At 45.0% G+C, this 72089-nt stretch overlaps 2 protein-coding genes across 4 annotated transcripts; one reads left to right on the top strand and one right to left on the bottom strand.

Moving 5' to 3' along the window:
- Window positions 1–25202: 25202 nt before the first annotated feature.
- Window positions 25203–28815, bottom strand: LOC125529259. 2 transcript variants are annotated; one of them, XM_048693675.1, is made up of 3 exons: window positions 28530–28815; window positions 28291–28355; window positions 25203–27909 (listed from the first exon to the last, which is right to left on the bottom strand). In XM_048693675.1, the coding sequence occupies exon 3, from the start codon at window positions 27892–27894 to the stop codon at window positions 25639–25641; it is 2256 nt and encodes a 751-aa protein (XP_048549632.1). In that variant the 5' UTR covers window positions 27895–27909; window positions 28291–28355; window positions 28530–28815; the 3' UTR covers window positions 25203–25638. The 2 variants fall into 2 exon arrangements, with proteins under 2 accessions (XP_048549632.1, XP_048549625.1); XM_048693668.1 differs by having other exon boundaries at window positions 25203–27957; window positions 28530–28812.
- Window positions 28816–29379: 564 nt separating this feature from the next.
- LOC125529277 lies at window positions 29380–37897 on the top strand. Of its 2 annotated transcripts, none has more exons than XM_048693684.1 (2): window positions 29380–29856; window positions 35031–37897. In XM_048693684.1, exon 2 carries the CDS (start codon window positions 35061–35063, stop codon window positions 37677–37679), a length of 2619 nt encoding a protein of 872 aa, XP_048549641.1. In that variant the 5' UTR covers window positions 29380–29856; window positions 35031–35060; the 3' UTR covers window positions 37680–37897. The 2 variants fall into 2 exon arrangements, with proteins under 2 accessions (XP_048549641.1, XP_048549647.1); XM_048693690.1 differs by having other exon boundaries at window positions 29383–29856; window positions 35292–37897.
- Window positions 37898–72089: the final 34192 nt, after the last annotated feature.

The raw sequence follows: 72089 nt of genomic DNA on the forward strand, positions 1-72089 counted from the left end.
CCGGTCTCGCGTAAGCGTAAGCGTAATGTCGGTCCGGGCCGCTTCGTCCAACAATACCGCCGAACCAAAGTATGACATGCTGGTAAGCAGTATGACTTATATCGCCCACAACTCACTTGTGTTCTACTCGTGCATATAACATCAACATATAAAACCTAGGCTCGGATGCCACTGTTGGGGAACGTAGTAATTTCAAAAAATTTCCTACGCACACGCAAGATCATGGTGATGCATAGCAACAAGAGGGGAGAGTGTTGTCTACGTACCCTCGTAGACCGTTCGCGGAAGCGTTATATCAACGCGGTTGATGTAGTCGTACGTCTTCACATCTGACCGATCCAAGTACCGAAAGCACGGCACCTCCGAGTTCTGCACACGTTTGGCTCGGTAACGTCCTCGCCTTCTCGATCCAGCAAGAGGGGCGAAATAGTAGATGAGTTCCGGCAGCACGACAGCGTGGTGACGGTGTTGGTGAAGAACAATCTCCGCAGAGCTTCGCCTAAGCACTACGAAAACTATGACGGAGGATAAACTAGAGGGAACGGGGTTGCCGGCACACGGCTTGGTGTTTCTTGATCTGTCTTTGGTGCTAGCCCTGCCCCTCTATTTATATGTTGAGCCCTGGGGTCAAAACTTGGAGTAAAAGCCTCCACAAAGTCGGTTTCACCCGAAAGGCAAGAGTCCTTCTCGGACTCCCGGGCCAGACGCCAGGGTTCCCGGCGTCTGGACCCAGACGCCAGGGACCCTGGCGTCTGGCCCCTGGACTCCACAAAACTTCCTTTTGCGCTTTCCAAAAACCTTGTGGGCTTTCCCCTTTGGCCCAAATAAAGTGTTCTCGTACCCAAACATTTCGGGAAACATCCGGAACCACTTCTGGTGATTTCCGGAACCCTTGCGGTGACCAAACACTATTATCCCATATATCAAATTTTGTCTCCGGACCATTCCGGAGTTCCTCGTCATGTCCGTGATCTCATCCCGGACTCCGAACAACATTCGGTCACCAACATACATAACTCACATAGTACTATATCATCAACGAACGTTAAGCGTGCGGACCCTATGGGTTCGAGAACTATGTAGACATGACCGAGACACCTCTCTGGTCAATAACCAATAGCGGGACCTGGATGCCCATATTGGCTCCTACATATTCTACGAAGATCTTTATCGGTCAGACCGCATAACAACATACGTTGTTCCCTTTGTCATCGGTATGTTACTTGCCCGAGATTCGATCGTCGGTATCTCAATACCTAGTTCAATCTCGTTACCGGCAAGTCTCTTTACTCGTTTCGTAATACATCATCTCGCAACTAACTCATTAGTTGCAATGCTTGCAAGGCTTATGTGATGTGCATTACCGAGAGGGCCCAGAGATACCTCTCCGACAATCAGAGTGACAACCTAATCTAGAAATACGCCAACCCAACATTTACCTTTGGAGACACATGTAGAGCTCCTTTATAATCACCCAGTTACGTTGTGTCGTTTGGTAGCACACAAAGTGTTCCTCCGGCAAAACGGGAGTTGCATAATCTCATAGTCATAGGAACATGTATAAGTCATGAAGAAAGCAATAGCAACATACTAAACGATCGTGTGCTAAGCTAATGGAATGGGTCATGTCAATCACATCATTCTTCTAATGATGTGATCCCGTTAATCAAATAACAACTCTTTTGTTCATGGTTAGGAAACATAACCATCTTCGATTAACGAGCTAGTCAAGTAGAGGCATACTAGTGACACTCTGTTTGTCTATGTATTCACACATGTATTATGTTTCCGGTTAATACAATTCTAGCATGAATAATAAACATTTATCATGATATAAGGAAATAAATAATAACTTTATTATTGCCTCTAGGGCATATTTCCTTCATCAACTTGGCAATCCAAGAGTGCCACTGGAAAGGTGAGGTGATTTCGGTTGAAATCGATATAACGGTCACCGGAATCGGAGGCACGGTTTGGAAATGGCAAGCAAAACAAATATGGCACCGGTATGCGATAAACAACAAGTAGCCATCTAAATGCATCAAGATATATATGCTACAGCACTAAACATGGCAACAAAATACATGGCGGGGATCCACTCATGATGCTTGACAAAAGATGAAGACTGAGCTACGGCTAGTTCATCCATTAACAGGTTAAAACAAGCATGGCAAAGATGCAAATGATAACATGTTTCAGACTTAGTGAAATTAACACAAGTCTGGAATTTAACATCAGGAAGCACACTTTAGAGCATGCAAACTATATGCTACAGGAACTTTACATGGCAAAGCAAGGCATGACATGAAGCTACCCAAAGCACTTAACAAAAGTCCCTTAGTGACCTTGAGCCAAAAGGGATCAGAAAATACAATTGCAAGCATGTGAATATGGCAAAAACATAATCAGATTACAGACTTAGTGAAAAACTGGAGCATGCAAATCGGTTAGCGAGTAGGCATGTTCACGAGCTCGATGCACTCACTACAGAGCATGGCATGACAAACTAATAATACACCCATCAAGAATACATATCATAGAAGCTAGACATGGCAAGAACAACAACATAGCATGCACGGATCAATAACAACATCCTCGGCAAAATCGCTAACAAGTCAACAATCTGCCAGGAATCACGAAATAGCAAAAGTAGAGCTCGATTGGCTCAAGCTAGGGTGCTCCATAAATGCAAACAAAGACATGGCTGGATAGAGAACCACAATGTTAACAAATCATCCTTACTGATAATCCTCAAAAGAGGCACGGATCACTAGGAAACAACATGAACATATGGCATACCGACAAAAATCAGGACAAGGACTTAGTGAAATTCTAAGTCCCTGAAATCAGCATTACCGATTGCACTACTTTGCAAGCTTGTGCTAGTCACCACACATATCACAAAAATACATGGTAAGCACCTCTGTAAAGATGGCATGGTATATAACAAAACACATGTAGAGCTCAGGAGCATATCATGCACACATTAATCATGGCAAAAATGACGAATATCTATTTGCTGAAACAGATCTGACAATTACATCACATAACCCTCTTCCAACAGCATTTCGGGCATCAAGATGAGCTCAAATGAAAATGATGCAATGAGATGAAATGAAGTACTCGTCGAGACGAACATTTGGATATGCTACATGCACAAATCGGAGCTACCGATGCAGAGATACGACATGATGAAGATGCCTAAAAAATATGCAAAAACTGGGGACTTAGAAGAAATAGACCTCGCAAGATCTAGGGTTCGTGCACGCGAACCGAGGCTCGCCGGAGATGTCGCCGTGGTGGAGATGGAGGTCGTTGGAGGGCGTAGCTCACCGGATCCGGCCCTCCCACGGCCGGATCTGGCCGGAGAAGGAGCGGGGAGGCGCGGGGCTCACGGCGGCGAGGAGGAAGTCGGGCGGCGGCGGGCGAGCGTCGGCCGGCAAGGGGAGGTGCGGGGTGGCGGCCGGTCGAATGCGGCGGCCGGAGTAGGGCGGAGGCGGCGGCGCGCGCTCCGGCCAGGAGGTGCGGGCGCGGGCGACTTGGCGGCGGTCGGCGGCACTGGGCCCCGCGGGCCGGCTGCGGGCACCGCGGGCCTCGCGCGGTGGAGACGACAGCGGGGACGACGTGGCGAAGCGGGATTGGAGAAAGGAGGCAGCGGCGCTGACGTGGCACATCGTGATTGGCTGGAGTGAGGTATCCGGCGGACATGTCCGGCGCGGAGGCGATTTCGTCCGGGCGCAAGGTAGAGGAAGGCTAGGGTTTCGTCCGCGAATTTGACGGGATGCACATATTTATAGGTAGAGGGAGCTAGGAGAGTCCAAATGAGGTGCGGTTTTCGGCCACGCGATCGTGATCGAACGAACGAGATGATGGAGGGCGTTTAGATGGGTTTTGGGCCGCTTTGGAAGGGTGTTGGGCTGCAACACGCACAAGGCCTTTTCGGTCCCTTGGTTAACCGTTGGAGTATCAAACGAAGTCCAAATGGCACGAAACTTGACAGGCGGTCTACCGGTAGTAAACCAAGGACGCATGGCAAGTCTCGGTCCAATCCGAGTATGTTTAACACCCGCACACGAAAAGAGGTAAAAGGGGACACCGGGTGACATAGGAGCGCCGGATTGCAAAACGGACAACGGGGAAAATGCTCGGATGCATGAGATGAACATGTATGCAAATTCAATGCACATGATGACATGATATGGGATGCATGACACGCAAGCAATGACAAGGCAACGACAGCGAATAACTGGAGGACACCTGGCACATCGGTCTCGGGGCGTTACACCCTCATAGCGCACCTCTGCTGCATGTCATCAACCTCCGGAAGCTCCTGAATGCGAGCACTCCTCCGTCTCCCCGTCGTGACCGGGTCAGGGATCCTGCCGAAAGCAACGACCTGCTCCCTAGTAAAGTCTCGTGCTGAATCCCGCAAAGGGTCAACCAAGGTTACCGGAGGGGGCGGCAGAAGGCTCCCATGCCCCTCAGACAAGTGACCCACACCGAGGCCCTGGGCCACGGGCAAGTCGGGAGAGAGGAGAGCAGGGGCCTCCTGCCCAAGCCCTTCTCCCGCCCCACCCCTCGGCCTAGAGGGAAGCGTCGGCGTCGTAGGAGATGCAGCCATCCTGACTGCCGAAGAAGAAGGAGGAGCCAGGGCCACCTGCCCCAGACCCCCCCCCCCAGCGCCACTGGAAGCGTGCGCGCCATCTCCACGACCGGAGAAGAAGTAGCCGAGGCCACTTGCCTCGGACCATCTCTCCCAGAACCAGCCGACGTCATCATGTCTGGCGTCTGGATAGGGAGGAGAGAAGTCGAGGCCACCTGCCTCGAACCCCCTCTGAGGGAGTCCTGGATTAGGGGGTGTCCGGATGGCCGGACTATACCTTCAGCCGGACTCCTGGACTATGAAGATACGATATTGAAGACTTCGTCCCGTGTCCGGAAGGGACTTTCCTTGGCGTGGAAGGCAAGCTTGGCAATACGGATATGCAGATCCCCTACCATTGTAACCGACTTTGTGTAACCCTAACCCTCTCCGGTGTCTATATAAACCGGAGGGTTTTAGTCCGTAGGACAACATACACAACAACAATCATACCATAGGCTAGCTTCTAGGGTTTAGCCTCTTCGATCTTGTGGTAGATCTACTCTTGCACTACCCTTATGTAACACCCCGGATATGATTTACCTAATATGTAATCCAACTCTTGCTGTTTCCGGCGTTAAGTTATTTTATTTTTCTCGGGTTCGGGTTTTGTCTCCGTGTGTTGTTGTCGTTGTCATGCATCTCATATCATGTCATCATGTGCATTGCATTTGCATACGTGTTCGTCTCATGCATCCGAGCATTTTCCTCGTTGTCCGTTTTGCATTCCGGCGTTCCGTTCTCTTCCGGTGGTCATTTCTACCTTTCTTTCGCGTGTGGCGATTACACATTTCCGGATTGGACCGAGACTTGCCAAGCGGCCTTGGTTAACTACCGGTAGACCGCCTGTCAAGTTTCGTACCATTTAGACTTCGTTTGATGCTCCAATGGTTAACCGAGGGACCGAAAAGGCCTCATGTGTGTTGCAGCCCAACACCCCTCCAAAGTGGCCCAAAACCCACCAAAACCCTCTCCATAATCTAGAGTGTTCGATCACGATCGCGTGGCTGAAAACCGCACCTCATTTGGACACTCCTAGCTCCCTCTATGCCTATATACATCTCCCCCTTTCGAAATCCCGGATCCTCTCCACCCCAAACCCTAAAAAAACGTCTCCGCCGCCACCGGACACGTCCGGACGGCGCCGGACGCGTCCGCCGCTGCCTCCGCGCCATGTGGCGGCTCCAGACCCCGCCGCCGCCGAGGCCCGCCGGCCCGAGGCCGGCCCTCTCCCCGCGCAACCCGGGCCGCGCCCCGCGCTCGCTAGCGCCGCCGCCTCTTCCGGCGCCGGTCGCCCGACGCCACCGCGTCCTCGCCTCTTCGCCGCGGTTCCTCTACTCCGGCGCGCCGCCCGGCCCCGCGCGCCTCGCCGCCCGCCGCCACATCGCTGACTCCCGCCGCGGCCGGACCCTGCCTCCGCCGTCCACCTCGTCACCGGTGTAGGCCCGGCCACCGCCCGCAGCTCCGGCCACTCCTCCCTCGCCCACCGCCGCCGTCGTCTACAGGGATTCCGGCGAGATCCGCCGCCGCCTCGGGAAGCGTGCGGATCTGGATCTGGAATTGCTTCGGATGATTTTTGCCCCGAAACCCTAACTATTTTGCGTTTTTCATCAGGTTGTATCTCCGCATCCGTATCTCCGTTTTGGGCATATAGCATATCAAGATGTTCGTCTCAGAGAGTACATCATTTCATCTCATTGCATCATTTTCATTTGAGTTCATCTTGATGCCCGAAATGCTGTTGGAAGAATGCTATTTGAGATAATTGTCAGATCTGCTGCTCCAATTAGATATTTGTCATTTTTGCCATGATTATTGTGTGCATGATATGCCCCTGAGCTCTACATGAGTTTTGTTATATGTTTTGCCATCTATCCAGAGGTGCAACCCATGTATTTTTGTGATGTGTGTGGTGACTAGCACAAGCTTGCAAAGTGGTGCATTCGTTAATGCTAATTTCAGGGACTTAGTAATTCCACTAGGTCCTTGATCTGTTTATATCAATATGCCATATGTTCATGTTGTTTCATAGTGATATGTGCCTCTTTTGAGGATGATCAGTAAGGATGATTTGTTAATCTTATAGTGCTCTATCCATCCATGTCTTTGTTTGCAATTAAGGAGCACCCTAGCTTGAGTCAATCGAGCTCTACTTTTGCTATTTCGTGAATCTGAGCAGATTGTCTACTTGTTAGCGATTTTGCCGAGGATGTTGTAGTTGATCCATGCATGCTATGTTATTGTTCTTGCCATGTCTAGCTTATGTAATGTGTATTCTTTACGGGTGTATGCTTAGATTGTCATGACTTGCTCTGTTAGAGTGCATCGAGCTCGTAAACATGCCTACTTGATATCTGATTTGCATGCTCACATGCTTGCAAATGTATTTTCTGATCCCTTTTGGCTCAAGGTCACTAAGTGACTTTTGTTAAGCTCTTTGAGTAGCTCCAGGCCATGCTTTACTATGAAATGATCGCGCCCTGTAGCATATAGTTTTCATGCTCCAAAGTGTGCTACCTGATCTGAAATTCCAGACAAGTGTTAATTTCACTAAGTCTGAAATCTGTTTACCAAATGCATTTTTGCCATGCTTGTTTGAACCTGTTAATGGATGAATTGGTCGTAGCTCGGTGTTCATATTTTGTTGAGCATCATGAACGGATCCCTGCCATGTATTTGTTGTCATGTTTGGGTGCTGTAGCATGTTCACCTTCTTGCATTTAGATGGCTACTTGCTGTATATCGCAGACCAGTGCCATATTTGAATTGCTTGCCATTTCCAAACCGTGACTCCGATTCCGGCGTTCTTTATATTGTTTTCAAGCGAAATCATCCCACCTTTCCAGTGGCACACTTGGATTTCCAGGTTGAGGCCAGGTTCATTCATCCTTTGTCATGTCTTGCATATGCATCACATGTCGCATCCCGCATAGCATACCATGTTTGCATCATGTTGTTTGAGTTTGCACGTGGTTGATTGTGTCCTTTTTGCTTGTTTGTCTTGTTTGGGTAGAGCTGGGAGACGAGTTCGCTAACGAGGAGCCCCTTGAGTTTTCTCTCGAGGATCCAGTCAACTCTGACAACTTTGCAGGCAAGATGATCATACCCTCGAAATCACTTCTATCTTTGCTTTGCTAGATGCTCGCTCTTTAGCTATGCCTATGCTACGATGCCTACCACTTGCTTATCATGCCTCCCAAATTGCCATGTCAAATCTCTAACCCACCATGTCCTAGCAAACCATTGATTGGCTATGTTACCGCTTTGCTCAGCCCCTCTTATAGCGTTGCTAGTTGCAGGTGAAGATTGGAGACCGTTCCTTGTTGGAACATTATTTACTTGTTGGGATATCATTATATTATCTTGTTATCTTAATGCATCTATATACTTGGTAAAGGGTGGAAGTCTCGGCCTCTCGCCTAGTGTTTTGTTCCACTCTTGCCGCCCTAGTTTCCGTCATATCGGTGTTATGTTCCCGGATTTTTGCGTTCCTTACGCGGTTGGGTGATAATGGGAACCCCTTGATAGTTCACCTTGAATAAAGCTTTTCCAGCAATGCCCAACCTTGGTGTTATCATTTGCTACCTAGCCTCTTTTTCCCTTGGTTTTCCGGAGCCCGAGGGTCATCTTATTTTAAACCCCCCCGGGCCAGTGCTCCTCTGAGTGTTGGTCCACCTGTCAGCTGCCGGTGGCCACCAGGGGCAACTCTGGGCTGGCCTACCCGTACCTAAGACAATCTGAGTGTGCCCTGAGAACGAGATATGTGCAGCTCCTATCAGGATTTGTCGGCACATTCGGGCGGTGTTGCTGGATTTGTTTTAACTTGTCGAAGTGTCTTGTAGAACTAGGATACCGAGTCTGATCGGAATGTCTCGGGAGAAGGTCTATTTCTTCGTTGACCGTGAGAGCTTGTCATGGGCTAAGTTGGGACTCCCCTGTAGGGATTTGAACTTTCGAAAGCCGTGCCCGCGGTTATGGGCAGATGGGAATTTGTTAATGTCCGGTTGTAGATAACTTGAACCTTAACTTATTTAAAATGAATCAACTGTGTGAGTTACCGTGATGGTCTCTTCTCGGCGGAGTCCGGGAAGTGAACACGGTGTTGGAGTAATGCTTGCCGCAGGTTGTTCTCTAGTTATTCGTTCGCGCTTTGCCTTCTCTTCTCGCTCTCTCTTGCGAACAGGTTAGCCACCATATATGCTAGTTGCTTGCTGCAGCTCCACATATTACCTTGTCTTGCCTTTAAGCTTAAATAGACTTGATCGCGAGGGTGCGAGATTGCTGAGTCCCTGTGGCACACAGATTACTTCCAAACCAGATGCAGGGCCTACTGACTCCATTCCAGATGACACGCTTTAGCTCAAGTGGGAGTTCAACGAGGACTCACGCCGTTACTATGTGTCTTTCCCTGATGATCAGTAGTGGTGCCCAGTTGGGGCGATCAGGACCGTGTCGCATGTTGGGTTGATCTTTTATTTTGGCGCCGTAGTCGGGCCATGAGTGTTTGAATGATGTAATGCTATTTATGTACTTTGTTTGACGTGGCGAATGTAAGCCAACTATGTACCTTCCCCTTTTATTATCTATATTACATGGGATGTTGTGAAGATTTCCTAACTTGCGACATTGCTTTCAATGCGGTTATGCCTCTAAGTCGTGCCTCGACACGTAGGAGATATAGCCGCATCGAGGGAATTACACCTTATCATCAATATTAATCAAGTAGGACGTAGGGTTTTACCTCCATCGAGAGGGCCCGAACCTGGGTAAAACTTCATGTCCCTTGCCTCCTGTTACCATCCGGCCTAGACGCACAGTTCAGGACCCCCTACCCGAGATCCGCCGGTTTTGACACCGACATTGGTGCTTTCATTGAGAGTTCCTCTGTGTCGTCGCCATCAGGCTTGATGGCTCCTACGATCATCGATAGTGATGCGGTCCAGGGTGAAACTTGTCTCCCCGGACAGATCTCTGTCTTCGGCGGCTTTGCACTGCGGGCCAATTCACTTGGCCATCTGGAGCAGATCGAAAGCTATGCCCCTGGCCGTCAGGTTAGATTTGGAAGTTTAAACTACACGGCTAACATCCGCGGGGACTTGATCTTCGACGGATTCGAGCCACTGCCGAGCGCGCCGCACTGCCATGACGAGCATGATCTAGCTCTGTCGCCTAACAGTGCCCTGAAGGCCGCACCCGCATCGGCTTTGACCCTTAATTCGGAGACAACTACGCCGATCGAGGATGGGTGGATGGACGCCGCCTCGGGGGCTGCGATCCTAGCGGCGATCGAGCCGAAAACCAGCCCCGCACTCCGCGAGACTCATGATTCCAAGGAGCCGGACTCCTCTCCGGACTCCGAACCATTCACGCCTCTGCCAATCGAATCCGATTGGGCGCTGATCATGGAGTTTACTGCCGCGGACGTCTTTCAGCACTCGCCCTTTGGCGATATTATGAAATCACGAAAGTCTCTCTCTTTATCAGGAAAGCCCTGGCCGGACTACGGTCAGCGAGATTTGGATACGGACGATGAAGAAATTCAAAGCCCACCCACCACCCACTTTGTAGCCACTGTCGACGATTTAACCGACATGCTCGACTTCGACTCCGAAGATATCAACGGTATGGACGCCGATGAAGGAGACGATGAAGAACCAGCGCCTATTGGGCCCTGGAACGCCACCTCGTCATATGACGTATACATGGTGGACGCACCAAAAGATGACGACGAGGAGCGGAGGGACGCACCCAAGGCTTGTTCCCTCGAAAAGCAGTCAAAGCGGCGACGCAAGCGCCGCCCCAAATCCCGCCTCAACAGAAATAGTGATCACACAGACCCAGCGCTGGAGTAGGGCGAACCGCTGTCGGACAACGGCAATCCGGATAATCAAACCGAACAAACAAATCCTATCAAGGATAATGGTCTGGATGACATAACGCCACACAGGCACCCGAAGCAGCAGACCACCCGTAAAAGGCTTGTTGCCACCGCGAGGAGTCTGAAAAAGCAGAAGCAAAGGCTCAAGACCACGCAAGACACACTCCAAATCAGATGGAGTAAAATACTCAACACAGCAGCAAGGTACGGCGACAATCGCCCCTCCAAGAGCTACCCAAAGCGGAAGCTGCTACCCGAATTCGATGAGGAGGCCTCAGACCCCCCACAACCAAATATCAAAGCAGCCACCTGGTCGGATAGACAACCCCTCTACCAACACAGAGTGGCATACAACGCCGCTCACAATACAATACGCGACCCATGCGAGGGTTCTTACCCAAAGGACGGCGCAACAAGATCCATCTATGGACCACGCGAGCGCGCCCCAGCATACAATGCAACACAACAAACATCCGAACAACGCGGTACACCTAGCTATAGGGGTGTCGCACACCCCCTATGTTTCACCGATGAGGTGCTGGACCACGAATTTCTAGAGGGATTCAAGCCCGTAAACATAGAGGCATATGACGGAACAACAGACCCTGGGGTCTGGTTTGAGGACTACATCCTTCATATCCATATGGCTCGAGGAGATGATCTCCACGCCATCAAGTACCTACCCCTCAAGCTCAAAGGGCCAGCTCATCACTGGCTCAAAGGCCTCCCCGAAAGCTCCATTGGAAGTTGGGAAGAGCTCGAAGACGCCTTTCGGGCAAATTTTCAAGGGACTTATGTCCGACCTCCGGATGCAGACGATTTGAGTCATATAACTCAACAGCCCGGAGAGTCAGCCCGAAAGCTTTGGAACAGGTTTCTTACTAAAAAGAACCAGATTGTCGACTGTCCGGATGCCGAAGCCTTGGCAGCTTTCAAGCATAGCGTCCGTGATGAATGGCTCGCCAGACACCTCAGCCAAAATAAGCCGAGAACGATGGCCGCATTAACAAACCTCATGACCCGCTTTTGCGCGGGTGAGGACAGCTGGCTAGCCAGATGCAGCACCAGCGACCCCAGTACATCTGAAGTTAGAGATGGAAACGGGAAATCACGGCGCAACACCAATAAAAAACGCCGGAATAAAGAAGACACATGAAGGGAACGGCAGTAAATGCCGGATTCAAAAGCTCTCGGCCAGGTCAAAAGCCGCCCCCTAAAGGCACCAGGGATGAATTGTCCAGCCTCAACAAAATTCTGGAGCAAGTATGTCAGATTCATAGTACCCCTAGTAAACCTGCTAATCATACCCACAGAGAATGTTGGGTTTTCAAGTAGTCCGGCAAGCTCAACGCCGTACACAAGGGGGAGGATACACCAAGTGAAGACGAGGACGAGCCCCCCAAGCAAGACATGGGGGAACAAAACAAATTTCCACTAGAAGTCAAAACAGTAAACGTGTTACACGTAATCAAGGGAAAAAACAACGCGGCACTCCCAGGAAAATATACCCAAGTGACTGTCACCACTAAGTCCTGCCACTGGTCATCTCAACCGATCACTTTCGACCATCGCGATTACTCAGCAAGTATCCAACACGCAGGATGGGCTGCCCTGGTATTAGACCCAGTAATTGGCGGATATCACTTCACAAGAGTCTTGATGGACGGCGGAAGTAGCCTAAACATAATATATCAGGATACAATCCGCGGGATGGGGTTAGACCCAACACAAATTCGCCATAGCAATACTACCTTTAAAGGAGTAACGCCAGGCCCAGGGGCTCGTTGTACGGGCTCCCTCCTACTACAAGTAATATTCGGCTCCCCCGATAACTTCCGTCGTGAGCATTTAACTTTCCACATCGCTCCGTTTCAAAGTGGCTATCAAGCACTGCTCAGACGCGAAGCTTTCGCTCGCTTTAATGCAATACCACACTACGCCTCCCTTACACTCAAGATGCCCGGTCCACGCGGCATCATTACAGTGCACGGAAATATCAAGCGATCTCTGCGCGCCTAAGAGAGTGAGGCTGCCTTGACAGCCGCACACTAAAGGCGCCCGGACAAGCGATGGCATCCAATAGGCCGTCAAGACCTCAGATACAACTAATCGAGTCCGGCGCCACTACTTATACTGAGTAAATGGTCACACCCCTATTTGTCAATACAAGGGGCTCAACACGCGCAGATGAGTGGCAATTTCTTCTCATCTTGAATTATACATGGTTTCTTTAACAAACTATCTTTTTGCACGATAACTTTTTCACTTAACTTCCTCTCTTTTACAGACGATCATCGTGCTACACCCGTCCAGGATACGGCACAACGGAGACACAGGCGCAGACGTGCAGCAGGGTCCCGCTCCAAGGATTCTTTTTATATTAAGACCCTACGTATACCTTTTTTACTGTCTCTTGTTGATACATATCCACTGTTGAGAAGGATGCTGACGTCTTGGCATGTGGCCACGCTAGAACAATGCACGTACCTGGACACAAGGGGCTTCTTACAAAGGCCATTATTTAGGCCCGGTTTATACCACAAAGACCGAATACCTTAGGGAGTGTTCGGCGTCGCGAGTTTGGCCCTATATGCATCAGCTCCGAATCATTGTCTTTGGTCAAATGTTGGGTTTGCCCGGCTCCTGTGTTTTGGTGCCTTACGTTCCGCTTTACCGGCTAAGGTAGCACCAGGAGAACTACTGCGATTGTGCCCTGGTTCATCTGGACGAGCACCTCAGTAGAGAAAGCCGAAAACTGACTGTCATGATATAGCGTGAGACTGGTCAACCACTCGATGACCTATGGGAATGTTAGAATTCCTCCGCCTTAACAAAGGGCCATTTTCCGGCCAGGCATGTACGCACCCCGGAATCGGGAGAGTGCGGAGCCACCAGGGGCTATCTAGTAGCCCCACTGTCAAACTCCTATGGCTAAGTGAAAGTGCTAAAGCATTATAGTCCGGTTGCCTCACTCGCTCCGCTATCACCTCCTTAATAGGACCAAGACGTTGGGTTAAGTGTGAACGCGTGTTTTTGCGAGCACCTCCGCATTATATGCGTGGGGGTCAAAGCCGACGACTGCATTCTTTCAGGTTATACACATGTATACATAAACGGCCGCCCAGGAGGCATCATATTACTTTCAGGCAAAAGTATAAAAATAGCCTTATAAAAATTTATAAAAGCATTTCGCTTACAATGAGATTACATATCACTCAAACATAATATTTTTTGAGCACTGGGTCTCTATCAAACGAGCACCCTCAAGAACTTCTTCAAAGTAGTGCTCAGCAGCCCTTCGACCTATGGCCGAATCTCGCGCTGCAACAGTGGTAGCATCCATCTCCGCCCAGTATGCTTTAACACGGGCAAAGGCCATCCGTGTGCCCTGTATGCACGCCGACCTCTTCATCGCATTAATGCGCGGCACCACATCAAGGAACTGCTGCACCAAGCTGAAATAGTTGTTCGGTTTTGTCCTTTCCGGCCATAGCTGATCCACAACAGACCTCATGGAGAGTCCAGACAACCTATTTAGTTCGGCCCATTCGGCTAATTGGTCAGTCAATGAAAGCGGACGCTCGGGAGAATGGAATTGTCTCCAAAACAGCTGGTCTACTTCACGGTCCGTCTGATCCTGGAAATACTTGGCCGCATCAGCAGCGCTCGCCGCCAAATCCATATATACATCCTCCGAACTCCACAGCCGATCCAGAGGGGCATACCGTGGATCTCCGAACTTCCTCCATAGCATGAAGGATTTACCAGCTACAATATCCCCGGCTTCCCCCAGCTCCTCCTTCTTTGCCCTCATAGCAGAGCGGAGGTCCTTTTTCGTCGCAGCAGCCTTCTCATGGTCCGATGCCTTCGCTTGGTTTTCCTTTTCAAGAACCCGGCAATGGTCGGCGGCGGCTTTTAATTCTATGGCCATCTTGGCCATCTTGTCTCGGCTCTTGCCATGCGCGGCCTTCTCGGCTTGCAACTCTTCGGCCGCCTTCAAAGCAGCCGAATTACCCAACCTCGCTTGTTCCTTGACTCGGGCAAGTTCTGCCTGCAAGGCTTCAACAGTGGCAGCTCCATCTGCAGTCACAACATATGAAAGATACTGGCATCATGCTGCTCTTCCTATGTGGCGTTTACCAGATAATGACACTTACTCTGTGCCTCGTCAAGCCTTTTGTTAACAAGCTCGATGTCAGCGTCTGCCGCATCCAACTGCCGTTCTAAATGGGCAAACTCGCTAGTCCGGCTAGCCACCGGAGCTTCCATCACCTACACATAGAGGCAGTATGGTTATTACCTGGGAATATGACCCTTTGTTTGTCTTCGTTTCCGACGACAACCAGAGTCTCAGGGGCTACTATCTACATAGGGCACACCTAGCATGTGCAGGACTATCATACATTCTTTTACGTACCTCAAAGCCTGTCAGTAGACTCGTAAAAGCTTCATGCAATCCGCTTTCGGCGGACGATATTCTCTCCATCACCGTATTCATCAGCACACGGTGTTCATCTGAGATGGCCGCTCGCCCCACCAACTTCCTCAGAACATCCGATCGCACACTAGACGGTGCCAGACTCTTTTGTCTGCTCTCTTCGGGAGCCGGACACTGGGAGCTTCGGGGGTCAATGGGATTATCTTCTGGCCTCACTGGACTCGGAGAGGCCCTCTGCGACGACACTTTAGGGTCGCCCGCTTCCGGAGCGGAGGAGGCGTTTCGCTCTCCATCATCTCTAGAAGAAGATCCCCCGAAGATGAGCTCATTTGAGAGGGGCTAAGGCCCGAACTGCAAAGGCATATGCGGTGGTTATTTTCTCAGAAGAAAAAGATGGCATATCTGTACTATTAAAGTATTTCGGGTCACTTACGACTCGCGGGAGAATTGATCCCCCCGCGGACTTTGTGCGGCAACAACGCCCCCCAAGGTAGGACCCTCTATGGGAGACTTCTTCTCGCGTTTGGAAGCTTCAGCTTCCGAATTCCCGGGCGCAGTCCTTTTCCTCTTCCGGTCGTCTTCCTTCATGGAGACGCTCGCTCCCTCGGTTAGAATGGGCAGCGTTGGGGGCCCGCGTCTGCCCGTATTATCCTCCACGGTATCTTCCTCCAAGGGCTCCGGGCAAGGTGCGGTCTGGAGCATCTTTTCCAATACCGGATTTTCCAAACCCTCAGGGAGGGGGGCCGAACACCGAATCAACTTCGCCTTTGTTAGCCAGTCTTGGTCAAAAAGCGAACCCTCAGAAATAACTTCGTAACAAAGGAGAGATAGTATGTTCGGCTGAAAGATGCCTTACCTGTTCGGCGGCGCGGTTACTACTCAGGCCCACGTCCTCGGTGATTCCCGGACACTCCACCTGAGGTCCGAAGAATGACTTGTACATCTCCTTGTGCGTCAGGCCGAGAAAATTTTGAATGACACGCGGTCCCTCGGGATTGAACTCCCACAGGCGAAGAGGCCGGTGTTTGCAAGGCTGGACTTGACGAACCAGCATAACTTGTATTACCGCAACCAAACTGAAATCTCCATTGAAGAGATCTCGAATGCGGCTTTGCAGTATAGGCACGTCGTTGGCTGGACCCCAGCTCAGACCCATGCTGATCCATGACATCAGTTGTGGTGGAGGGCCCGAGCGGAAAACCGGGGCGGCCGCCCACTTAGCACTTCTAGGAGCCGTGATGTAGAACCACTCTTGTTGCCACAATTTAGACACCTCTGGGATGGAACCTTTGGGCCATGGAGCTCCTGTCATCTTGCGTATTGAGGCACCTCCACACGCTGCATGTTGCCCCTCGATCATTTTCGGCTTTACTTCAAAGGTCTTGAGCCATAGGCCAAAGTGAGGGGTAACCCGGAGGAAGGCCTCGCACACGACAATGAATGTCGTGATATGAAGAAAGGAGTCTGGAGCTAGATCATGGAAGTCTAGCTCGTAATAAAACATCAAACCCCTGACGAAAGGATCTAGAGCAAGGCCAAGACCTCGGAGGAGGTGGGAAATGAACACGACGTTTTCGTTGGGTTCGGGGGTGGGGACGGCCTGTCCTCAGGGAGGCAGCCGATGCAAGATCTCGGCGGTCAGATATCTGGCCTCCCTCAACATTTTGATGTCTTCCTCCATGACGGAGGAAGGCACCCATCGGCCTTGAAGGCTAGATCCGGACATGACTGAAGGTTCGGAGCACCTGACCTGAACTTTGGGCGTTTGAGCTTGAGGTGGGGGAAGGATTTGATTGAGCACGGGAGGGAAAAATAAAAGCCTTGTCCCCTTTATAAAGAGGGTGAATATCAAGCGTCCTCTCCGTGTCCGTTTGGACTTGCCTATAATCTAGGAGTCCTAGAAGCGGTTGGGTTACCCACACCCATATTGATGAGAATCCCGGAATAAGGGGATACGATCTCTGCTTTAACAAGACGTGCCAAGGAAACCGCCTCGCATGATGCGCTGAGGTGGGATAATAAAACGACTCGGATAAAGGCTGGGTCGTGGTGTGTCACACTACGGAATACGTCAGCAGATTAGATTTGTGTAAATATTATTCTCTCTATGGCAATATGTGGAAACTTATTTTGCAGAGCCGGACACTATCTTTGTGTTCAAAATCTTCTATGAAGTACTTGGAGGAGGAACCCGCCTTGCAATGCCGAAGACAATCTGCGCACCGGACTCGTCGTCATTGAAGCCTGGTTCAGGGGCTACTTAGGGAGTCCTGGATTAGGGGGTGTCCGGATGGCCGGACTATACCTTCAGCCGGACTCCTGGACTATGAAGATACAAGATTGAAGACTTCATCCCGTGTCTGGAAGGGACTTTCCTTGGCGTGGAAGGCAAGCTTGGCGATACGGATATGCAGATACCCTACCATTGTAACTGACTTTGTGTAACCCTAACCCTCTCCGGTGTCTATATAAACCGGAGGGTTTTAGTCCGTAGGACAACATACACAACAACAATCATACCATAGGCTAGCTTCTAGGGTTTAGCCTCTTCGATCTCGTGGTAGATCTACTCTTGTACTATCCATATCATCAATATTAATCAAGCAGGGCGTAGGGTTTTACCTCCATCGAGAGGGCCCGAACCTGGGTAAAACTTCGTGTCCCTTGCCTCCTGTTACCATCCGGCCTAGACGCACAGTTCGGGACCCCCTACCCGAGATCCGCCGATTTTGACACCGACACCCTCCCCTAAGCACCACCTCGGACGCAGTCATCATCTCCAGAGCCTCAGCCACAGGTAAAGCAAGGGAGATAAAAGCAACCATAGGCTCCACCTCCCCAACTCCATCCAAAGTCCTCGCCGACGGTGTCCTCACCAAGCCTCCAACCATGGATCCGCCAGCACCCTCGAACTCCAACATAGGGAGCGTGTGTTCAAACACATCATCAGAATCTACCCGGTCACTCCAAAGTCTGGGAGGGGCAGAGGCTGGCTCAAAGGACCCAAAACGCAACGAAGTCATAGGCACCGATGGTGAGGGTGCCGGCTCAACCCCGGCCCCATCCCCGGGCAACTGAGCAACAGGGCCGGAACCGTTAGACCCCTCTCGCGAATCCTCATCAGTCGGTGCCCCCTTAGCCCCCGCACTGTCGTCACCCTCGTGCATATCTATATCATTCCCATTAATCGCCTCAGCAAACAGATCAGCGTCCTCAAACTCGATGTCAAGAGGGAAAACTTCTCCCCTATAAGTCTAGTTGACCACATCAGGTACAAACTCAATATCCAGAACGCTCACTAGAATCCGGGCCACTCCATGAGCACGGGTAAAAGCCATATCCACTTTCTCCGTTTTCCCAACCATAATGCCTATACAGGCCACAACTCGAACATCCTGCAAAGGCTTAGAGGGAGCCCCTGAAAACCTCAACCAGACCTGCGTAAGGGGATTGCCCTGAGGCTCCACCTTCTTCCACTCATGAAACTCCAGAATGCACTTAGTGTCAGGAACTCTACATAAGCCAAAGCTCAGCAATCTCTGCAAATCATCCACAGTGGGGAAGTCAACCTTAAAAACATTGGCCTCGAGGCTGACCAGCTCCCATTGGAAGTCACCCGGTGTCAGCTCCTGAAGTCTCCGCACAATCTGAGCCTCAGTCACCTCACCCTGGGTAGCTTTCACAATCCTGATGGTCAAACTCTGTGTCTCCTCCTGAATCTCTCTTGCGGACAGAGACTCAAAGAACATCTGCTCAGCACAATATACTCCATACATTGTAAGAGCCGGAGCCTGGTCACGCAAAAACGGGCAATCCCCCGAGGCATGTGCTGGCTTGCCACACGAGTCACACAGCTCCGCCACGCACTCAGCAATGAAGTGGCCCTTCTCACCACAACGATAGCATAACATCCTTTCCTTCTTACACGCCCACTTGGATGCCCTCTCTGCATTAGACCTGTCACTAGCCTCAGCCACAGCCCCAGTCGCAAGAACCTCCACATTGGCCAAGGCTGTCACCACATCCATCGCCTGGCTAGGAAGACCAATGGACTGAGCGTGATCGGTCTCTACGGCTGACGCCGCATGGTCTACAACTGCCGGAGGCGGAGGCTGTCTGCGATACCTCCCACGGCCACCACCTCGACCACCACGATATCCACGGTAGCCACCTCTCTGGCGGTGATCCGGACCGGAGGCTCCCTCGACAAATCCACCTGGAGGGCCGAGAAACGGTCTCTCAGCAGACCCGTCACTCTGGAAGGCATAACCAGGACCTTCTCCCGTGGATGAGGAACCACGATGTTTTCCATCTCCATAGGCATCATAACCATCGTCCCCCACTGGCCTCGGTGCGGATCATAGGACTCTCTAGTGTTCGAATTCTGCCTCGTCTGCGACGGTCCCGAACGGTTCTGAGCAGGCCTCACGACGAAGTGAGGCGGAGGCGCGGGACGAGGCTGACCGCCGGTAGGCGTTGGCACAACCCCAAGGGCCGCACCACCCCGGCCTATAGCATCCACAACAGCCCCGCCCGGCGCCTGAGGCCGAGGCCCACCCCGACTCGCGGCTGGCTGCGCCACGGAAGCCACACCCGGCACCGGAGGCCTCAGCCCGCCCCTTCCGGCCGCAGCTTGCAAGGGCACTTGCCCCGGCGGCCGAGCGCCCAAGTGTCCATTGCCGCGGCCCTGGGTGCCCTGAGTCACACCACCGCCCGCCGGCGGCCTCTGGCCAAGCGGCACCAGGGCACCACGCCCGGCACCCGGCGCCGGTGGCGAAGCAGCCCCACCCCGACCTGCTGGATCAGAGGCGGCTTGCTTCTTGGCTGGCGGCGCCGCAGCCCCGCGGCCGTCCATGGCTTGGAGAGGTCGGATCTTCCTTGCCCGACCAGAACCACACGCCGGGAAGCCGTGAGTCTCGCGCCTGGGAACCCTAGCACTAGCAGAAGACAGCGCACGAGGGGAAGAACGATCGATCGTGTACGTGCATGGGAAAATGCTAGGAGGAGGAATAAGGTCTGGTACAGCCTGGGCCACATACCCATCTGACCCTGGCCCATCCCCTTGCGGACCCGGCTCCCTCCGAGCTGGCCCAACGCCGCCCAGCAAGCGATTCAAACGCTGCGATCGCATTTCGGAGATCCCGATCGCCGGAACGGCCATCACGGTCGCCGCCGACACCGGACAAACGGCCATCCGCTTCGCATTCTTCCTTTTCTTAACAGTAATCCACGACTCTGGCCTAATCATATTTGAAAAGCGTAAGATTTGGAAGACCAGCCTTAGGGAGGGGACCCTTCCAAGGTCTGAGCACCGTCGCCGCCGTTCTCCGATGAACTATTCGTCGGATCATCTCTTTCTTCTCGCCCGCGTGAAGTCCGATTCGAGCCGGATCGTCTTATGGCAGAACACGGTCGATCGTCGTTGCACTTCGTCTGGTTATAACCTGAATGAAAAAACTCACATATGAGATCGGAAGGCGTCGGTGAGGATGGACAATCCGCCGGGTCGCATCCCCATCGTCGTCGCGTCGTCCTCGTCGAATTCGGCAAGAGCCAAACCAGCCGCCGCCGACGCCTGCGATCACCGGGCAATGGACGGCGCCGGCGCGGTCACGTGCACGGGTGCCCGCCTGTCGCCGCCCAGTCGCCTCCATCCCGCTGTGTGTGTTCTGCCTTGTCAATAAAAATGAGGGAGAATTTCACTTCCCGGCCTCTGCTCTTAATCAACAAAAAAGTGAATGTAACAGTTTGTTTCGTGTTGTTCTTATTGTCGTTGTTGCGAAGAGTGCGTGTTCAAACTAATGTAATCAATTTTTTTGTTTCAAATATATGTTTCCAAATTTAGTGGCCTTTATGAGGCCTTCTACATCAAGTAGTTGGATTAATTAATCTTATGATAAAATGGTGGAGCAGACACATACAAGTGGTTCAATTCAAAATATACTGTGCAAAATAATACTCTCTGTGTTCTAGCATGTCTGTTTTCTGAACTATCAAGTGAATGCCCTGTTTGGAAAAGGAAATAATTAACTAAATGCTTTGTGAGGATTCAACACTGATTTGTCTACAACTACACTAGGACTGCAAGTTATGTAAAGCAGGTGAGTTTTTGTTTTTTCGAATGAGCGGACGTTAGGCGCTCGGGAGGGCGACAGCTCGGGCGACGCGTCGTGTTCGCTGCCGGCGGGCGGCGGACGCTGAGGGCTGGTCGCTGGTGGCGACGGGGCGCAGGGTGCTCTCTGATGCAAAGCTTGCCGGTCTCTGGGCCGGTCGCCGGGGCGGCCCGGGCGGCAGTCGTTTCAAGTCGTTGCATGTGTGGACTTAGGGTGAAGACGACGGGGGTGTGGGGGAGCTGCGGGCGGCGCCATCGGGGCCGTCGATCTGCGAGTTCATCGCCTTTGCGCAGGCACACAGGAAAGCGGTGCTGCTGGGGCTCGCTGCCGTTTCGCGCCAGGTGGTCGAGGCCCGAGGGCTACGGCTTCCCGCATCTGGCGCCCTTCGTCGTCGCCGGTAGGGGCCTGTCGTCGCCGCGTGGGCTGCTTCGGTGATCGTGCTCAGCGGCGGCCGGCTCGTGCCCGCGGGTGTCCCCCTGTCCACGTTGAGGAGTGGTCGGGCCTGCCGCTGTCCTCGCTCAATTATTTGGATTAGAGGCAGTAATATTTTTTCTGATTCCAAAATAATTTAAAAATTTTAACAAAGTTTAAGAATTGAAAAATTATGTTAAATCACAAAAACTCTCACAATTTAAAAATATCACTATTAAAAATATTCATAACTTCAAAATGTATGAGAATTGAAATTGGAAGAAAACATGTAGAACTATATTAAAACTAGAAAAAACCAAAAAATAACCAAACTAGTAAATCGTCCCAAAATTGGTGGAATAATGAAGCATCGGGTATGTATATGTAGTGGCTTAGCAGGGGTGCATGTATGGCCACTGGCTACCCGGCGACCGCGCAAGGAATAAAGACAACTCCAACAGCTTTTGTATCCGTTAGAAAACGCCGTTATAAAAGTTGGGACGAAAACATCTCCAACAATTCCGGTAAACCATCCAGATACCGTAAATTGGGCTCAATTCCCATGGTTTACGGGAGATGATATTTTCCGTATAATTTTGACGACTAGTAACGTCTGAATTCAGTACGTGCCTGCGGAACTTGTTGAAACGCTGCTGCCATGTGCGGCGCTCATACCACGCCCGCTACGTGCCGCCTTCTGTGGCTCGCGCGATGTGCGCCTCGCGGTGGCCGTCACGCGTGTCAACTGCTGGCAGGCCCTAGCCCATTTAGCTATTTTGTTAACAAAAAATAAAATAAAAATATATTGAAGAGAAAAAGTTTTCAGAAACTAACAAAAGTGGTTTCAGAGAACTTTTTCATAAAAATTACGGTCAACCCATTAACTTGGGGGAATAGCTGAGTTGCTCTAAGGATCGCTGGAGCTATCCTCAAAAATAAAAAAAGGATCGCCGGGGGCTCACTTAAACCTAGGGTACTAGGCTACTGGCCCCCGACGTCCACGCAACCTATTTCATAGGTAACTCCAACATGAGGCAGCATCTATGTCCGCTATAGTGAGACGGCAGAATCGCTCACTTCAAGGACGCCCTAAATAGGCGGCTCAGTCGGGGGCTGTTGTTTGCTTCGTTCCTTGCTCTCGCTCCTTGTTTTCGTTCTCCTTTTTTTATTTTGTTTACATTTCACAATGTTCTAAATATATACATTTCAAAAAATTCCTTTACCTGACTTTTGAAAAAGGTGCCGTGCAATAAAGTGAAATTTGTAAAAAAAACTGTCCATATCATTCAAAACATTATTCATCACATGTTCACACATTTCAAAATTATGTCATCATATTTTAGAACAAATGTTTTATACATTGTAATAGTTGTTTGTGTAATTCTGGAAAATACTTCGCAACATTCAAAAAAAATTGTGACATTTAAGAAGATGTTTGTGACACTTACAAATGTTTCACATGTTTATAAAAATATTAATGGCATTTATGAGAATTGTTCAGTATGTGTTAAAAAATGTTCACCGTGTATTTTGAAAATGTTCAATGTGCATTTGACAAATGTTCTACATTTAAACAATGTTTATGACATTTATTTTAAAAAATCATATGTTAAATAAAGTTCACTGTGTTTTAAGAAAACATCCGATGTGCATTTGACAAATGTTGAATGTGCATTTCAAAGATATATTTAAAGTGTATTTGAAAAATGTTTGACATGTACCTGGAAAATGTTTAATCTGTATAAAAAATTGTTCAGTGTGAATTCGAGGAAATTTTCAACATGTATTCAAATAAAAGATGTTCTTTATATATTTGAAAAATATTCGACGCTTATATCTACAAAATATTCAGCATGTATAAAAAAATGTGCAACATGTATTAGAAAAATTCAACATGCATTGAAATAAACAAGAGCACCAAAAATTAAAACAAGGCTAAAAACCGATACAAAAAACACATAGAAACAAAGAAGAAGAAAAAATAGACGAAAGCTTCTAAAATCAGTCCATAAAAGCTTTAGAAAACCGCTTAGGAAGCTACTGTATTGGGCCGTTGCGGCCTATTTTGAGAAAACCTCTTGCCTCTCTCTCTCTCTCATAAAAAAAAGCACAAAGAGATGTTGTGGCAGTGAACCCTAGGCAAGGCAAGGGCGCTCGGCGGTGGGTGGCGGCTGAGGGCGCGGCGAGCAGCGGGTGAAGCACGCGTCGGCGTAAGGTATTGGCAGGGCGGGCCCGCCGGCAGTCATGACGGCAAACCCTGGCCCTGGCTCTCCAAATCTGCAGAACAGTGGGCGTCAGTTCTCAACAGGTAATTGGCAGATGTTTATTAGTCTAAAAGGTTGATTTCCTATGCGTATTGAATAAATAGTGGATTGATGTAGTGTAGTTTCGATATGTTAAATATATTTGCAAAAAAAAAATGCAAACGCAGAAAAGGTTGTTCTCATCGGCAGTCCTGGCGACTTTTTTTTTTTTTTGCCATACGCCCTGGTGACTTGCTTTTGCTATTTTAAAATAGATACAACAAACTGAATCACACCTTCAATAGCAGCCCTAGCGATTTTTTTGGCATACATTATATTTTCTCTAGCAGATGAGAGTACAAATTCATATCTTCAACCCATTCCGAATCCCCAAACCTGATAAGAGAATTCCAGATCCCCCAAAATAAAATTAAGAGCATACAGAATTTCAACTGTTGCTATGCTTATGTCAATTTAGTAGTGACTTGTTATTTTTAGCCCACCTGCTTCATTCATCCTAGAATCAGCACCGAGGCCATGGACCATCAACAAGAAGAACCTCAATTTTCCAGTCCTAAAAAGCCAAGCTTTGCTTCCGGTTCATCCAACATCCCAATCAGGAATTAAGCACAAGCAAGAGATTTCAAAATCATGGTGCTAAGCATGCCCATGTTGTTATCCACTACTGTACATGGCTCCCCTGAAAGATACAAGAGTTTGTTTCATATTTATTGGTTTGAGAGCAAACTGGAGATTGTTCTCTCTGGTATATAGTCCAATAAAACATGCACTCGGCGGGGTCTCTCTTTTCTTTTTTTAAACGTGACCCTGCTTTATAACGAAAGCAAAAAAATTCGCTGGAGACACCAGCCTCAGGATACAAGATTCAGCAGGGTATTTATGGACAACAGTACACAATACTGATGCTTACAACAACTGACAAATGCAAATTCAGCACCAGGCACATCCAAGTGGCAAGTCAGTGGTGCGGCTGGTTCCCACCAAGTGTGCTGACCAACACAGCGACATTTCATCAGTAAAGATTTATATGTTTTACAACTTTTCAGATGCCTTCTTGCACTGCGCTGCCCAATCATGTCCTAGGAGACCACTCCACTGATGAAGGCTGCAAGCCTGCAACACGGTGAATCTCTGCACCCACAAACTACCACATTTCAGTAATCAGGTCTCTGGACTAGGATTCTCATTCAAACCTATGCCACTTAGTACCAAGATAGCAGCAATCTTCAGCCTAGGCACATCCTCGTCAGTCTCTCTATTGAAACCCCTATTGTCCTTCATTAAGTTATAAAACTAAGACCCCTATTGTAAGTTTGATATCATAACTATCACAAAAGGTAAATGCGACATTTTTCTCATGTAGAAAATAATGTTATGATTAATAGCCTGATTACTGAACATTATTTTCAGCACAAAATCCTCGCAAAAATAATAATTAAGCAATGCAAACAAGCACTGAATCAAACAGATACATTCTCACTTTTTCTGGATAAAGGGGCCACATGACCCAATTTCCAGTGAAGCAAATGGAGTTTGAGTCTTTACATGACCTTGATCCATACACCTCCAGTGCACAAGCCGCACCGTTAGATGATTTTTTTTAATTAAAGACAGTAAATTAACATCTAGTCAACGAAACCAGGCATTCAAGCTACAACAGGAACTAGCAACAAATAACTAGGGATATTGATGAACTTCAAATACACACAAGCAACCTCCAGCTTTGATCCCTCGAGCAAGTCGAAGATCGTCACCCATTGCAAATCCTTCTGACCCAGGCGCCCAGCGTGTCACCTGGGATAGCTTCTTAATTAGACACCAGCTGAAGCATATTTCGAACCCCACTAATCGTCATACATTTTCACATGAAACGGCACTGCAGATTTTCCCACCTAATACTGCACAGTCCGATCATAATCATCTCCTTGCGTTAGTGCGTTATCAATATTTTGGTCGCCGTGCTGGACCTCCCCTAGGATGCCGGCATGGGTTAGCAACGCCCAGAGATGTGTCATGAACTCCCCGCCAGAGCTCAGATATATCTTGTGGTGAGAAGCCCTTGTAGATGCAGCCAAGTGGATAACGAATCCGGCCCAGAACTCCGACAAGAACCTCCACAGATCTTCAATATGATGATCTTCCAGCGTATCATCATCACCGCGGATCGCTTGTATCAGCTTCTTGCCAAGAGCTGCCCCCTTCTTCAATATGGTGTTGTCTTTTTCCTCGTCATACAAATGTATGTCCCCTGATGCATATTCTTCGAGCCTTACAAGGATATGGTCCCGCAATGTACAATGGGTGCTGGAGTTGTAGGGTCCGAGGAGAAGACGACATTTTTCTTCATACATCTTTATCAGCACCGATCTACCCATTAGACTGTTCCCAGGCACTAGAGGAGGAACCAGTGTAAGTACATACGCACAGTACTGTGATAATGTCCTAGCGACCATGTATGGAGACCCCCCAAGATTTGGAGTGGCTTTCACCTTTCTTCTTTTAGCGAGATGAATCTCGCAGTAGCACGTAGCAATATGCCAAACCAGCAGAATGTGCACACAGTCCTCCACTCCAGTGACCGCTCCCCTGACACTTGCAGGAAAACCAACAGCCTTGACATGAACGAATGCCCGCTCAAGGTAGTTGTCCAACCGCACGGGACATTTGGCCAAGCAGTCTCTGAGACAGTTCATCACAGTACCCTTCACATCCGTTGACAGATATACAAAGTACCTAGAATATCTTGCTCCAAAGAAAAACCGCAGTGGGAAGGCAAAACGGATTGGGAAGAGAATGTTGCATTGACCAACCTTTCCATGCCATCTTGGCAACCAGGGCACAGAGAGCTTACAGAGGTTCCGCACAAGAGCCTTGGTCACCGAGTTTCGCAGCCACCATGGCTTCTGTACGTACTGGCACAACAAAATTATCTTGGTCCAGTCTGAGAACACGTAAGTCATGATCTCCCATGTCTCTTTTACAAAAAGAAACGACAGGAGAAACCATGTAAAAGTTACTCCACCATGAACATTGCCGAGCTCGTCTCTTGTGCCAACCTTGGAAAAGCTATAGATAGCAACCGCCATGCCTCCAATCCCTCCTATCAGAATGGTGGATAGCAGGAGCCGGATGAATGGGAAGCCTTTCGCAAATACTATGGCATGCCTGCTGTTGAAGAAGTCATTGAGGAAAGACAACTCAGCCTCGCTGACACGGAACGCCCTTTCGGAGTTGCAGGGCTCACCGAGGATCCCATCAAGAACCAGCCGTCTTGTCCTTTTCAGCTTGGCCTCATGAATGCCGAAGTTGAAGAAGCGCCTGCGAAGAAGCTTGTAGAGTGCAAAGGAGAGGCAAAGGTCCTTGAGCTCCTCGTCAAGGGCGTCAGCCGGATCGGCCGGCTCCTCCCAGATCTTCTCAAGCGTCAGGATCTCCTTGTGCTCCTCTCTCAACGCCAGCAAGAGCCTCCTGATATTCCCAGTTTCCTCCACCATACCAGTATCTCTTGCTTGTCCGCCGGTTTCGTTCTTCTTCATCTTCCGTTTCTTGGCTTCGCCCCGCACCAAGTACCGGTACCCCTTCATTGTGACAGGGTCACCATCACCCCCACCACCAGCTTCGTGCTCATGACGCATGTACTCTGTTAATAGTCTCAAATCCTCTCTGTGGCTATCGTTGGCAAATTCAGAGGAGATAAAACCATAGATGATGCGTAAAGAGTTGACTGACCAAAGCAGCCAACCAGTTACCTTGAGAATCCTGGGTGCCTTGGAGCGAAGGATGTTGGCAGACCAGAAGGAGGACATGAGGTCTACCAACGGGGTTTGCTTCAGGGCGATGCCGGCCGGGCGGCCTATCTTGACGCTGTAACGGAGGGTGACCAACAGCACAGCCCACACCTTGTAGTAGTAGTCCTTATCGGAGGGGCGTTGCATGATCCCAAGACTGTATATGGTCAATGCTTGGGTTACTGCGTCCATAACGATCAGAGTCATTCTCATGGCCTTGCCTGTTGACCGATGCCGCAAAGCATCCAGCACAAATCGGGTCACCATGAGCGCTGTAGTGAGGGCGACGACGAATTGAATAACTATAGGGTTGAGTATTTCGCCATCCTTGTGTACGATACTTAGGATGATTTTGAACGCCATTGCAAGGATAAGCAGCTGGATGCAGTGGCGGAGCCAGGAAAATTTATTAGTATGTGCTGCCACCTACGAAAAGGGAAAGAAAAAAATACATCAAATGCATAATGATATGAAATTGACGAACGGCATGGTATACATCTAATATAAATTTATTAGAACACTTTTTTGGCTGTTCTGTTTCTAGCTTTCCTATTTGGCATGTTATAACTTGTAAGACTCACGGTTTCTCTAAATGGAAATCGACGAGGTGTGCTCGTTGTTTGAAAAAAAGAGAATGGTATATATGCAGCAGTTGAGAAACATTGGAATGCAGCTTGCCAAAAATGCGAAGCTATAATTCAGAGAAACTTGACAAATTCTTGACGGCACAAACATATACAAGGAAGCCATCAAACTGACCTGAAGTACGTACAGAATCCACTCGACCGACGTCCGAAAGAAATTGATTTCCCAGCCACCTGAACCTGAAGTCAGGAACCAGGTAAATTAAACATCCTACTAGCTGTATGAACTAGTGAAAACTGAAAAACAATACTGTATTCAACATGTTGTGTGCTGCACTAGGACCAGGAGTGAAATAATCTCATATCAGAATAAAACAAGAACTATATGAGTTAAAAAAAGAAGACAACCAGTACCTCCCCTTCTCCCTTTGACAAGAACTGCTTCTCGTGCCTGGCGGGGGGTGGCGGGCTGGGAAGCAAAAGCAATGGGCGGTGCGGGAGCAGGGGATCGCACGCAGAGAGAGTGAGGGTGAGAGATTGGGGAGTAGGTGAAGATTTGTGGAAGTCACGTGGAAGGGGACGCCGGAGGAAGCTAACCGGTCGTCATGCCGAATCAGAGTTCATTCATCCCACAGAACTGCCAGTAGGAACACCTTGTTTGAAAATGTCTAGAGTCCAATTATTTACATGTTTGGACATTAATTAGGTCGATGCAGAGAGGAACTAGTTGTCCATTTCCATTTGGACAGCAATCAAATCTTGTGGCCCGCCGCCACCGGACCAGGCGGCCAAGGAAGTTAATACTGATGCGACATGAAAAAAAGGCAGCTGGAACATTGATGTGCATATAGGACATCTTACCAACCATGACAAGAGAATGTATGTGCCTTGTTCCAAGAGGAAAGCAAAAGATCAACGACATCAATTATGTACTTTTACGATTTGTTTTTTTTAATTTACAGCTTTATTCGCTTGGTCTGGACGTGGATACATGCCTTTGATCATTGCTATATGTGGTCTGTCAAAGCATGCTTAGAGCATCTCCAGCAGCTCCCTCACTCCAAAGAAAGCACGCATAGAAGAAAGTTGACGCAAAAAACGTGCTCCAGCAGTTTCCCAACACCGTCGCCCCCGCTTACATGGCAATTTTGCCCATGAAGAGAGAAACATGAAAAAGTGAATGAAGTGGGCTCTCATGCAAGAGCCTAGCTATATGCGTACTTCTAGGAAAATACAATAAATACGAAGAAAGAGATAGAGAGAATGTAGAAAAAAGTAGTAATCTTATAGCTAACCTTGTTGTATGAGTGACTATAAGTGGTGACTATATATGACAGCCAGCCGTTGGCAATATTATTAACCATGCACTTCCCTTATTCTGACAATACCTAGTACTATTAGAAATTGACCAGGCAGAGTTGTTGCCTAGCTGGACCAAACCTCACACGCTAGCATCTTACTAGCATTTCTCCTCAAGAACCAAGACCCAGGAGCCAGGGCGGTCACCTAGGATAGCCAAGCATCGAGGGACAAGAGAAACTGGAGGAGGAAAAGGAGTCTGGGCGGGGAAGCCCAGAATCAGCCACAGCTCGGCAAGAGGTGGAACAAAGCTCCCCCGCAAAAAAATAGGCGGAGCAGAGCGAGCAGAACAAGGAAAGCACCAAGGGAGGCAAGGAAGAATATCAAGAAGAGTGGAGTCAAGGCATCCTCCCCAACCAGATTTAGATAGCATCAAGTACAGGTAAAACCTTGTATTTGTATTTAAGGGCACCATGAATAGCATGTTACTATGAGAAACAGACATAAAAACTTTAAGATTTCAGTAAGGGATAGTGATCTTGGCTACAGGAGATGGAGGGATCGATGATTGTTTTTCTACGCATAGATATGTAGCAGCATCGCCTTATCATGCAAATAGAATCAGGTCTAGAGCCCTTAAATATGGAAGCTAAAACTCCAAAGTAAATCCATCTTTTATTTTCAGCAAAGGTCTTGTTGAGGTGTATGGTTATACATCTCTGCTGATTTAACAAGTTAAGTTGCATGCCCGTCGCTAAAATACAGTAAAGCACCTTGATCTTGCATGCGAGTACTTCATCTAGGTATATTAGTCCTCAAATACTGAGCCTAAATTTGACTTACAATATATGATTTACCAAATGATTTATACTTGTGTCATATAACTCATAATTTATTAGTCGAATTTTGGGTCAAGATTAGGCTCAATTCGAGGGGGGTGCATATAAATACGGATGGAGGAAGAATCTTGTTTGCATGCTTTTCTTGATAAAGTGCATAGTCCAGGAAATTAACTGAATGTACTACTATGGGATCAAAGAGAAGAAAACTGTAGGTTCGATTTTCAGTTTAGAGTAGTACCTGTACTATATGTGCAGCAGCACCTTTTCAAATTCAAGTTCAGGTTCATGTCATTGTACATAACAGGTCGTAAGTCGTAACAGATACAAACCCTTAGTATACATTAGTCAATGTTCTGTAGAGATGCATGGTTTGCGACACGGGCATAACCTGTAATGGGTATTTCTCACCAAGTGCACTCTTTGCCAGTACCATAGATAAATGGTTGCTGACTGAACAAGTCCACATGCAAATATCTGAAGATATAAGAAGTACTTCTACCTTACTTTGCTTTGTGGATCAGTATTTTGGTTTACATGCTTGGCTGTGTGAAGTGTAAACAAATAAAAGACTAAGCTGTATACCATGCTAAGCCTAAAAAGAGGACCCTGCTGTACACTTGATCAATTGTCAAGTAAATAGCTGAGCTTCATATTCAAGATCCAGGAGAAGAACTAGAACCTAAAAGGACCATTTGTTCACACTTTGCCTTAGGTTTTATTTTTATTTTTTTAGAACCATATTTAAACTGTAGTTCAGGTTCAGACCTAATTCCCTCAGACCAGCTTCATAAAAGACTTAACCTTGCCATGGCGTAAATAGTTTCAGGAACTCAAGTAGCACCCTGTTTTGAACTGTACAGCATATGAGCAGGTTAGTAGCATGTGCACATGGCAAATGATCAGGTCGACCAATAAACTGAGCAACTTGGTTTAATTCTCTTTGATCTATCAATTAGTATCATACTGGTGACCAAATTAGCATAATTACCAATACTGTTGGAGTCAGTACGGGAAGCATGAAATTTGTTTGGCTGGACCAATATAGCAGCTTGTGTGTTTCCTTTATCCATTCATTATTTCAGAGAAAAGCACCATCCAAGTAAAACAAAAACAGAAAGTTAGTTATGAACTCCAATTTTGTTATACCATGTCAGCTAGCACCAGTACATAGTCCGAGACGAACTGTAAATGGAGAAAGTAGGAAGGAAGTAATTTTATATCATAATTAAACATGTACTCCCTCCGTTCCTAAGAGCATCTCCAGCCGCGCCCCCAAGGCCCTTTTTTCGCCGGCTCGGGCCGAAACTGACGCCGGCGGACCCAGGCCGAACCCGGTGCGCTGGGGGCGCTTGGGGGCGCCGGCCGAACCGTTTTTGGCGTGAAAATCGGCGGGCCCTCCTTGACAGCGACTCGGCTCTTTTTGCCGCTTCGTCGTCCTCGTTGCCTTGATTCCCGCGGCGGAATCAATGCCAAAGCTGCCACGCGCTGCCGCGCCGGTCAGCCTCCTCCATTGATGCCTCACGGGCGGCGTAGTGAAGACGGGATGACGCGCGTCCCTCGCCCGCCACGCGTACACACGGCGGCCACGCGTACGGGCGGCGCCTCCGCCTATATAAGCCACCACCAGCGCGCCTGTGACGCACAAACTCTCCACCGCCGACGCCCTCGTTCCTCGACACCCCCATTCCTCCCTTTCTTCTCGCCGTTTCCAGTTCAACCATATGGCCGAGCGCTTTCCAGGCGATGGCACGGCGGCGAACGGCTTGCCGCCGCCACCTTCACGAGGACGAAACTCGGTTCCTCTACGAGGTCGAGTACCCGGTCCAGCCGGACATGCGGGTGCCCGGGGCATGGAGGATCAGTGCCGGCGGGGTCCCGGTGCCACCGACGCCCACCGGGGCGGCACGGCGTGCGGAGATCGCGCGTATCCGCGTCTCTCTGCCGCAGGCGGCGAGGAAAGGTCCGCGATACGTCCCCGACAGCCCGCTCTGGGAGCAGTACTTCCGGCGCCGCCACACCGAGCAGCTCGAGGCCACCAACGGTGTCGTGCCCTCCGGAAGGCTCAACTCCGAAGGCCGCCGCCGATGGTGGGACGTGCCTGGCCGCACGCTGGAGGCCGTCCTCTAGTACATCGAGGGCGACAACACGCCTAGGCTGGAGCACCCCGCTCCCCCCGTCCTTCTCCCGCCGGCGTGGGATCTCGTGGACGCCGAGGTGCATGGATCCGGGGGCGTCCTCCTCCTCGTCCGGCCGCTCGTCCGGCTCTCCCTGCCCCCGCCCCGTCAAGCCGGAGCCCCGGGACATGCCGGTCAGCCAGCGCACCCGCAGCTCCGGCGTCCGCATCGCCAACTCCTCCCCCACCTCTGGCCGCCTCGTCCTCGTCAGGCCGAAGGTGGAGGCCGGCCTTCCCGCGGAGTACAAGGCCATTGTCCGGCGCGGCTTCTCCGACGAGGCCTTCCTAAAGTGGGCGCGAGACGACTACCTCCGCGACGAGATGGTCCGGTAGCGCCGAGCCCTGGAGGAGATAGCCGCCCGCAAGCGTGGGTGCGAGGACGAGAATGGCGTGGTGATCGTCGACAACGACGAGGACGAGGACACCCCCGGACCATCCAACCCGCCGCACCAATCTGGGGAGGGGTGCAGCAGGGACGGCGGCCGCGGAGGAGGCGACGACGGCGGCGGCGGCGACTACACGCGGTTCTACAGGCTCCTCGGCATGTAGAGCTTCAAGGGCGGCGGGCGGCGAGGAACGGCGAGGGCGACGACGGGCCTAGTAGCGTTTTTTTTCTTATTTTGTAAAATATTTTTAAATATGTATGAACTCGCCTTGTTTGTGCCTTGTTTGCGCCTTGTTTGTGCCTTGTTTGCGCCTTGTTTATGCCGAATTTTAGTTTTCAAAAAAAATCATGGGCGCCGCGACTGGGGAGCATCACGCCCCCAGCACGCGGTTTGCGCCGGTGCGCCCCCAGGGGGCGATTTTTAGCACCTCCTAGAGGCCAACGGCTGGAGATGCTCTAAATATAAGTATTTTCATAGATTCTAATAAGGGACTACATACGGAGCAAAATGAGTGAATCTACACTCTAAAATATGTCTATATACATCCGTATGTAGTTTGTATTGGAATCTCTAAAAAGACTTATATTTAGGAACGGAGGGAGTAAATGATTACCCTCTTGAAATACATCAAAGTCAATTGCTACATTCACCCACCAATCTATCTTTTTCCTATATTAGTGACCAAAGTTACAACAAATTGATAGCAAACTTTATTGACAATCAAGTACTTCCTCAGTCCCATAATGTAAGCCGTTTTTTCACACACGAAGGGAGTATATACACAAACAGAATTAGTATTTTTTTATATATGTAAAAGGGCGCTTGTATTAACTAAAAATGTAGCACCAAACGGATACAAAGCATCATCAACGACACTCAGCCTCTGCATAGCTATGATGCATATAGCCAAAAGTACCATGTTTGAGAATAGAAGTAAATAAATTGACATAATGGCAACAGTAAAGCACTATAAGACCGACACTATGCCTATGTCTAAGCATGGGGTGGACCAATCTGAAGATTATGCTGCCACCCATGTTGGGTTAAAACCTCACTGGCCACCCACTCCAACTGCATACACACCGTCTTGAACAACGGTCAGTACTCCATTGGGTGTTGCATAAACCAAGTTCAAAGCCAGTGCATACAATGAAAAAATACCTACAACGGAGAAGAATTTTTGCCAATAAAAACAATATCATCTCTACCTGCCAAACGATCATAATAAGGCAGGCACTCCCACCCTTATTAGCGTGCAAAACCTATTTGCTATTCCATCAAGGTAGTGACCATATATTGGCAACACTTGTCGGCAGATATAAATCAGACGTTATTTGATGTTCTTTCTTCTTCAACGCTGTAATTGATAACTTGAATTTATGGGAAGCCGGTATGTTGGGAAGGGTTCGGGGCCGATATATGAGAAAATCGATTGGGTACTCATGGTTACCGAGTGGGAATTAAAATTCCCATTGGCAACCGTGCATGCCCTAGATCGTATCGAGACACTATCGTACCGTGTGGTGCCTTCAGGAAGGATACGACTCCAGGCTGTATTAAATAATGCCATGTGAAGTCGAGAGTCAAGGTGATCCAGGACATACACATGGAAGCCTAGTTTACCTACCTCAAGAATAGCCCAAAAGACCAACCGAAGTTCCCATACACAATCACCGATGATTTTATGTTTAGCCAAGTTTGTTGGACCCGTGCTATCCCAAAATATGCCTCTCATGTGGAAACTCGTGCTGGTGTGGAAATTTCCGCCTTCTTGTGCGGTTTTTGTTTCTTTTTAAAGGAATAAGACTTAGATTTTTGCGAAGACACCATGTAGTCACAAACATGGACTCGGGCCTCGGTTCAACCAGCCCAACCTCAGTTACCTCACCATCCAACTTAGTATTGTTTATACCGTCAATTTTTTTAAAACTTTGACTTCTGGTATGGTAGAATTATTTGGATGTGATATTTGAGGAAATATATGTCTCGGAAAGTACTTCCTAGCATTTTTTTGGAATCTATAAACATATTACAATAGGATTTGTGGTCACAATGACATTAGGGGGGCAGGTTTGTGTTTAAATGGCAAGTTTTCTATTTATTACTAAATAATAATAAAACAACATGTGTGATCTAGAGCTGGTCAAATATTAATAGTACTTGAAGAATATCAGATTCACTTGATTTATAATAAGTATTTGAAAATAATTGTCAGGGGGGCTCACGCAAACCAAAGGGGGAAAACATGGTGAAGGCCACCGAACTTGTGAAATGGTCCTTACTTTTTGAAGATAGTGATAGCGCGGTGCTTATGAGAATTGAGTTCCTTGTTGTGGCCATTGCATCTGTCTTCCTCCTGATGTCATTCTTGGACATGTTCCGTCGTCGGTGCCGCTACTCCTCCATCAAGTACCTCTTACTTATCCTCGACGCCATAAGTGATTCCTCATTCATCTACACAATTGGGCTGATGCAGAGTGCACCCTTCAAGAAAGATCTGTTTTCAATATGGGCGCTAATATTGGTCAACCTGCGGTTCAATGCTTGCTTCATCTCGGCATACGGCATCCCTGACCAAGACAACAGCCACATTACCGAGGGCGCTAGGGTGATGTCACTTCTAGGGGTGGCCTTCTTAATTGGCACACAGAACAGTCAGTTCAAGCATCCCATCTGGGTGCTCTGGGCAATGCAGCAAATGAGAAGTATGTACCTAATAGTTGCGTACAGTTGGGCCTCAGGCTCCTTCTTGCACGGTTGGAGCTCACCACTTGTGACAGCATATATGGGTACCGAGGCTGGTATTTGTAGGGAGGGGGATCCGACCACAATGTTAAAATACAAGTACCTGGTCTGTGGAGATCAGAAGCAGAAGGTCCAGCTGCAGGCGCCTGGGTATGAATTTTATCTGAAAGTGAAGTCAGAGGGAGTATTCATCACTCTTGACAAGACTTGGCAGCTGCCCAGCAACCAGCATGCAGACGACGATGCAGGGGATGTCCAACCATCATGGACCAAAGACCTATGCCTGTCCTTTGCACTATACCGGCTACTCCGTTGCAGATTTGACGACTTACCCCTGCCAGCCGATAGTATTAAAAGCACCAGAAAATTAATGTATGAAATTATTGGCAAGAAGGATGAAGATTTGTCTGCACAAATACATCACCACGCTGAGGGAACATTCAGCGGAGATTTACCTGCACAAATAGGCCACCACAGTGAGAGATCATTCAGCAGAGGTTTACCTGCACATATAGACCACCACGCTGAGAGAGCATTCGGAATTGCTGAGTTGGAGCTAGCATTCCTCAATGACTACTTCTACACTAGATACCCCATCCTTTTTTGGCGTGGCTTCCCGCTGATTTTTGCTTGGTACCCTCCCTTGACCATTGCTCTCATTGCTTGGCTTGGAAGGGACATTTATAAACTCTACAAGCCTAAACAGGGGGAAATTGCCCACGTCGTACACAGGGTCAACGTTGACCTGATCATCACATGGATATTCATGGGGATTATCGTGCTGAAGGAGTCTTGGAAGGTGGTCACCTACTTGTTGTCCGACTGGACCAAGGTGATGTTGCTGTGCGAATACACTTCGAGGACCCTGAAGTGGGTTCCAGAGTGGCTGTGGGAGTTCTTGGTTCAGATCTTGTGCACACCTGGATGTAGAATTGGGCGCCGTTGGCACAATAAGATCGGTCAGTATGAATTCTTGCAGTCATTTGGTCACAATCCTAGGAACATTCTTTACTGGTTAAGCCTTGGCTTGGTTCCAAAAGAAATTAGAGGTGCAAAAGTAGGCAGCCCAACGGAGCTGCCAGAGGATGTGAAAGCCGCCGTTCTCAAGTCACTTTGCTCATTAGATCTTAAGCAGAACTCACTAAAGTCAGACCTGCCGACTGATGTTAAGCAGTTCAACTTCGAGTGGACTTTCAAACTGGGTACATGGTGCCATAGCATTCTTGTGTGGCATATAGCAACAAGCCTCTGTGAGATTGAGCTTGCCCAGCACTACAACTCAAGCTTAACCACTTCTGAGTTACTGTCTGCAATCAAGACTGCTCTCAATTGCTTTTCCTCCCAGCCATATGTTATAAAGGAAGACAGAATTGAAGGGTGGCTGCGGGCTAATTATATAGCCGCCAACAGTATATCACGCTACTGTGCCTATCTGCTTCTTATAGAACCAGATTTGCTACCTGACAGTTTCCTAACTGCCGATGACTTATTCAGAAACACCGTCGATGAGGCTTTAGATATCCTGAAAGGCTGTGACACCCTGCAAAGCATATACAGAAGGCTGATTCGAGGAGTGCCTCAACAAGACGACCAAAAAATGGACAGATTAAGGACCCATCCCAATACGATACTTGCGAGTGCTGCACGCCTTGCTTGGTCTCTGATTCATGAGATCCCAGATGAAGTAGTTCGCTGGAAGGTCCTTGCAGAAGTCTGGGTCGATATACTGGTACACACAGCCCCCTCATGGAATGCCTCGGCTCACAAGAAATGCCTTGCAACAGGTAGTGAGTTCATAACGCATATATGGGTCATTCTTTCTCATTGCAACGTCCACAGCAGCAAGCGCTGGCCATACCAAGAACCCCCACACGATGACGACGACCAAGGAGTGGAACGGCAAGGAGTGGGAGCACCAGCACCACATGAACCAAATGTGGGTGCTGCTGGTGAACGAAGCGTCAGCAAGGATCCATCAAATGGAGCACTGCAAGAACAAGACCAAAAATGGGGTCCAATTCCGGGGCAGCAATTGACCACAAATGGTCAACAGCTTGCTCAGAACGAAACAGATGAAAGCAACAAAATACAAGAGCTCGGAGCCGATTGGAAAGGATGACATATCTCATTTGCAGTATAATCGAATTTGAATGTTCAAAATTGTCATTTATGTACTTTCATTGCCCATTTTAAAAAAAAATTGTACGTGTGCTTTGCAGTGACCACGTTAATTTCTTCTCAAGTTGAACATGCATATGCTCTAGTTTGTGAGATCTATCTCTGAATTCTATATCTGTATTCTGAAGTATCAAGTGAATGTCCTCTTTGGAAAGGAAACAATTAAATGCTTCCTGTATATACTTTTTATCCTTATGCAAGTGTGTCCAGTATATACTTTTTTAATCTAATGTGACCTGCCACTAAGCTTCTTTGGTTCATGAGGATTCCAACACTCACTGTATTTGCCAACAACTAGAATTGGGACCACTGTTCTGTTGCTGTTCCAAACGATTGAGACTCACTTTTCCCCGCAGGCAGCCATGACGGCAAATCCTGGTCCCGCCACTTCAGCTGGCTAAATCACAGTAATAAGTCACTACTAAATTGACATAAACATGGGAGGTTGGGATTTTGAATATGCTCTTATCTCTTGGGGGAAATGCAATTATCAGGTTCGAGGATTTCGATCGGATTGGAGGTACAATTGTATTCTCATCTGCTAGAGAAAATATGCTCGTAGTTGAGGTAAAGTCGCTCGCGTGGATTGAAGGTGTGATTCAATTTGCTGTATCTAGTAAAGCAAGTCCCCACAAAATCAACAGGGCTGCCGATGAGAACAACCTTTTCTTCGTTTGCAAATATATTAGGAACATACTGAAACTACACTACATTAATAACAAATCAACTTTTTTACACTATCAGACATTTGTGAATTACCCGTTGAGAACTGCCGCCCACTGGTCTGCAGACTTGGAGAGCTGGGGCCAGGGCTTGCCGTCATGGCTGCCACTGGGCCTTCTCTGCCAATACCTAACGCCGACGCGTGGCTTTCACCCGCTGCTCGCCGCCGGCCCTCAGCCGCCACCCACCGCCGAGCGCCCTTGCCTTTTCTTTTTAGGGGACCCTTGACTTGCCTAGGGTTCATTGCGACAACATCTCTTCGTTCTTTTTTGTGTTTTTTTCTATATCTATACTACTATTAAACAATTGAACATTTTCTTTTTTAAAGCCACCCCATTATGTGTACCCAGCCTAATTTGTGCCGCCAGATTGTCGCATCTAATAAGATCTAATGGCCTAAATACATCTGACCGGGGGTCACGATTGCATGTAGCAATTACTGTTGGGTGACCATGCTCCACCGAGCGGACGGAATTTCCCATGCCCGATCTGGATCAGGCCCCACACAGCCACCACTCCGCTAATCTCGCCCGTGTATTCCGTAATCTCTCCCATATCCGTTCGCCCTTCAAGAAAATGTTGCCGTCCCTCCCACGCGTAGCACCGGTCCTCCTTCCACCTTCCCCTTCCACCCATCTGGCCTTCCCGCTTGCCGCTTCCCCGCTCCCCACGCGTCTCCTCTGGTGGCCGCCTTCGGCGAGTGGAATTTGTTCCTCACTGGCTCGCTGCATTCTTCCGCTGCGAGGTGTTGGTGTGGGGATGGGATCTGACAGGATCGGGACGAGGAGGCGGCTGTGAGGTACACGCTCTGGACGCCGCGCGTGGATGCGCTCATTGCCGAGGCCGAGGCCGCTCTTTCTGGAGGCCGACGCCGCTCTTTCTGGAAGAAATCCATCGGTGTCAAGCGGGGTGACGTGGACACCTACGTCCTTCATGTTTGGGCGCTGGAGGGCGACGGGAGGCATCGATTCGCCTAGGGGACTGCGGCTGCTAGAAGAGATGCAGCAATTGAAAGATGCACAGGTCAGCAACGCCTCCTCCCCCTCGCACTGTTCCTCCGGACCTGTAGGTAACTGCTTGCATGCTTTGTAATATGGCATCGTGTATGTGATGTATGATGTTGCAAGTGAGACTATTCCAATTAACTTGTAGATTTCATGCATCCCATAAAGCCATAACTCCTGCCTGCAATCTAGCTCACACTAGCAAATTTCTGACTTCGCTTCTAACCTAATTGCCTTGAATTTGTGTACATAATTTTAGTATGACAGAAATTTCAGGATTGTCTCGATTAGAATTGCTGCATGGGTACCTGTTTTTCTCCATTAAAATACCTCATGTAATGCTACGTTCCACATTTTCTGCATAACGGCATGTTCATATTTATTGTGGACTTTGCCTTGGTTTCTCTTGTCATATTTCTTGTACTCTATAAGGGGTATTATATACTGTTTTTGCATTTTTTTTACTGAAGCATGCAGCCATATCTTCCAATTTTGCTTCAATATGTGATCCCATATGCACGACAATTGGGCCTCTTTTTGTCAATTTGAGGAGCAGGCTTTCATAATGAACTGTGTGATTAATGATAGTCCTCACCCTGCAGGTACTTGATGAGATGCCACTAAGTCAATCTGCTATCTCAGGTTATATTGGATGGTAATTGATTTTACAATACAACTACATCTTTCTTGAATCAGATTCGGACTGTTTGCGTGAAATTTTGTTCTATAGCTATTTTTGGGTGGCTTTCTTTGTTTTGCTTTATGTTGTATAGTCAGTAGAAAACTCAAGCCCCATCATCTAACAATTCTGTAGTAATGACTGAAACTATTCGAGGACAAATCTTGGATTGTTGTTGTCGTTGGAATTTAGAGTTGCATGGTTGGCATGGTCAACATGGCAAAGAAAGTATAGAAGATTGGCCAAACCAGGTATGGGCTTGTAGAGTACATCAGGTAATCAGATTCTGCACCCAAATTTAATTTTACTTGATTTTAAATGCTTCTAGGGAGATGATGTCGATATGCTAGATTGTGTTGTAGTTTATGCTTGTCTGGTTATGTATATTTTCTTCCAGAGCGTCACATTTCCTTTTTGAGAAATTCTAATGGTGTAGGCTGAGCATGGACGTTTGTGCTGCTGTGTGTGTTGAGGTCAATCTCAGTTTGGTACACAGTAGAGCAAAGGGCGTGGCACTCGCCAAATATGGTGTATGTCGGACTTTCCCCATTTATTTTTTCTCACACCATACAAGAATTATACAGCTAGGTGATCAGCTCATCATAGCTTTAAATGAAAATAAGTTAAAAAATAGTTTGTCAATAGTCACTAGATACAAATATACGCCCTCCGTTTCTAAATATGAGTCTTCTTAGATATTTCAATACGGACACATACGGATGTCAATAGTCACTAGATACAAATATACTCACTAAATTCACTCATTTCGCTTCGTATGTAATTCATATTGAGATCTTTAAAAAGACTTATATTAAGGAACAGAGGGAGTACTATATTGGGCTCTTTGTTTCAAAAGTTGTTTCTTATCACGTATAGAGGTTCAGTATAGTTTGCAGCTGACAAGATCCGTATGACTTGCACTACTTGATGTTCATGTCAAGCCACACTTACTGTTATCACTAAACTGAAAAATGTCAACTTCCTAATTAAATTTACTGAAATATTGTGAAACTGAAGCTCTCTGTAGGTATTATATTTCCTGCTCAATATGCTCCTGTATAAAACATTTTTCTTGACGTGTGAGCAAACTCTGACGGACAATATGCTGATTAACTTTGTTCTAAACTGTTGAATCGCCATAGGGGAGATAGTAGTGTAGTACTGAGGAAATACAAAGAATGATGATTTATAGCATTAGTAGAGTGTGTAGGCAATTTTGACTGTGGTACGCGAGGTCATGTACTTTGTTATCACTAGAAAATTTATGTACCTGTGCTGCTGGCCACTTTTTTTATAGACGCAGTAACTAACCTTTGAAGTGTATACATGGTATCAAATATATCAAGATTAACATTAGTTTCCCCTGTTGAAGCTTGTGCAATTGGATTTATGTTGATCAAGAACTGGTCAACGATAAAGGAGAACAAGCATTGTATTTTGTATTACTATTTTTATACAAACTTTCTTCCCACACCATTATGTAATCTTTCCCTTTTTGGGTTGCAGTGTGGTCTCTGCTAACCAGATTTTATATATGATCACTGCTAAATTACAACATAATGCCAAATGTACAAGTATCCTTTGCAGAATTCGAATGGCCAGCGATATCGTATATGAGTACAGGTGTTGTGAATCTATTTGTTTCTGTTGCATATGTAAATGTGAATGGAAGCATGTGAGATTTGCGATCAGCTAATCCTAGGAGAAAGTAGCAAGCAGATCAAAGATATTGAGTAACGTATTTAATTCGTCAAACTATCAACTTTGATCTATCCTAGGAGAAAGTAGCAAGCAGATCAGACATGTTGACGTGAGACATCAGGATCTTGTAAGTAAAGGGTATCACAAACTTCACTAACTAGCTCGTCCAGCAATGCCCATCTCGTGCCGGCACAGCAAAGGGAACACGATGACACACTCCATAACTTTAGCCTCATTGTGAGAAAGCTGACGTACTGGCACGGTGCCCTAAGCGTGGAATGCTTATCTACTAATGCCACTCTTGCATCCAATCCATCATCGGCCACCACTTGTGGAAAATGCACCGGACGTCGAGAGATGGTCTTTTCCCTTTTCCCGCCTCCTGAATATCAATGGCCGCCCCTCTTCCTTTCATCGTCTATTGGTTTCCGCTCTCCTCTCTTCTCTTCCTTCTGCTCTGGATCCTTAGATTTCGTTCAACATTGCCACCACTTTGGATCGCGACTTACTCGAGCGAGCTTAGTAACTTGCCCAAGAATGCCCTGAGCCCGACTTTAATCTGACAATCCGCTTGGAAAATGTGATCTGCGATGCTAATAATTGAAATTAATGAGTTTTTTTTCTCGATTTTGGTGATTACATGAACAGAATTCAGGTCAAACTACCCCTACAAGTGCAGGGATTAAGACAAATTGTACAAAAAAACATGGTATCAAATATGCGTTGAATGTGCACACTTACTAGTAGAGAGAGAGACAAAAGGTTTTCTCAGGATGAGCCGCAGCTCTTTCCTTGCAGTACAAATGGGCCACAATGTTTCGCGTAGGCTAACCAATACAGTAACTTCCTGAGCGATTTTATAAAAGGTTTTATTGACAGACTTTCGAAGCTTTCGTGTGTTTTTCTTCTTCTTCGTTTCTATGTTTTTTGAAACGTTTTTAGTCGTTTATTATTATTTTTGTTTGTGTTATTGTTTCTAAAAAATACATGTTGAACATTTTTCTTATACACGCTGAACATTTTTTCGAAATAAAAGTTGAATATTTTTCAAATATATGCTGAACATATTTTATTTGAAAACATATTCAACATTTTATCAAATGCACATTGAACATTTTTCAGTTACACGTTGAACATTTTTTTGAATACACATTCAGCATATTTTAAATACACAGTTGATTTATTTAACAGAGATTAAAAAAACCTAAATGCATAAACATTTTTTAAGTGCTGAAGATTTGTCAAATGCACTTTGAATATTTCTAAAATACATGGTGATTTTTTTTAAGACATATTGAACATTTCCATAAATGCCATGAACATGTTCTTAACACATGTGAAAGATTTTTAAGTGGTAAAAATATCTTTTGAAATGTCACAAACTTTTTTTGAATGTTACAACGAGCAAAAAATTTGACAGCATAAAAATATTCTTTTCTAATATACCACGAACAAACTTTTGAAATGTGTGAACATTTTTTAGATGTGATGAATAATTGCTTTAATGATATGAATTTTCTTTTTACAAATGCATGGCGATCTTTTTTGAAAATCGAGTAAAGAACTTTTTTATGTATATATTTAGAATATTTTTAAAATTTAAACAAAAATAAAAGAATAATGAAAACAAAGAAACAAAAGAAACGAACGAAGCAAACCAACAGCTCCCGCGTCGCTTCAGGTGAGTGGTTCTACCGCCTCGCAATAGGAGATACATAGATGCTCCCACATTGTTTGGAGTACGTATAAAATAGATTCTATGGGACATCAGGTGCCCTAGGTTTTACGGGAAGCTCCTGGTGGATCCTTATTCCTTGCGCGGGTCACTCCGTAGCAAGCCACCTGAACGTTAAAGCACTGTGAACATTCTAAATTCAGAAAATTGCTCAAAACCTCTGAACGTTTTCTTAACTTTTTTGAATATTTCTAAAATTTCAAGAACATTTTTAAAAATGCCAACATTGTAAAACCGCATGAAAGGGAAAAAGAGAAGAGAACACACATTTTATATGAAAAAAAAACCCGAAGGAACGCACGTCAAATGGATTCGCCGGTTTTAAGTGCACACACATTTTTTTATGGTTCACACAATTGATCTGAATTGAGTACTTACTGTTGATATTAAGTACATGACCATCCCTGAAGAAAGATCTTAATCACAGAACCAGTAACATAACACTTTAAATAATGTCATAAAGATATGTACTCAATTCAGCACGTTTGAGAACCCTACTGTTTCTTTATTGTTGGCCCATTGCAGTGACGTATTGAAGTAGTGTCAGTTACCCGATTCCAGAATTGCTTGCTATATAAGGGAGATCAAGGAGCCATTCCCACCCCACGTCGAAACACAAGAATAGCAGTGCTTAATAAGAGCATAATAAACACTAGTTGTTTTTTCAAGGGTGCTAACTCACCTCTTCATATGGCGCTTCCCAAGAAAGGACCCAAGGCTCTCCTTTTGGCAGCAATCCTAGCTTTCGCCATGGTCATCTCAGCATGCCATGCTGAAGAAGGTAGTAACTGATAATAGGATCTCCAATTGTGTATCATGTTCTCGTCAACCAAAACGTCCCATGTTCTTCCTTGCATTCTTAGTCAGCTTAAAATTACATCGTTTTCACAATCTTTTTGAGTTTATTTATGGGTGTTTTTCATACATGCTCCTACTAACGACTCTCCTCGGCGTGCTACATCATAATATATCTACATGCAGACGTGTGCCCTCATGCCGTGCCGTGTGGCTTCGAGACGGAGTGCGTGCTCTACTGCATAGAGCTAGGACTAAGGGACCCAAAGCTGCGGTGCCGGCTTGATCACAAAGATGGCTCCCAGAGGTGCTGCTGCGTGCAACGTGGTCCATGAACCGGCGTACGCCAATTGCTCTATCTATAGAGCGATCGATCCCACCGGCAAAGATAAATATAGACCTCCATGTCAATAAACCAGTGGGAAAGTAATAATTCGTGGTACCTTTTGTGTTTCTTCGATCACTTATCTGCGAACACAGGCCCATACGTGCGCGCGCACGCTTTGTACTGTTCTCTTCTTATACATGTCCGTATGTGCCTCGCTAGCTTGCGCGTACACGCGTGGTACTGGTAATGCATACAGATTCAAGATGTTGCTTGCAGCTAGCTATACCCTTCCTCTACTGTATGCAACGCGTTTCCACCGAACATGCAAATGTGTCGAGGCTGTGAGCCTGTGACCAGCAGCGGCAGCAGGAATAGGGCATATGGCTGGGACAACTTCTGTTTCTTTGTGATGCAGTCTACGGTTCGACCAAAGTCAGGCTGCAAGTGTCTTTGTCTGATGCCGAGCTTGCCTAGATTGTCTGCGAATGAAACATGATTACTGGAGAGGTCATAGAGAGCCACAAGGGAGTTAAGGAATTAGGATTTGACTAGCACATGTGTTTGTGCGTTGCAACGGGAAAGGAGTGAATTGCACCTGCAGTCCTTGTAGTCGTTGGTTTGGTCCAAAACAGTCCTCGAGCTTGCGTGTTGCCTTGCTACGGTCCCGAAACTTGCCAATATTGTCCACCGACGGTCCTCCGACGGGTCCCACATACGTATCGTCTACGCATCCAGCCACGACAGCACATGCTAACTGGAGAGGTCTTAGTTTTTTGCAATGCGGCCCCTCACCTTGAGAAGAATACTACCCGCAATACATCCTTTCAGACTGGACGTAAGCTGATTAAACTGTAAACAATGCAGCGGCGGTTGGTTTTGATCGGAGGCGGTCTACGAGGTGATAGCAACTATTTTGGGATAAAGTAGGAGGCGATCGGCGATGGTGGTGAGGGCATAGCCACCGTGAGTCGCCATCGGTGGCGATGGCTCCCAGTCCGGTGGCATGATAGGGGTCCCTATGATATCTCTCAACATAAGGAGCACCATTCTTTTCAGATGTATTCTTTAATCCAAGCTGAGGATTCCCATTGGAACTGCGGGCATTAGATGTTCTAGGATCAATGGTTAGGAGCGAGGCCGTGGTTTCCTTTTCATCAACAGAAGTGGAGATTCCATTGTTCATGGTTTTCCACTGGCAATACCTGATGAAACTGCTAGTATACGATGTTTAGTTCAACTTGGTATTGGTTGGGTTAATGTTTGGATGCAGCATAGGATTTCAGTAAAATTTGATTTTTTTTTCTTTGTTTGACAGGACATGAAACTGATCACTTCACTATAGAGCTCGTTCATGGTGCATTTTTCATGGGACAGGAGGCAGTAGATCTTAAGTTAATGGCAGAAAAGTTTGCTATGATTACTGCAAAGCTGGTGTAATATGCACAACCATGTTTGATGATTTAATTGAGAAGCTGGGTTATGAAAGAAATGGAAGAATCAACACATACTTATTGCTGCCGGGTATGCAAATCAATGAAGGTGGTCTTCGGTTGTTATCAATGGACAACGACACAACGTGCATCAGGGCAATGGTTAGACATGGATACAGTTTTCTCATGTTTTATCTTGCGCGTGAGGATAAGATTACCGCAGAAACATGGATGATGTTATTGCAAACCCCACCAATCAATTGCCTAATGTTATCAGCCCTATGAAGTGCGGTAAAGACCAGGAGCATGAGAGTGTTTTGGAGAAGAGTAATGTGTCATACGACCATGTTGATGAGAGTGTTAGCGATAATCTTGAGTTTTGTAGTGCTTGTACTAATGATGTATTAGTGTGTGCATGTACGAGTTGGCTAGGTCGTGTCTGGTCGGTGATCAAGGTGGCTGGTGATTAGTTTAGGCTGAGATTAGGAATCCTACCAGTAGTCTAACTTGGAGTCGGCTTGCAAGTTATGTCCGTGGCATGTAGGCGTAGTAGTACGTAGCCAAGTCCAAGTGTGTTTAGGTTTCCGGCTAGGTTTGTATATATACACAGGGTTAGCGCAAGTTTTGTACCGGATAAAGAAAACACAAAAGAAATAAAATGACAGAAAAGAGGGCACGATAAGGGCCCTTGGCTCTCAGTCTTTTTGTGCGTGTGTTCGTCGTGATTTGATGTGGTCGGCCTGTGGGCTAATCCCAACAATTGATATCAGAGTAAGGTTCGAGATTTGAAGCTACACATGCCCCGAGGTGGCGACCCAACTAGCACCTTGGAGCGGTCCATGGAGTCGTTGAATGGTGCAGTGACAAGGAGGATCTAGTGATCGTCGTTTAGTGGAGCGATAAGGAGTGAGACGACAAGCTGTCGTCGGCAAGGCGATTGAAGAAGATCATTGATGAGAGCAACGGTTCTGAGGTGCAGTGCCAGAAATTCATCAATATCGTCGTCCACAGGAGTTTGATGAGTCAGTGAGTTACACGAGTCAGCATGTCTCGGTCGGCGTCAGGTGAGTCATCATGTCTAAGCGTTCGTCTCTGTGAGGAGGACTTGAACGTGAAGTATACTCAGGTCATCTGTGTGTCTCGATGGGAAGATTAAGTACATTTTTATGGGGGCGGTAACCAATAAAGATGAGTCTCTTCAATAAGACCATGTCTCTACATGGTGCTGGAGTGCATGGTGTAGTGCACATGGTGGTGTTATCCACAATGAGCCGGCATGTATCTCGCTAGGATGGATGGTGTAATCCATCGGGTGGTGCATTCCATAAGTTACTAGTAAGGCTGGGTAGTCCAAGGCATATATGAGGTGATCCATAAATTCACCAAGTTGAAATTGGGGAGAGATTCTTGCTATCTATGAAGCCTATCAATTTGGCTTGTCGTGGTGCGAGCAAATGAGTCGACAAAGGGTAATCTACAACGAGCCAAGACCAGAGAAGTATGGAAGACAAACAGTCAAGATTAGAGAGAGGTTGTTCGCGATAATCTTGGGTTTTGTAGTGCATGTACTAATGACGTATTAGTGTGTGCATGTACGAGTTGGCTAGGCCATGTCTGGTTAGGACGGTGATTAGTTTAGGCTGAGATTAGAAGTCCTACCAGTAGTCTAAGTTGGAGTCGGCTTGCAAGTTAAGTCCGTGTCATCTAGGGGTAGTAGTACGTACCCGAGTCCAGGTGTGTTTAGGTTCCCGGCTAGGTTTGCTAGCCATGGTCCGTACCAGCTGCATGTGTGTATATATATACACACATGATTAGCAAGTTTTGTACCGGATGAAGAAAACAGAAAAGAAATAAAAAGACAGAAAAGAGGGCATGACAAGGGCCCTTGGCTATTAACTTTTCGTGCATGCGTTTGTTGTGGTTTGATATGATCGATCCAGTGGGCTAATCCCAATAGAGGGTACAAAAGAAAGGACATGGAGTGAAAAAAACATAGGAAGAAGATGATGTGGGTAGCGATGATGAATCATGTGACTCTGATAATGCTCGATCCTTAGTAGATAGTGACTACGATCTAGGGAATGGTGATGCTGATTTGTTCATTGGTAGGAAGCGGAATGGTGTAGAGAGGGAATGTAAAGGGAAAGGAAAACAAGTTGTAGAAGATGACATTTCGGAAGATGATAAACTGGAGCTTTCAGATTCAGATGAATAAGACAGGAAATTCAATTTCAAACATTTTTCAGATGCAAATATGAATGAGCTCAAGTTCCATTTGGGCCAGGTGTTTTCATCTATTGATCAGTTGAGGAAAACAATTGGAGAGTACGACATAAAAGAGAAGTAACATAACATTTCCGGAAAATGAAAAAACTAGGCTTGGAGCTAAATGCAATGATGGATGTCCCTGGTAATTGTAGGCATCATATGACAACAAGACACAATCAATTATGATCAAGGCATTCAACGATGAACATAGTTGTTACAAGAAGTGGCAAGTAAAAGCTTTTACTGCCAGATACATAGCTCATAAGTATGTGGAGAAGATCAGAGCAGATGACAAAATGACATTGGAGGTTTTAGGGTCACTAGTTCAACAAGAGTGGAACATGAAAGTCAAGAAGGGAAAGCTAGGAAAATTGCAGACGACATAATATGTGAAGATGAAATTGCACAACACAAGAAGTTATGTGATAACTCACAAGTATAGGGGATCACAACAGTTTTCGAGGGTAGAGTTTTCAACCCAAATTTATAGATTCGACACAAGGGGAGCCAAAGAATATTTACGAGTATTAGAAACTTACGAATACTTAAAAGTATCTATAAAAAAGTGATTAGTAACATAGTAGTATGATAGTTTTGATAGCAGCGGTGACGGTAATAGTAGCAGTAACAGTAGTAGCAATGGTTTTGTAGAAAGTGTAACAGTAACAACAGATGTAGTAACTTGGCAAGAACAATATGTGGAAAACTCGTAGGCATTGGATCGGTAAATTCATTGGATGATATTCATCATATAACAGTCATAACCAGGGTGATACAAAACTAACTCTAGTTCATAAATGTAATGTAGGCATGTATTCCGTAAACAATCATACCCGCTTATGGAAAAGAACTTGTATGACATCTTTTATCCTACCCTCCCATGGCAGCGGGGTCCATACGAAAACTAAGGGATATTAAGGTCTCCTTTTAATAGAGAACTAGAACAATGCATTAACACATAGCAAATACATGAACTCCTCAAACTACGATCATCACCGGAAAGTATCGAAATTACTGTCACCCCAGGGTTTACGGATCATAACACGTAGTAGGTGCATATAACTTGCAAGATCGGATCTAGAACATAGAAATAATGTTGAAAACATAAACAGTCCGGATCTGAAATCATGGCACTGAGGCAGTAGTGACAAGCATTAATCATAGCAAAGTCATAGCAACATCAATCTCAGAACATACTGGATACTAGGGATCGAGCCCTCACCAAACTAACTCGATTACATGATGAATCTCATCCAACTCCTCACCGACCAGTGAGCCTACGAAGTAATTACTCACTCCCGGTGGGGAGCATCATGAAATTGGCGATGAAGGAGGGTTGGTGATGACGAAGACCGAAGATTCTCCTCCTCGGAGCCCCGAATGGGCTCCAGATCTGGCCTCCCGATGAAGAACAGGAGGCGGTGGCGGCTTATCATGAAACGCGATGAAACTTCCTCCCCTATTTTTTTCTCCAAAAATAGGTATTTATGGAGTTGGAATTAGGGTCTGCGGGGCCACGAGGTGGGCACAACCCACCAGGGGGAACCCGAGGTGGGGACGCGCTGGTGTCTTCTGCCCAGCCAGGGCCCCCCTCCAGTGGTTCTTGGCTCTAGTATTTTTCCTTTATTGTAAAACAATTCTCCAAAAAGTTTCGTTCCATTCCGAGAACTTTTATTTCTGCACAAAAACAACACCATGGTATTTCTGCTGAAAATATCATCAGTCCTGGTTAGTTCCATTCAATAATGCAAATTAGAGTCCAAAATAAGATCAAAATCGTTAGGAAAAGTAGATACTACAGAGATGTATCATTATGGAACTATGGGCATGAGTTGAGGATATCCAATCCAGACAACACTTTATTTGTTGAGCTTTTTGATGATTGCCAGCTTAGGAAATGTTATTTCTCATTTGATGCATGCAAGATGGGGTTTCTATCTGCTTGTAGGCCAACACTCTTTCTTGATGGAGCCCATTTGAAAACCCTATTTGGAGGCATTCTCTTCATAGCTATTGGAATGAACCCCAATGATGATTGCATCTTTCCAATAGCTTTTGGCATTGTCAAAGTTGAGAATACAAGAAGTTGGAGGTTGTTCTTGACTGCTTTGAAAGAAGACCTGGGCATTATGAACACCTCTCGATGGAGCATATGTCAAACAATCAGAAAGTAAGATCATATCCCTCGGGTCGCGCTATTCGTCACCCTGGGTGAGGAGTAATTATTCTTCACCCCCTCTCTATTTTGACATCAATGCACCGTATTTTTAGGTTTCATAAATTTTATCTTATTTCATACATAAAAACAGAACGTAAGAATATATATACTCGCTGTAAAAATATGTTATATTACGTAAAATTACGAATGCAAAAACATAGTGTAAAGCATACATAAAATGCGATATTTCTGGTCTTATAACCTATTTTTTTGTTTTCTTATACCAAATTTGACGTAGTGAATCAATATGAATGTAACTATTTGTATTCCAAACGTAATTTGTCTATGAAGCGGTCGTAAGATTACCTCAGGTGAAGAATAACTTTTTCTGCATCCTGTGTGATGAATAATATTACTACATATCTCTCATGTATTTTTATTAATGTTCAGATGCATTTTATTGTTACAATCAGTTAAGTAACCTTACACTGCTTTATCTCAACTAGTGATTAATTATGGTTGTTAAGGAACTCCTTAATGACTCAGAGCCAATAAAAACTAGATTGCAATACCTTATGTGTAGTTTTGTCTCAAGCATGGTCTCTTCCGTATGCACCGAAGTGGCACTTTCTCAAGGTTTGTTCCTGCTCGTGCTCAGGTATAAAACATCTAATAATACTATCTACTCCTTCTTCATATAAATGTAGGTCATCCCAAAAGTAATCTCTCAAGTCAAAGAAGACCTTTTTCTTTTGTTGATAAGTGTAATTAGGTGGTATATATTTAGCGACAATGAAAATTAGCATAATTCGCATACCAAGGGTTATCACGAGAAGAGGCATTAATAACAGCTAATTGCTCATCAGAAAAACTATCATTAATAGGTATTGGGTCATCAAGAATATTTTCCATCCTAGACAAGTTATCTACAACAGGATTATCAGCTCCCTTTTTATCAGCAATGTGCAAATCAAACTCTTGTAATAAAGTAACCCACATAAAAAAACCTTGGCTTAGCATATTTCTTATCCATAAGATATTTAATAGCAGAACAATAAGTGTGAATAGTAACTTTAGAATCAACAATATAAGGTCTGAACTTATCACAAGCAAACACAACTACTAGAAATTCCTTTTTAGTAGTAGCATACTTTTTCTGAGTGTTGTCCAATGTTTTTCTAGCATAATGAAGAACATTTAATTTCTTATCAAATTTTTGACCAAAAACAACACCAATAGCATAATCACTAGCATCACACATAATTTCAAAAGGTAAATTCTAATCAAGTGGTTGACTAGTAAGAGCAGTGATCAAAACTTTCGTAAGTATATCAAAGGCTTCTACGCAATCATCATCAAAAACAAATGGAACATTTTTTTCTTATACATTTGATATCTTTAGGACATGACATTTTCTCAATGGCATCAACTTTAGTTTTGTCTACTTCAATGCCTTTTTAAGAAAATTTATGACCAAGGACTATACCTTCGTTCAACATAACATGGCACTTTCCCCACTTCAAGATAGGACTAGTCTCTTCACGTCTCTGCAAATCTCTATCAATTGCTCAGATAGTCATCAAAATAAGTTTCATAGACGGAAAAATCATCCATGAAGACCTCAATTGTTTTCACAGAAATCAGAGAATATAGTAGTCATACATCTTTGAAACGTAGAAGGTGCATTAATAAACCAAAAGGCATACGTCTATAAGCATAAGTTCTGAAAGGACAAGTGGTAGTTTTCTCCTAGTCTTCTAATGACAAAGGTATTTGAGAGAAACCAGAATAACCATCTAAGAAATAAACGTGTGTATGCTTAGATAATCTTTCTAGCATTTGATAAATAAAAGGAAAATGATACTGATCTTTTCTAGTAGCCTTATTTAATTTCCTAAAATCAGTTACCATCCTTTAACCTCTAACAAATCTTTGTGGGATATGTTCATTTTATCATTAGGGACAACAGTAATGCCACCTTTCTTAGGGACACAATGAACAAGACTTACCCATCTACTATCAGCTATTGGATAAATTATACCTGCCTCCAGGAGCTTTAGTATTTCCGTTCTTACCAAATGATTTATCTTAGGATTCAGGCGGCGTTGATGATCGACAACTGGTTTAGCATCAGGCTCCATATGAATTTTGTGTTGGCATAGAGAGGGACTAATGCCCTTAAGATCATCCAAAGTATAGCCAATTGCAGCAGGATGTTTCCTCAAAGTTTGCAACAATTTCATTTCTTAGTGCACTGAAAGATTAGCGTTGATAATATCATGATATATTTCCCTTTCATCAAGATCAAATACAAGATCACCCTTACGTGGAGGAGGATCTCCCAAAATTTCAATAAGCAAATTATGTTTAAGAATAGGTTCTTTCCTAAAGAATATTTCATCTATTTCATTTCTTTCTTTCATATGCATACCATTTTCATGATCTAGCAAATATTGCTCTAAAGGATCAGTAGGAGGCATGACAATCGAAGCAAGACTATTAATATCATATTTATTAGGTAAATCTTTATCACGAGGTTGTCTAGTGAACTTAGAAATATTAAATTCATGAGATACATCACCAAACTTATCCTTAACACAATCTGTTCAAAAAGGGTCTACCGGATATAATGGGACAAAAAAAATTCTTGTTATGGTCCTGAAGGAAATATGCCCTAGAGGCAATAATAAAGTTGTTATTTATATTTCCTTATATAATGATAAATGTTTATTATTCGTGCTAGAATTGTATTAACCGGAAACTTAGTACATGTGTGAATACATAGACAAAACTAAGTGTCCCTAGTATGCCTCTACATGACTAGCTCGTTAATCAAAGATGGTTAAGTTTCCTAACCATAGACATGTGTTGTCATTTGATGAACGAGATCAGATCATTAGAGAATGATGTGATGGACAAGACCCATCCATTAGCTTAGCACTATGATCGTTTAGTTTATTGCAGTTGCTTTCTTCATGACTTATACATGTTCCTCATACTATGAGGTTATGCAACTCCCAAATACCAGAGGAACCCCTTGTGTGCTATCAAACGTCACAACATAACTGGGTGATTATAAAGATGCTCTACAGGTGTCTCCGATGGTGTTTGTTGAGTTGGCATAGATCGAGATTAGGATTTGTCACTCCATGTATCGGAGAGGTATCACTGGGCCCTCTCGGTAATGCTCATCACTATGAGCCTTGCAAGCAATGTGACTAATGAGTTAGTCACGATATGATGCATTACAGAATGAGTAAAGAGACTAGCCGGTAACGAGATTGAACTAGGTATGATGATACCGACGATCGAATCTCGGGCAAGTAACATACCGATGATAAAGGGAACAACATATGTTGTTATGCGGTTTGATCGATAAAGACCTTAGTAGAATATGTAGGAGCCAATATGAGCATCCAGGTTCCGCTATTGGTTATTGACTGGAGATGTGTCTCGGTCATGTCTACATATTTCTCGAACCCGTAGGGTCCGCACGCTTAACATTCGATGATGATTTGTATTATGAGTTATGTGATTTGATATACCGAAGGTTGTTCGGAGTCCTGGATGAGATCACAGACATGACGAGGAGTCTCGAAATGGTTGAGACATAAAGATTGATATATTGGACCATGTTATTCGGACACTGGAAGTGTTCTGGATAGTTTCGGATAAAACCGGAGTGCCGTAGGGGTTACCGGAACCCCCCGGGGAAGTTATGGGCCTTAGTGGGTGTTAGGGGAGAGAGAGAGCAGCAGCCATGAGGTGGCGCACCCCCAAGGGGTGTCCGAATAGGACTAGGGGAGGGGGGCGCGGCCCCTCTTTCCCTCTCCTTCCTTCTTCTCCTACTTGGACTTGGAAGGGGGGGCGATTCCTACTTGGACTAGGATCCCCCCCGTTGGGCGCGCCCATTGTGGGCATCCGGCCTCCTCCTCCCCTCCATTGTATACGGGGGAGGGGGCACCCCATAGACACACAAGTTGATCTTTAGCCGTGTGCGGTGCCCCCCCCTCTACAGTTTTACACCTCAGCCATACTATCGTGGTGCTTAGGAGAAGCCCTACGTCGGTAACTTCATCATCACCGTCAACACGCCGTCATGATGACGGAACTCACCCTCGGCCTCAGCTGGATCAAGAGTATGAGGGACGTCACCAAGCTGAACGTGTGCAGATCGCGGAGGTGCTCCCTGGGAAAGAGGCGGACGCAACCTCGTCGTCCCAAGCGCGCTGCCACTCTTGTAGAAGAGAATCTAGATTTTTCTGTCAGACGGATGACTCGCAGCTGCGCCAAGAAGACTGACATGAAACCCACATCGGCAATCTCCATCAAGCTGGCCCCTCTACAACGCCCCAAGGCCAAGAAGCTCAAGTTTGATTCTACTCCTAGCCAGGAGATTCCTCTACCACCCCCGACGCTGATTGCTACCATGCAGGCAGTGGGCTCTGCACTTGGCATTGCCCCGGAGGATTTGACAGTGGAGAAGCTTACGGCTCCTCCTCAAGGTGCTCCACAAGACGATGGTATTAATGATGAGTGAACCACGCCATGCATCATTGAGGCTCTGGACTTGTTTGGTCCTTTGTCATTTTGCTTTTATGTTACTCAGTAGGTCTGGATATCTAAACTTCTCTGAGCTTGATGTGTGCGGTTGTGTTGGAAGTTGTATTGTGCTGTTAAGCAGCCCAGTTGGTTACTATCTTTTTATTTTAGTTATCTATGGGGAGTACATAGTTTCGTAACTAGAATGTTTTGTGTTGGAATGTGTGATACATCCATTTTGCATCATGCTTTTATATTGATATTTATTGCATTATAGGCTGTTATTACACATTATGTCACAATACTTATGCCTATTCTCTCTTATTTTACAAGGTTTACATAAAGAGGGAGAATGCCGATAGCTGGGATTCCGGGCTGGAAAAGGAGCAAATATTAGAGACCTATTCTGCACAGCTCCAAAAGTCCTGAAACTTCATGGAAGACGTTTTCATAATATATAAAAAATACTCAGCGGAAGAAATTCACCAGGGGGCCACACCCTACCCACGAGGGTGGGGGGCGTGCCCTACCTCCCTGGGCGTGCCCCCCTACCTCGTGGGCCCGCTGGTGGCCCTCTGGTGGCCATCTTCTGCTATATGAAGTCTTTCGATGGTAAAAAAATAATAAGCAATCTTCTTGGACGAAACTCCGCCGCCACGAGGCGGAACCTTGGCAGATCCAATCTAGAGCTCCGGCAGAGCTGTTCTGCCGGGGAAACTTCCCTCCCGGAGGGGGAAATCATCGCCATCGTCATCACCAACGCTCCTCTCATTGGCAGAGGGCAATCTCCATCAACATCTTCATCAGCACCATCTCCTCTCAAAACCCTAGTTCATCTCTTGTATCCAATTCTTGTCTCCAAGTCCGGGATTGGTGCTAGTAGGTTGCTAGTAGTGTTAATTACTCCTTGTAGTTGATGCTAGTTGGTTTAATTGGTGGAAGATCATATGTTCAGATCCTATATGCATATTAATACCCCTCTGATTATGAACACGTTTATGCTTTGTGAGTAGTACGTTTGTTCCTGAGGACATGGGAGAAGTCTTGCTATTAGTAGTCATGTGAATTTGGTATTCGTTTGATATTTTGATGAGATGTATGTTGTCTCTCCTCTAGTGGTGTTATGTGAACGTAGACTACATGACACTTCACCATTGTTTGGGCCTAGAGGAAGGCATTGGGAAGTAATAAGTAGATGATGGGTTGCTAGAGTGACAGAAGCTTAAACCCTAGTTTATGCGTTGCTTCATAAGGGGCTGATTTGGATCCATATGTTTCATGCTATGGTTAGGTTTACCTTAATACTTTTGTTGTAGTTGCGGATGCTTGCAATAGAGGTTAATCATAAGTGGGATGTTTGTCCAGGTAAGGGCAGCACCCAAGCACCGGTCCACCCACATACCAAATTATCAAAGTACTGAACGCGAATAATATGAACATGATGAACACTAGCTTGACGATATTCCCATCTATCCTCGGGAGCGCTTTACATCATATAAGAGTTTGTTCAGGCTTGTCCTTTGCTACAAAAAGGATTGGGCCACCTTGCTGCACCTTATTTACTTTTGTTACTTGTTGCTCGTTACAAATTATCCTATCACAAAACTATCTGTTACCACTTGTTTCAGTACTTACAGAGAATACCTTGCTGGAAACCGCTTATCATTTCCTTCTGCTCCTCGTTGGGTTCGACACTCTTACTTATCAAAAGGACTACGATAGATCCCCTATACTTGTGGGTCATCAAGACTCTTTTCTGGCGCCGTTGCCGGGGAGTGAAGCGCCTTTGGTAGGTGGAATTTGGTAAGGAAAAATTTATATAGTGTGCTGAAATTTACTATCACTTGATACTATGGAAAGTAATCCTCTGAGGGGCTTGTTTGGGGTATCTTCACCCCGACCAGTAGAGCAAAGAGTTGCTCCTCAACTAGTCAACCTACTGAAAATGAAAGTAAAAATGTTCCCTATGAAATTCCTTCGGGTATGATAGAAAAACTGCTAGCTAATCCCTTTTTAGGAGATGGAACAAAACATCCTGATGAGCATCTGATATATGTGGAAGAAGTTTGTGGATTATTTAAGCTTGCAGGTGTACCCGGAGATGTTGTTAAGAAGAAGGTCTTCCCTTTATCTTTGAAGGGAGATGCATCGACATGGTATAGGCTATGTGATGATATGGGGTCTTGGGATTACAAACGATTGAAATTGGAATTTCATCAGAAGTTTTATCCTATGCATCTTGTTCATCGTGATCGTAATTATATATATAATTTTTGGCCTCGCGAAGGAGAAAGCATCGCTCAAGCTTGGGGGATGCTTAAATCAATGTTATATTCATGCCCCAATCATGAGCTCTCAAGAAAAATGATTATTCAAAATTTTTATGCTCGACTTTCTGATAACAATCGCACCATGCTTGATACTTCCTGTGCTGGCTCTTTTATGATGAAGACTATTGAATTCAAATGGGATTTATTGGAAAGAATTAAACGCAACTCTGAAGATTGCGACCTCGACAAAGGTAAGGAGTCAGGTATGACACCAAAGTTTGATTGTGTTAAATCTTTTATGGGTACCGATGTTTTCCGTAAATTTAGCACTAAATATGGACTTGACTCTGAGATAGTAGCTTCTTTCTGTGAATCTTTTACTACTCATGTTGATCTCCCCAAGGAGAAGTGGTTTAAATATCATCCTCCCATAGAAGTAAAAGTAGCTGCACCTATTAAAGTTGAAGAAAAGATTGTCACTTATAATGATCCCATTGTTCCTACTTCTTATGTTGAGAAACCACCTTTTCCTGTTAGGATAAAGGATCATGCTAAAGCTTCAACTGTGGTTCGTAAAAGCAATATTAAAACTTATACACCTCATGAGCAAATTAAAGTTGAACCTGATATTGCTATTGTTAAAGATCTCTTGTCTGATAATATTGATGGGCATGTTATTCATGTCCTTGATGAGACTGCTAGATTGCTAAACCTTGTGCCAAAGATAAAAACAAACCTGTGGTAGGCATGCCTGTTATTTCTGTTAAAATAGGAGATCATTGTTATCATGGCTTATGTGATATGGGTGCTAGTGCTAGCGCAATACCTTATTCCTTATACAAAGAAATTATGCATGATATTGCACCTGCTGAGATAGAAGATATTGATGTCACAATTAAACTTGCCAATAGAGATACTATTTCACCAATGGGAATTGTTAGAGATGTTGAAGTCTTGTGTGGGAAAACTAAATATACTGCTGATTTTCTTGTTCTTGGTTCCCACAAGATAGCTTTTGTCCCATTATATTTGGTAGACCCTTCTTAAACACTGTTAATGCTACCATAGATTGCAAAAGGGATGTTGTTACTATTGGTTTAGACGATATGACTCATGAATTTAATTTCTCTAAATTTAGTAGACAACACCGTGAAGAAGAATTACCTAGTAAGGATGAAATCATTGGTCTTGCTTCTATTGCCGTACCTCCTAGTGATCCTTTAGAACAATATTTGCTAGACCATGAAAATGATATGTTTATGAATGAAAGAAGAGAAATAGATGAAGTATTCTTTAAACGGGAACCTATTCTGAAACACAATTTGCCTGTTGAAATCATAGGGGATCCTCCTCCACCCAAGGGTGATCCCGTGTTTGAGCTTAAACCATTGCCTGATACTCTTAAATATGCTTATCTTGATGAGAAAAAGATATATCCTGTTATTATTAGTGCTAACCTTTCAGAACATGAAGAAGAGAGATTATTGAAAACTCTGAAGAAGCACCGTGCTGCTATTGGGTATACTCTTGATGATCTTAAGGGCATTAGTCCCGGTCTATGTCAACATAAAATTAATTTGGAAGAAGATGCTAAACCAGTTCGTGATCATCAACGACGGCTGAATCCTAAAATGAAAGAAGTGGTAAGAAAGGAGATACTAAAGCTCCTTGAGGCAGGTATAATTTATCCTGTTGCTGATAGTCAGTGGGTAAGTCCTTTCCATTGTGTCCCTAAGAAGGTTGGTATTACTGTCGTTCCTAATGATAAATATGAATTGATCCCTCAAATAATTATTACCGGTTAGAGGATGGTAATTGATTTCCACAAATTAAATAAGGCTACTAAAAAGGATCATTACCCCTTACCTTTTATCGATCAAATGCTAGAAAGATTATCTAAACATACACATTTTTGCTTTCTAGATGGTTATTCTGGTTTCTCTGAAATACCTGTGTCAGCTAAGGATCAATCAAAGACTACTTTTACTTGCCCTGTTGGTACTTTTGCTTATAGACGTATGCCTTTTGGTTTATGTAATGCACCTGCTACCTTTCAAAGATGCGTGATGGCTATATTCTCTGACTTCTGTGAAAAGATTTGTGAGGTTTTCATGGACGACTTCTCTGTCTATGGATCTTCTTTTGATGATTTCTTAAGCAACCTTGATCGAGTTTTGCAGAGATGTGAAGAAACTAATCTTGTCTTGAATTGGGAAAAGTGCCACTTTATGGTTAATGAAGGTATTGTCTTGGGGCATAAAGTTTCTGAAAGAGGTATTGAAGTTGATAAAGCCAAGGTTGATGCTATTGAAAAGATGCCATGTCCCAAGGACATCAAAGGTATAAGAAGTTTCCTTGGTCATGCCGGTTTTTATAGGAGGTTCATTAAGGACTTCTCAAAAATCTCTCAGCCTATGACTAATTTATTACAAAAAGATATACCATTTGTCTTTGATGATGATTGTGTAGAAGCATTTGAAATACTTAAGAAAGCATTGATCTCTGCACCTATTGTTCAGCCACCTGATTGGAATTTACCGTATGAAATTATGTGTGATGCTAGTGATTATGCTGTAGGTGCTGTCCTAGGGCTAAGAGTTGATAAGAAACTAAATGTTATTCAATATGCTAGTAAAACTCTAGACAATGCTCAGAGAAATCATGCTACTACTGAAAAGGAATTCTTAACAGTTGTATTTGCTTGTGATAAGTTCAGACCTTATATTGTTGATTCTAAAGTAACTATTCACACTGATCATGCTGCTATTAAATATCTTTTGGAAAAGAAAGATGCTAAACCTAGACTTATTAGATGGGTTCTCTTGCTATAACAATTTGATTTGCATATTGTTGATAGAAAGGGAGCTGAGAACCCCATTGCAGACAACTTGTCTAGGTTAGAAAATGTGCTTGATGACCCACTACCTATTGATGATAGCTTTCCTGATGAGCAATTAAATGTTATAAATGCTTCCCATACTGCTCCATGGTATGCTGATTATGCTAATTACATTGTTGCTAAATTTATACCACCTAGTTTCACATACCAGCAAAAGAAAAAGTTCTTCTATGATTTGAGGCATTACTTTTGGGATGACCCACATCTTTATAAAGAAGGAGTAGATGGTATTATTAGACGTTGTGTACCTGAGCATGAACAGGAACAGATGTTACGCAAGTGTCACTCCGAAGCTTATGGAGGACACCATGCTGGAGATAGGACTGCACATAAGGTATTGCAATCTGGTTTTTATTGGCCTACTCTCTTCAAGGATGCTCGTAAGTTTGTCTTATCCTGTGATGAATGTCAAAGAACTGGTAATATTAGTAGACGTCAAGAAATGCCTATGAAGTATTCACTTGTTATTGGACCATTTGATGTTTGGGGCTTTGACTATATGGGACCCTTTCCTTCCTCTAATGGATATACCCATATTTTAGTTGCTGTTGATTATGTTACTAAGTGGGTAGAAGCTATTCCAACTAGTAGTGCTGATCATAACACCTCTATTAAAATGCTTAAAGAAGTTATTTTTCCAAGGTCTGGAGTCCCTAGATATTTAATGACCGATGGTGGTTAACATTTTATTCATGGTGCTTTCTGTAAAATGCTTGCTAAATATGATGTTAATCATAGAATTGCATCCCCTTATCACCCACGGTCTAGTGGTCAAGTAGAATTGAGTAATAGAGAACTCAAATTAATTTTGCAAAAGACTGTTAATAGATCTCAAAAGAATTGGTCCAAGAAACTTGATGATGCATTATGGGCCTATAGAACTGCATATAAAAATCCTATGGGTATGTCTCCGTATAAAATGGTCTATGGAAAAGCATGTCACTTACCTCTCGAACTAGAACACAAGGCATATTGGGCTATTAAAGAACTTAACTATGATTTTAAACTTGCTGGTGAGAAGAGGTTATTTGATATTAGCTCACTTGATGAATGGAGAACCCAAGCCTATGAAAATGCCAAATTATTTAAAGAAAAGGTTAAAAGATAGCATGACAAAATAATAGAAAAGCGTGAGTTTAATGCAGGTGATTATGTATTGCTATACAACTCTCATTTAAGATTTTTTTTGCAGGAAAACTTCTCTCTAAATGGGAAGGTCCTTACGTTATCGAGGAGGTCTATCATTTCGGTGCCATAAAAATCAACAACTTCGAAGGCACAAATCCGAAGGTGGTGAACGGCCAAAGAATTAAACACTATATCTCGGGTAATCCTATAAATGTTGAACCAATGTTATTGAAACTGTAACCCCGGAGGAATACATAAGGGACACTTTCCGGAATGTTTCAGACTCCGAAAAGGAATAGGTATGTGGTACGGTAAGTAAACTGACTCCAAAACAATTTTTAAGGCAATATTTCTCCGTTTTGGAATATTTAGAAAAATAGAAAAATAAGAAGCAGCCCGGGAAGGACACGAGGCCTCCACGAGGGTGGAGGGCGCGCCCTACCCTACTGGGCGTGCCCCCTACCTCGTGGGCACCTCGTGTGCTCTTCGGATTCCGTTTTCATACACGACACGTATTTTGGTGAGTAAAAATTCATTATATAATCTCCCGGGGGTTTTGACTCCCGTATCACGCAAAAATCTCCTGTCTTTGTTTCGAGCTGTTTTTCTGACAGATCCAGGTTGCCATGTCATCTTCAAGTGCCCCCAAGGACCAGTTCTTCGAGAAGGTCATCAACCCCTACCTCGCAGAAGTGCTGCAACACCCTCAAACCATTGAGATGCGTGAGGGGTTGTTGCACATCCGCGATGCTGAGGGACCGAGGAAGACCGGAAGCACGGAGGCCAGGCTCGAGGCATTGGAGCAAGAAGTTTTCAAGTGTCAGGAGATGGTGGAGCGTGGACTTGAGTCCAATCACATTATGATCACGGAGTTCACCAACAACCACAAGTTGGACGTCAAGGACATTGGGGAGGCCATCTTCAAGCTTCATGAGAAAATCGAGCACCTCCAAGCCCAGATTTATGACCTGCAAAACCAAAACTGTGAGTATGAATATAGATTCAAGAGGATGAGTTTGGCTACAGATTTGAGGTTTCAGGAGACTCGATCATCCTTCTATAATGGTGAACCTATGCCCTGGAAGAAGGATGACAAGCCTACGCCATCAACAAAACCACCTTCTTCATCAACAAAGGAGACATAATCACATGGGTATGGGCACTCCCCTTGGCAACTGCCAAGCTTGGGGGAGTGCCCCGGTATCGTATCACCATCACTTTTATCTTTACCGTTTTCTTAGTTCGATCCTTTTGGTAATATCTTGATCTAGTAGAATATAAGTTTTTAGTATGATCTAGTTGTGAGTTTTGCTTTATTATCCTTCTATGTAATCATGTCAGTGAGCTATATAATAAAGATTAGTGTTGAGTCAAGGGCTTGATTATTTTGCCATGATCCTAAGTGAATAAAAGAAAAGAGAAAGAATAGAAAGAAACAAAGAGATCATATGGATCTTATGGAGAGTAATGAGCTCACATAGAAAAAGTATGATGAATAAAAGTTGTTGAGGGTTAACAAACATAGTTTTGGTCATTGTTGCAATTAATAGGAAGTAATAAATAAAGAGAGGTCTTCACATATAAATATACTATCTTGGACATCTTTTATGATTGTGAGCACTCTTTAAAGTATGACATGCTAAAGAGTTGACGTTGGACAAGGAAGACAACGTAATGGATTATGTTTTCTTACATCTGAGATAAATTATATTGTCATGGATCCTCCAACATGTTGAGCTTGCCTTTCCCCCTCATGCTAGCCAATCCATTGCACCAAGTAGAGATACTACTTGTGCTTCCAAATACCCTTAAACCAGTTTTGCCATGAGAGTCCACCATACCTACCTATGGATTGAGTAAGATCCTCCAAGTAAGTTGTCATCGTTGCAAGCAATAAAATTTTCTCTCTAAATATGTGTGACTTATTAGTGTGGGAGAAAATAAGCTTTATACGATCGTGTGATATGGAAGAAATAAAAGCGACAGACTGCATAATAAAGGTCCATATCACAAGTGGCAATATAAAGAGACGCTCTTTCGCATTAAGATTTTTTGCATCCAACCATAAAAGCGCATGACAACCTCTGCTTCCCTCTATGAAGGGCCTATCTTTTACTTTTATCTCCTACCTTGCATAAGAGTCACGGTGATCTTCACCCCTCCTTTTTATATTTTATCCTTTAGCAAGCACAGTATGTTGGAACGATCCTGGTATGTATGGCTAATTGGACGTGAGTCTTCATGAACTATTATTGTTGACATTACCCTTGAGGTAAAACATTGGGAGGCAAAACAATAAGCCCCTATCTTTCTCTATGTCCGATTAAAACTCCATACCCATAAGTATTGCGTGAGTGTCAGCAATTGTGAAAGACTATATAATAGTTGAGTATGTGGACTTGCTAAAAAGCTCTTATACATTGAATATTTCCTATGTTATGATAAATTGCAATTGCTTCAATGACCGAGATTATAGTTTGTTAGTTTTCAATGAAGTTTACAATTCATACTTGATATTGTGATTGAATTATTACTCTAGCATAAGAGATTATATGACAGGAATCATATATGTTGCTGTTCTAAGAATGATCATGATGCCCTCATGTCCGTATTTTATTTTATCGAAACCTCTACCTCTAAACATGTGGACATATTTATCGTTATCGGCTTTCGCTTGAGGACAAGCGAGGTCTAAGCTTGGGGGAGTTGATACGTCCATTTTGCATCATGATTTTATATCGATATTTATTGCATTATGGGCTGTTATTACACATTATGTCACAATACTTATGCCTATTCTCTCTTATTTTACAAGGTTTACATAAAGAGGGAGAATGCCGGCAGGTGGGATTCTGGGCTGGAAAAGGAGCAAATATTAGAGACCTATTCTGCGCAGCTCCAAAAGTCCTGAAACTTCACGGAAGATGTTTTCAGAATATATAAAAAATACTCAGCAGAAGAAATTCACCAGGGGGGCCACACCCTGCCCACGAGGGTGGGGGCGCGCCCTACCTCCCTGGGCGTGCCCCCCTACCTCGTGGGCCCCCTGGTGGCCCTTTGGTGGCCATCTTCTGCTATATGAAGTCTTTCGATGGGAAAAAAGCAATCTTCTCGGACGAGACTCCACCGCCACGAGGCGGAACCTTGGCGGATCCAATCTAGAGCTCCGGCAGAGCTGTTCTGCCAAGGAAACTTCCCTCCCGGAGGGGGAAATCATCGCCATCATCATCACCAACGCTCCTCTCATTGGGAGAGGGCAATCTCCATCAACATCTTCATCAGCACCATCTCCTCTCAAAACACTAGTTCATCTCTTGTATCCAATTCTTGTCTCCAAGTCCGGGATTGGTGTAGTGTTAATTACTCCTTGTAGTTGATGCTAGTTAGTTTAATTGGTGGAAGATCATATGTTCAGATCCTATATGCATATTAATACCCCTCTGATTATGAACATGTTTATGCTTTGTGAGTAGTTACGTTTGTTCCTGAGGACATGGGAGAAGTCTTGCTATTAGTAGTCATGTGAATTTGGTATTCATTTGATATTTTGATGAGATGTATGTTGTCTCTCCTCTAGTGGTGTTATGTGAACGTCGACTACATGACACTTCACCATTGTTTGGGCCTAGAGGAAGGCATTGGGAAGTAATAAGTAGATGATGGGTTGCTAGAGTGACAAAAGCTTAAACCCTAGTTTATGCGTTGCTTCGTAAGGGGCTGATTTGGATCCATATGTTTCATGCTATGGTTAGGTTTACCTTAATACTTTTGTTGTAGTTGTGGATGCTTGCAATAGAGGTTAATCATAAGTGGGATGTTTGTCCAAGTAAGGGCAGCACCCAAGCACCGGTCCACCCACATACCAAATTATCAAAGTACCGAACGGGAATCAGATGAACGTGATGAAAACTAGCTTGACGATATTCCCATGTGTCCTCGGGAGCGCTTTACATCATATAAGAGTTTGTCCAGGCTTGTCCTTTGCTACAAAAAGGATTGGGACACCTTGCTGCACCTTATTTACTTTTGTTACTTGTTGCTCGTTACAAATTATCCTATCACAAAACTATTTGTTACCACTTGTTTCAGTACTTGCAGAGAATACCTTGCTGGAAACCGCTTATCATTTCCTTCTGCTCCTCGTTGGGTTCGACACTCTTACTTATCGAAAGGACTATGATAGATCCCCTATACTTGTGGGTCATCAATGTGCGTGGCTTGAATTCGGAGGCTAGGCAGCATGATGTTAGAGCTAATTAATATTGAGGAGAGTCACTGTTCCATAATCTGTCTGCAGGAAACCAAATGTGAGTAGTTTGAGATCCGAACGATTAGGTCATTCTTCCCTAGTCGCTTTGATCAGTTTGCCTTTTCTCCATCTGTGGGTGCGTCTGGTGGAATTTTGATCATTTGGAACTCCTCTGTTTTTAGGGTCAGCTAGTGGAAATTCAGCATTTCAGTGTGGTTGTTTCCTTTAAGTCTGTTCATAATTCAGAGAAGTGGACTTTGGTATCGGTCTATGGACCCTGTGAGGGCCAACCTAGAAATGATTTTGTTAGCTGGTTGTACCACCTAACCATCCCTCCGGAGGAAAACTGGCTACTCATTGGTGATTTCAATTTTATTCGTTCTTTGGATAATAGAAATCTACCAGGAGGCGATATAAATGATTGGGCACCTTGGCCTCCTAGAATTGCCGATAAAGGGAAGGAGTTTCACCTTGTCTAATATGCAGCAAATACCTCTCCTAGAGCAGCTCGATTGGTTCTTCACAACCTCGGATCGGATATCTCATTACCCTAACACTATGGTTTTTCCACTGGCTAAAACTACCTCGGATCATGTGCCACGTGTGGTTTATATTCACACAATGATTCCTAAATCTAAGATCTTCTGATTTGAGAATTTCTGGGTGGATATGCCAGGTTTTATGGAATGTGTCCGCAGATCTTGGGACGCTCCGGTCTTTGCTGACCTCTCTGCTTCGGTTGTTTTAACCAGGAACAACAACTAAGGTATGATTTGAGGCCTTGGAGTAAGAATCTTTCTTACCTCAAGAAATTAACTCTTGATTGCAGCAAGGTTATTCTCTTTTTTTGATCAGTTGGAGAAGGTGAGACCCCTTGTGAGGATAGAGTTTAACTTTAGGAGAATTGTCAAGTTGCACTATGAGCGTCTGTTGAAAAGTCATTACATCTATTAGAAGCAGCGGTGCATGATTAGATACATTAAGGTGGGAGAGGAGAATTCTAAATTCTTCCATGCTATGGCCTCTGAACGCATGAGAAAGAACTCCATAGCCAGCTTGAATACCCTAGGGATGTCTGCGCCGGTTTCTGATCATGATCAAATGGCAAGAATTCTTTGGGCTTCTTTTAAAAACAGAATGGGCAGGCCCAGGGTATCTCAATGGGCTATGACTTGACAAACCTCATTCAGCCTATCCCTGGCCTGGAAGAGTTGTCTCAGCCCTTCTCTGCTACTAAAATTAATAAGGTTCTGCAGGAGATGCTACCTGATCGGGCACCAGGCCCAGATGGCTTCAATGGAATATTCGTTAAACATTGTTGGCCTATAATTGAGAAGGATTTTCTGCGTCTCATTCAAGACTTTTATGAAGGGAAATTGTCTTTGGAAAATATCAATGGCTCTCTCATCACTCTCATACCTAAGATGCTCTCCCCTGAGGAACCAGATGATTTTAGACCTATTTCTTTGACTAACACTTGTTTGAAATTTCTCACCAAGTTGTTGACAAATAGGTTGCAAAGAGTGATTTTGAATTCTATTCATAAGAACTAGTATGGGTTTCTGAAGAGCAGATCAATTGAGGACTGTTTAGCTTGGGCTTTTGAATATATACGTCAATGCAAACAATCAAAGAGACCTATCATCATTCTAAAGCTGGATTTTGCCAAGGCTTTTGATACTGTGGAACATGAGGTTATTTTGCAGATGCTCAAACATAAGGATTTTGATGATAAGTGGATTGGCTGGGTTAAAGATATTCTTTCTTCAGGGACATCTTCTGTGTTGCTTAATGGCATACCTGGTAAACAGTTTAAGTGCAACTATGGGGTCAGACAAGGTGATCCTCTCTCACCCCTCCTTTTTGTTATAGCTGCTGACCTCTTGCAGTCAGTGGTTAATCAAATGTTCTCCCGTGGAACCTTAACTCTCCCAATTCCCTCCCATGATCAAGACTTTCACATAATACAATATGCTGACGATACTATCATCTTTTTGTCTGCCAGAGAGGACGAATTGGTAGCCCTGAAAAATATGTTGTTGACATTTCAGCAATCCACTGGGCTAAAGGTTAATTTTGCAAAGTCCTCCATGATTCCCTTAAACATTAATGAAGAGGAGGCCAACAGGTTAGCTGCTTTGCTGGGTTGTAAAATTGGATAACGCCCATTCACTTACTTGGGGCTGCCACTTGAAACTACCAGGCCAAGGAATGTGGATTTCATGCCCTTAGTTGATACTTTGGAAAGGAGATTGACTGCTAGTTCCTGCATGTTAAATCAGGGCTCCCGGCTGCAGCTATTAACTTCTGTTTTGACATCTATGCCAATCTACTTCCTCTGCAGTCTACAACTACCTCCTAGTATTATTAAGCAACTGGACAGAATATTTAGGTAATGCCTATGGAGATCTAGCAGTGATGCTCCTAAGAAATCCCTGGATGCTTGGGATTTGGTTTGTAGGCCAAAGGACAAAGGAGGGCTTGGGGCGATCAACTTGCACATTCAAAACAAGGGCCTCCTTCTCAAGCATCTCCATAAATTTTTTAATAAGGCTGATATCCCCTGGGTGACTGTGATCTAGAATAGCTATTATGCTGATGGGCTTCCACATGCTACAACTCATGTTGGTTCCTTTTGGTGGAGAAATATCATCAAGCTCTCTAATGCATATACTGCCATTGCCTCAGTGCACATCAATATGGGAGATTCTGCCCTTTTTTGGTCCGATGCTTGGCTCATTGGTGGTTCTTCCAGAACTTTGTGTTGGAGATTACCCAGGCTTTTTTCATTTGTTAACAATGACAAAGTCTCTGTGCATGAATTCCTCATTTCTCAGGATATCTTCTCAATGTTCTTCCTGCCATTGTCACATGAGGCTGCTTGGAGTTACAAGTTCTGGAAGGTTGGATTTTGGCCTTAAACAGAGACCACACTATACCAGATGTTTGGATCTGTCTTGGAAAGTCTGGTTGTTACACTTCCAAGAGCTTTTACACGCTTATGCACTCCCATTTGCCCACAATTCTACCATGTAAATGGTTGTGGGATAGCAAGTGCACCATGAAGATCAAAATTTTTGGCTGGTTGTTATTCTTTGATAGACTCAACACCAAGGACTTGTTGATATGTAGGCATTGGAGATCTCCTTTGGATGACAATCTCTGTGTTATCTGCAATGAATATGTCTATGAGGATAGGTTGCACTTGTTTTTCAATTGCAACTTCAGCCGCAGAGTTTGGAGTTATCTGTCCATTGACTGGTCCACGGGACCTGATATTCGGCAATTTATTCAGCATGCAAGGTCCAAGTTCAAGCATCCCTTCTTCTTCGATGTTATGCTCACTGCAGCTTGGAATATTTGGATCCTCAGGAATGGTAGAACTTTCAGAGGAGAGAATGCAACTTTTGGTGCTTGGAAATGTAAATTTGTACATGATCTTTCCCTTCTAGCTCATAGGCTCAGGGTAGATACCAGGAACAAGTTGTGTGCTTGGATTAATTCCCTCATATAACTTCAGGTAGGTAGGTAGGTAGTGGTAGTTTTGTACTATAGCCCATGTAATTTCCTCTGTTTGTACAATTTTCTCTTTCAATAAAGCGCTGTGGGGCTTTGCCTCACAGTAAATATTCAAAAAAAATCTTGTTTTTGCAGGGCATGTTGTGATGTGATATGGTTAAGATGTGATGGTATAAATTGTTGTATGAGATGATCTTGTTTTGTAGAAGTTATCGGCAACTGGCAGGAGCCATATGGTTGTCGCTTTATTGTATGAAATGCAATCGCCATGTAATTGCTTTACTTTATCACTAAGCGGTAGCGATAGTCGTAGAAGCAATAGTTGGCGAGATGACAACGATGCTACGATGGAGATCAAGGTGTCAAGCCGGCGACGATGGTGATCATGACGGTGCTTTGGAGATGGAGATCAAAAGCACAAGATGATGATGGCCATATCATATCACTTATATTGATTGCATGTGATGTTTATCCTTTATGCATCTTATTTTCCTTAGTACGGCAGTAGCATTATAAGATGATCTCTCACTAAAATTTCAAGGTATAAGTGTTCTCCCTGAGTATGCACCGTTGCTATAGTTCGTCGTGCCGAGACACCACGTGATGATCAGGTGTGATAAGCTCTACGTTCACATACAACGGGTGCAAGCCAGTTTTGCACAAGCAAAATACCCAGGTTAAACTTGACGAGCCTAGCATATGCAGATATGGCCTTGGAAAACTGAGACTGAAAGGTCGAGCGTGAATCATATAGTAGATATGATCAACATAATGATGTTCACCATTGAAATCTACTCCATCTCACATGATGATCGGACATGGTTTAGTTGATATGGATCACGTGATCACTTAGATGATTAGAGGGATGTCTATCTAAGTGGGAGTTCTTAAGTAATATGATTAATTGAACTTTAATTTATCATGAACTTAGTCCTGATAGTATTTGCGTATCTATGTTGTAGATCAATAACTTTGTGATGAACTATAATATGCAAGGGATAATAGAAACGATTCCCAAGCTCTTCGCGATGCTGAAATCGGCGAAGGTTGAAATCAAGAAAAGCATCAAGTGTTGATGGTTGACAAGACCACTAGTTTCAAGTAAAAAGACAAGGGAAATAAAGGGAACTTCAAGAAGAATGGCAAGCAAGTTGCCACTCCCATGAAGAAGCCCAAAGCTAGACCCAAACCTGAAACTGAGTGCTTCTAACTGCAAAGGAAATGATCACTAGAAGTGGAACTACCCTATATTATTGGTGGATAAAGAGGATGACAAAAGTGAACAAAAGTATATTTGATATACATGTTATTGATGTGTACTTTATTAGTGTTTACAACAACCTCTCGATATTTGATGATGGTTCAGTTGCTAAGAGTAGTAACTCAAAAATAGGAGTTGCAAGATAAACAGAGACTAGTTAAGGACGAGGTGATGATGTGTATTGGAAATGATTCCAAGGTTGATAAGATCACCATCGCACACTCCTTTTACCTTCGGGATTAGTGTTGAACCTAAAATAAATGTTATTTGGTGTTTGTGTTGAGCATGAATATGATTGGATCATGTTTATTGCAATACGGTTATTCATTTATATCAAAGAATAATTGTTGTTCTGTTTACATGAATAAAACCTTCTATGGTCATACACTTAATATAAATGGTTTATTGGATCACGATCGTAGTGATACACATATTCATAATATTGATACCAAAAGATGCAAAGTTGATAATGATAGTGCAACATATTTATGGCATTGCCGTTTAGGTCATATTGGTGTAAAACGCATGAAGAAACTCCATGCTGATGGGCTTTTGGAATCACTTGATGCTTGCGAACCATGCTTCATGGGCAAGATGACTTAGACTCCGTTCTCCGGAACAATGGAGCGAGCAACTGACTTATTGGAAATAATACATACTGATGTATGCGATCCGATGAGTGTTGAGGCTCGTGGATGGTATCATTATTTTCTGACCTTCACAGATGATTTGAGCAGATATGGGTATATCTACTCGATGAAACATAAGTCTGAAATATTTAAAAAGATCAAAGAATTTCAGAGTGAAGTGCAAAATCATCGTAACAAGAAAATAAAGTTTCTATGATCTGATCGCGGCGACGAAATATTTGAGTTACGAGTTTGGTCTTCATTTGAAACAATGTGGAATAGTATCGCAACTCACGCCACTTGGACCATCACAGCATAATGGTGTGTCCGAACGTCGTACCCGTACTTTATTATATATATGGTGCGATCTATGATGTCTCTTACCGATTTACCACTATCGTTTTGGGGTTATACATTAGAGATAACTGCATTCACGTTAAATAGGGCACCATATAAATCCGTTGAGATGACACCAAATGAACTGTAGTTTGGCAAGAAACCCGAGTTGTCGTTTGATATGTCTCCAACATATCTATAATTTTTTATTGCTCCATGCTATATTATCTACTGTTTTGGACTATATTGGGCTTTATTTTCCACTTTTATATTATTTTTGGGACTAACCTATTAACCGGAGGCCCAACCCAGAATTGCTGTTTTTTTGCCTATTTCAGTGTTTCGGATAAACGGAATATCAAACGGAGTCCAAATGGAATAAAATCTTCGGGGACGTGATTTTCTCACCGAACGTGATCCAGGAGACTTGGACCCTGCTCCAAGGAACAAAAGAGGCAGTCACGAGGGTGGGCCCCCCTAGGGCACTCCCCCTGCCTCGTGGGCCCCTCGTTGCTCCTCCGACGTACTTCTTCCTCCTATATATACACACGTACCCCCAAACGATCAGAACAGGAGCCAAAACCTAATTCCACCGCCGCAACTTTCTGTATCCACGAGATCCCATCTTGGGGCCTGTTCCAGAGCTCCGTCGGAAGAGGGCCATCATCACGGAGGGCTTCTACATCATCCTAGCCCC

Source organism: Triticum urartu, chromosome 1 (assembly GCF_003073215.2).
Source record: "Triticum urartu cultivar G1812 chromosome 1, Tu2.1, whole genome shotgun sequence".
NCBI classification, from domain to species: Eukaryota; Viridiplantae; Streptophyta; class Magnoliopsida; order Poales; family Poaceae; genus Triticum; species Triticum urartu.

Bases quoted from the DNA above. Each gene is read 5' to 3' on its own strand.
- LOC125529259 (XM_048693675.1), bottom strand. From the start codon at position 27,894: ATGGCGTTCAAAATCATCCTAAGTATCGTACACAAGGATGGCGAAATA.
- LOC125529277 (XM_048693684.1), top strand. From the start codon at position 35,061: ATGGTGAAGGCCACCGAACTTGTGAAATGGTCCTTACTTTTTGAAGAT.